At 41.7% G+C, this 72089-nt stretch overlaps 1 protein-coding gene across 1 annotated transcript; it reads left to right on the top strand.

Moving 5' to 3' along the window:
• The first annotated feature begins 26473 nt into the window (after nt 1-26473).
• LOC147889011 (SRP72 RNA-binding domain-containing protein) lies at nt 26474-58919 on the top strand. Its single transcript, XM_087392740.1, has 6 exons — nt 26474-26662; nt 26758-26894; nt 49638-49999; nt 55176-55272; nt 55389-55679; nt 57678-58919. Exons 1-6 carry the CDS (start codon nt 26491-26493, stop codon nt 58728-58730), a joined length of 2112 nt encoding a protein of 703 aa, XP_087248866.1. The 5' UTR covers nt 26474-26490; the 3' UTR covers nt 58731-58919.
• Nucleotides 58920-72089: the final 13170 nt, after the last annotated feature.

The raw sequence follows: 72089 nt of genomic DNA, 5'->3' as shown, positions 1-72089 counted from the left end.
CCTACGAGCTTGCTCGATACCCATCTTTGTAAACTACCATCTTCTTGGGATGAAGATTTGTTAGCAAAACATGAAACAATGAAAATTCCAATGAGTAGGGCAATACATTATAAAACAATCAGTAGGAATCATAATAATCAAGCATGGAGTAACTAAATTGCAATGAATAAGAAATTCTCACAATAATATTGTGCAAATCATAAACTTTCAAAAGGAAAGTTGTTAGTCATAGTTTTGTGCAAACTACAAGACTTGGTATAGGATAGTCATGTGGATAATAGTAAACTCTGGGTGGGATGCTATTAGAAAAGGTACAAATGGTAATAGTATTAAAGACAACATTCAGATTTTAGGAAACCTTCTATGTGTGTTAATAGAAATCTCATAAAAGTATGACTTGCAAATCAATGGAAATGTAAGACTTTTGAATCAATATATTATCATTAATGTGAAGTTAATTCAATGTGAATATAGTAGAGTACATGGCACTATGAAGATAGAAAAACCTTAAGGGTAGAATAGCATTGTAGTGAGCTAATCTGAGGGTTTATAATAACATAGTAATTGATAGAAATTAGGTTTATGTACTAGATGTTGATAGGAAGAGATCACATCCCTATGTATGCTATAAGAAAGGATGAAATGCAAGGGATAGATAATAGAAGTATCAGCCTACAATGAATTATATCACAAGCAAATAAGGTACTTACATGAGCTTCTATGAAATTTTGAAGGATGAAATGCAAGGGATAGATAATAGAAGTATCAGCCTATAGTGAATTATATCACAAGAAAATAAGGTACTTCATGAATCTATGAAATTTTCTTTTGGTACCAGCACAGTACCCCAATATTATCAAGAAAATACTCTTGATGATTTAGGAACTCCAAGCATAGTTTAGATTCTCTAGACTTTCTTATAACAAAGCATCATTGTAGTTGTTCAAGTGCCAAAATAATGAGGAAGAATTTATTTCAACAAGTATCCAAGTCACAGTTTACATGTAGTAAAGCAATCCTTGGAAATCATAGTTTGATTTGGGAATATAACTATAATGGTGGATCCTTACTGAATGAGCAATAACTAATGAGTTGTCTAAGTACTAATGAATGTAAATATAGTGAAGGATCCATTAACATCATACTTTGATGTCCAGTGAATCCTTAATTATGAAGTACTAATGAATGTAATATGCCTTGTAGCTAATTCTTTCAACCCATCAGCAACCAAATCTAGACATATTGACAAGCAACAAATGATGAGTTCTCTAAGTACCAATGCATGTAATATGGCTTGTAGTTCATTCTTTCAATCCATGAACAATCAAATCTAAATGTATTGACAAAATATATGTTAGAAAACCTAATGTGTTGCTATGCTACATGTACATGTGTGTGTATAAGGAACAAAAAGAACCCTAGATATATTCATCGCACTATATACATGCTACAAAATAATACAAGTGCTCTGGCTATGATGCTTTCATGTCTAGCTATGCATAACTACTTTTGACTCACTAATTGTAAATGGACACAAAATGGTGGTAGATGTAGCTATTGTAGATAATACTGATGGACTACTATGGATGATCATGATGCATACTGTAGATAGCTCCATGAGGCTCCAAAGTTGCTCCTCAATATCTCCAACTGAGTAAAACCATGCTAAACTAATATTAGATTGAATGTTGAATATAGAAGACGGATGGAAGTTGATGTCTACCCTAGATTCGAGACCATGGATGGCTAAATTTGCTATTGATCTAGTGTTGGAACTGAGTATGCTAATGGCTAATTGATATCTTCCTAATTTGATACCAAAACTAGCAAGACGGGGGTAGATCTAAGGCTGGAAACTAAACAACAACTAGGCAACTAGACGAAGATGAAGTTGGGCAGTCTTGAAATTTGTTTGCAAGAGCTATTTCAATAGATGAGAACGTGCTTGGAAGGAGAAAATATTCCCCCTTGGTCCTGCATAGGTTCTACTTCATGGCTCTAAGCTAAGGAATACACCATATGTTTATGGGTTTGTGCTGTTTACAAGATTTGAAACAAAGATAATGATGAATTCAATAGATCTGCCATCTAAGTGCAGCTTTGTGGAATGCCCATTGGATTACATTATTCCTTTTCAGCTTTTGCTTCTCACATGTGCATGTTAGCAATTAATGCCATAGTTTTTGCAATCCAGTTGTGTGATGATGGAGTAAATACTTGAGGGAGTCATTGGTCGTATGTAACCCTATCACATGAGTTCAACAAATGGGTTTTTATTAATTCCATTACTTACAGATTTATATATAATAAATTATATTCCATTACTTACAGATTTATATTAAGACCCAAAGGTGTTAATATACAATAGGTTGTTTTATATTTAAAAAGGTCGAGAACCTCCCAATATGCAACATGCATATTTGGGTAGAGTGGTTTATGTCATGGGAAATTTTGGAATGCTATTGATGGAATTTTCCTTTTGTGATCAGTATGCAATCTTCTTGCATTTTCTTGAATTCTAGGCAATTTTATAAAGCTGTTCTCTCTTTATTGCTCTCATTGTCCTTTGCATTAGGATGTTATGCTTCCTTGCATAAACAAATCTCTAATCTTGATGAACATCATTTGACTTTGTTTTTTTATCTTGTCATTCTCTTTATTGGTCTTGGATTGCATTGAATCAATGGTGGAGGATTATTTTTGAAGTTGATCATTCTTATCCTTGGTGCTTTCAGTTCTACTCTGTCTATTTAGGACTACCTTTGGGAGTGCAAATAGGCCTCAAATAGGCAAATATCATTTGGGTAAGGATTGCAGATCTACTCCACAAGATTTTCCTCCTCACTTTTCATCATTACTTGGGATTCTGTGGTCTAGCTCTCCCTTACTAGGTGTCAAATCTTTTGTGGGAGTCACAAATCCTTTTGAAATACCTTGGCGTAGCTCCAAGATGTGTAGTTTTGAAAGATTGAGTGTATCCCTTTTTCTTTGTACACACCTTCAGATGCTTTAATGGACACTTAATGGGAGATTATAGCCTCGTGTCGGTCCCTTGGGAAATGTAAGTGTACCGAGAGTTCAAAATGTGGGGTATTTTCATTCTTCAAACTTACAGAAATATATTTAGAATAGGGATAATTTTATGCACCATTTTTAAAACATATATGTAGGGTGCATTTATTCCCAAGATCCTAAAAGTCAAAGTTTTGAACTTTTTGCCTTCAAAACACCTACTTAAGCTAACCTTTTGGAATGTTCTTTAAATTGAGAAGGGGTGACCTAGTAAACCTTAATTTATATATTGCCATCAAAGAAATGGAACTTTGTGTTGTTGATAATGTGCAATGCTAGTAGTGTTAAGGATGAAACTTTAAACTTGAATGCCTTAACGAAGTTACCCAAACTCAATAAAATATGTATTTAAACATTGATCAATTTTATTTTTTCAAATGATAATGCAAAATGGGTGCCATCATTTTCATTTTGACATGAAAATGGATTTGGTAATTTTATTATATAAAAAAATATACTATGTTGTAGGCATAGGGATAAAGAAATAAGGAGGTTGTAAATTAGACCCAATGCTTCAGCTCTAGCACCTCCCCTTCCTCTGCATGTCCATCTACCTTGAATTTGTACATCTCCCCACATGATTGCCCTTTCCCCGTGTTCCTTGTTTGGCCTTCTCCTTGATCCCTTTCAACATTAGTAGCCTCCTCTCCATGTCAAGCTTGACTTCAATAGATGTGCTTCTCCAAATGCATCACTTGTGTGACCCTCGTTCCTTCTGTGTCTCTATTTATGAATACCCATAGCCTCCTATAGATTTACTTTATATACCTTTCCAAGGTTGCACCTACTAAACCTTGCCTGCTTTTCATGTCTTCTCTCAGAGAGTGGCTTCCTTGCTCAACAAAGTTATGTACCATGTGGAAACACGTAGCATTGCATCATCTTCATTGAAAACAAGCCTTACAACAAGATAAAGAAGCCTTATCCTTTTTGTCTCAATCTCTATAAGGACCAATCAACCCTCTCTTTTTCTATCTTACTTAGTAATAAAGTTAGCATTCTAAGAGATTCACACATTTCCTTTGACAAGCATTACACCACACATTAGACACTCTTCTAGGACACAATTCTTTCCATCTTAAAACTAGCCCTTTCACATAGCATGTTGAGACATCTCCCCATTTGCAAGAAGATGCTAATCTTATCCAACAACATCAGCGCAGGAAGATTATGGTCTTACCACAAGCAATTCCAAAGTTCAAGAAAGAGAAACCTTGCAGTTTAAGTCAACCCAAGGCTGTATATGAAGAATGTTATTGTGCACAAGGCATGTCAAAAATCCATGCATAAAAATTGCTACAATAATGCTACGCAACATCACTATACATTTGTAGTCATTCAAGTCTCTTCAAGCTTCAACCAATTTCCTTGTCAAGCACTCTTCTCATGGAATTCTATGCTATTTTCCAAGTAAATTCATGTTTTGAGCACACCCCATGTATCACTATTCTAGAAGCCTTTGTTACTGATACAGTTATTACATTTGAGAGCCTCTCTTATAGGTAAGGTTGTGGCATTATCCTTATCCTCAAAAATAATTCCAAGCTCTATGTTAAGTTTCTATCTTTGGATGCTTTTCTAACATCTGGTACCCACACAAATTTAGGGGATTTTAGTCCTTTTTGTTTGAAGCTTAGATCTTGCAGCATGCAATTTAGGTGTGCATTATGCTCCTACACCACTCTTTGTCTAGGATTTTGGATAAAGCTTGTCTTCACAAGTATATTTGATCTAAATAATGTGGAGTACTGTTTAGGTATCCTTTCCAATAGCATTAACCTACCCTTCAACATCAAATCTCTCAAGTAAACAAAGTCCAAAGACATTTGTATATTTGTTGTATATTTGTGTCATGTGTGAGGTATCTCATTACAGGGGCTGGTAGAGGTGCAAAGCTAGCCCAATGAGCACTTGGAGCGAGGCAATAGAGCAGTTCATCCACTCCCTTGTGCTCCCTTCCACTTGGTTGTTGAGTTGTTTGTTCCAAGCTCTCGAGCATCCAGTTGGTTCCGAGGTTTCCCCCCAATTGTAACGGGGTTTTCTCTAGAGATCACTTGTAGTTCTCCTATGCCTTTCTCTCCTTCTCAGTTTGGTGTGTGTGTGAGGTGCTCTCTCTTTCTCCCTCTCCCCCATTCATTTTCGTTGCATTTCTCACATGGTATCAGAGCCATGGTTGGGTTGAGACCCGAGGAGTGGAGGGAGTGTTGAGCCAACACAAAGAGGAGGATTAGGGTGCTACTTGTCTTTCAGGAGGAATGTGTTCGAGGAGTGGACTGTTCAGGTGACCAGCAAAGGGTTACTTTGAAGGGTGTTTTTAAATGACAGAAGAGGTGTCCTGAGGGACGAAAAGCGAGGTGTGAAGGTAGATTGGGCTGCCGACCCCTTTATCCTCTTCTTTAGCCCTCTCCTTTCTTTAACCCTTAGTCCCCTTCCATCCCATCCACCTTCTCTTTTAGTTTACCTCTTGACTCTGGCATGGCGACTTTGTCCAAGATGAAAGAGAACAAGACAAAAATTCTAGTGTTGCCCACATTCCCAGTTGATCGGCAGTTGGATGGGCTCAATTATAGCATCCGGCGGGTGATTATGGAGTCTATGTTATAGTCATATGATTTGGCATATTTCATCTTGATCGATGTTGCCCTACCAGATCCCCTTGCAAAGGACCTTGGCATCCTAGCTCAAAAGTAGGTCGAGACTTTGTCCCATCTGTGGGATCGTGTCGATGCAAGGTAAGATTATTCATATTTCTTAACTATACTCCTCATGTGATTAATCACATAAAGCACATGTCAGTGGTCAAAAGTATATGAGAGCATTTGGCATCCATGTATAATCGAACCTCTCCCATGAAGAGGGTCTCACCGGAGGTCCAAATGTAGTTGTTGGACCGCAAGAAGTCTTCATCGATGCGGGACCACATCAACAAGTTACGAGAACTTCAGCAAGAGATCCTCTAGGAGGGGAAGCACATTTCATCAAAGGACATGGCCATTACTCTATTATCCCAGTTACCCTCTCAGTATAGGGCCTTCTATTCATCCTTGATCACACCAGTCGTAGGGTGAATGTGTTGACTTGGGAGGAATTGGTCCCCATGGTGCTTGACCAGGAGGAGCACTTTGTCAATCGTACCTATGACAGTCAGCCTAAGGTTTTGATAGCTGATCAAAAAGCTATAAAGCAGTTGACACATGAGGAATGAGAAGCTCTCAAAAGGTCATTTTTAGTGCCAATATCCCCAAAGGAATGTTGAGGGGTCCAATAACAAAATGGCCAATAATGTTACTGCTATGACCACGTATACTCCAGCCTTTTTGTAGCACTTATCATGCACTACGAGCACCCTTTCTAGATCCAAATGGAGGATTGCTTGCTTGCTTATGGTAGCAGGACCTACTGATTAGGTGCATCAAGTAGGGAGTCATTTATTGAGGTAGGCTTTTAGGCAGGAGCTCACATCCTGAGGAGTTGTTCCAGATGACTCAGGTGCTGGAGATTTGGGATGTATCAATTGTCTAATGCTGCTGGGATGCTGCTGGAGATTTGGATGTATCAATAGATTGCCAGTGCGGGAACCTGGACACAGTTGATTGATCCTTGTGACCTATTATATGCCCGTTGCCATTGGAGCATTGCCATTGGAGCACTAAAGCTCATCGATCTAGCAACAATGTAATAGTTTGGAATTCAGAGTGGGCTATCTAGCTCTATGATACAATTGCCCATGCAGGGAAGCAAACCTTGCACCAGAGGCAGAGTATCAGTTGGATTATTATGCCAGGATCCCAAAAGTTGGATTGTTGTACCAATTGACCCAATGTACCATTACCAAGCTAGAGGCATGTACCTAGCACCTGTGGCCTAAGAGCAATAGTTACAAGTTTCCAGTGATCATGTTGAGGTGGTTCATGCCATGAGAGGGCTTCTTCAACAAAGCCTGTGGTGGTCTTCAGTGAAGGAGCATCACATGATGGATTGCTCCAATTGTTCTAGCAGCACACCCACCTCCCTTCATTTCCATTCCATCCAGGAGCTGAGAGGGGGTGTTAGAGGTCAACATCTTTTGATGTCACCATAAAGAGAGAGGGCTTTGCTTGTGGGTGTGCCTGCCCAGTGACTGAGGCTAGCATAGGTAGATAGAGGGCTTTTGTTGTGGGTGTAACTATCCCCGTGAGGGTAGATCTACTTGTGCTGATAGGTGCCTTTGGGGCAAGAGACTAGGCCCCAACAATCCCTCATATAGGGTGTTGGGATGGCCCTATCACCAAGCTTGGGTGACCACTAGATGGTGGGGGGGCCATCCCCCTTATAGAGCTGCAGAGCAACCTCTATGTAGAGCAGGGGCAGGTCGGCCCTAGAGGGATGTTGCCCAGCCTTCATATGCAAGTAGGGGTGAGCCCCTTATATGGGGCAGATGAAGCCTATTCGTCTGTGTTTTAGGGAGCAGTAGGTCTGCTACCAGCCCCTCTTATAGGGTTGTGGGCAGCCCTAAAGGTGGGTCAGCCCATCAGACCTAGTCGGCCTACATATAGCAGTGGGGTCGGCTCCTTATGTGCAGCTAGTCAATGCCCTAGCAAGCTTATCGCTGACCGGGGGGGGGGGGGGGGGGGCCTAGGGGCTATATATGTGCCTCCCCCCTCCCCTCATTTTCCATCATGTGGAGCAGCATATCGCATTGCGGGGCCTAGTAGAGGTGAAGACCTAGCCTAGTGAGCACTTGAGAAGTAGGGCAATGGAGGAGTTCATCCACTCCCTTGTGCTTAGGGTTTTCTCCAAAGATTAGTTACAGTTCTCCTGTGCCTTTCTCTCCTTTCTCTCTTTTCTCTCCTTCTCAGTTTGGTGTGCATGTGAGGTGTGCTCTCTCTCTTTCTCTTTCGTTCATTTCCGCCGCACTTCTCACATGTATATCATACCTATCTCCTATAGATGGTGTGGCAAGCTATTGATAGCTAGGCCACTGGGCCAACTATCAAGCCATGCATGCTAGAATTGATAGGTAGCCTAGGGCAAATTGTTGGGCCATTGCATTGAAAATACTTGGCCAAAGCGTTCTTCGAGAAGAGAAAACAATGAGAGGCAAGCAATAGGCAACCATGTTAAGCAACCAAAATGGGAAGCTGCAATAGCACATGAAGTCAATAGTGGGCAAAGCTGACAACAACTATCGTGGCAATGTGGGCACAGCTGGACCAGAGAGGAGTAGCCTTCTCTAGGCCAGATACAACAAGGGGAATTTGTCCTAGTTTGCAGCAGCAACCAGCACTAGAGGGACACTGGTTGGCTAGCAGAGTGGAGAGGGCATGGTTTGTAGGATATCTAAAGGGGTTTCATGTGCCCTCAATTTCCATCTCTTGCCTCTATAGTTTTAGGCTTCAGATCAGCAACATCTTTGATACATTTCATAGCCGGTAGTACCAAGGCAATCCCATCAAACCCCCACAATGTTTCCCATTCCCCTTGTCTAGAACATCTCTAGCAGTCAACATTAGACAAGAATACCTAGATCTCCATGCAATACTTCCTCTTCATAGTCTTGTAGCTCTATGTAGAATCATGGCTCACCTAATAGTGTAGCTTTGATCTCCCCTCCTTGCAGCTTGAGATTTTGAGTCTCTCATCTCCAAGCAGCTCTCAGCTTACAATTCTTATTTGCGCACATAGTCTTCTTCACATATAGATGTGAAGAGAATGGGAGAGAAGGAAGGAGTCTCACTTGTGGCTTTCTCACATACACAATGGGGGAATACACACAAAGGTGGAGGCTGAAAACAGTTTTCCTCTTCTTAGTTGTGAAAGCCAAAAGAACACTCTGAGTACGAAAGGAATAGGTGAACCCTATATGTGGGTCTCAAACCAAACTTAGCTAACTAAGGTGGCATACTAACTGAGCCACTAACTAGAGTACATAAGGATAGCTGTCATCCAGCTATTATTCATGGGCGGTGTACCAACCACATCTGCAGCTAACAAGTTGGTGACATAAATGCACAACGGTCACCCTGGCATACGAGTGGAGTTCAATATCTCAACACTCCCCCTCGAGCTCAATCCCAAATTTTGCACACCAAGTAGGTCTCTGAACTTGCACAACTTCTCTGTGCCCAGTGCCTTTGTGAATATGTCAGCTACCTGATCCTCTGTGCTGACATAATCTAGATCAATAAAACCTACTAGAACCTTCTCCCGCACATAGTGATAATGCACCTCAATGTGCTTTGTTCTAGCATGATAGACTGGGTTATTTGCCAAGTGTATACTACTCCATGTTGTCACAATAACTGGCCCATCTGTAGACTGATGCATATCATAAAGTAGCTTATGCAACCAAGCTACCTCACGTGCAGCCATTGCTGCACCCCTATACTCAGCCTTTGTGCTCGACAAGGCAACTGTAGGTTGTTTCTTGCTGCTCCAAGTGACTGCAGCACTCCCAAAAGAGAACATATATCCACTGGTAGATCATCTATCAGAAATACTACTAACCCAATCAGCATCAGTGTATCCATGCAACTGTATCTGAACCCCAGTCTCATAAAATAGTCCATACTGCAATGTGGACTTCACATATCTCAGTATGCATCTAGCTGCATCCAAATGCGGTTTCCTTGGAGCCTACATAAACTGACTTACCAAACCAACACCATAGCTCGACTCTGGCCTGGTAATAGTCATATAAATCAAACTTCCTACTATGCGTATGTACATAGTAGGGTCTTCTAGAAGCTCAAGAAGCTCACCTACATCTGCACTCAGCTTCACATTCTGCTCCAAAGGAATTGAAATAGGCTTACAGCCTGTCATCCCATATTTGGACAGCATGTCCAATTCATACTGCCTCTCTAAGAGCCATATCCCACTTGTGGATCTAATCACCTCAATGCCCAAGAAGTAATGTAGCACTCCCAAATGCTTCATCTTAAACTTCTGCTTCAATAGCATTTTCACATGAAGGATATCTTCATCACTATCACCTGTGATGATCAAATCATCAACATAAATGACAAGCAGCATAATACCTTTCTCTGTTTTTCTCACATAAAGTGAGAAATCTGCCTTGGAAATCTGAAATCCAATAGTGACAAGATACTATCCTATCTTGTCAGACCATGCTCTGGGTGCTTGCTTCAAGCCATACAAGGCTTTCTTCAACCTGCAAACAATGAACAGCATGAACATAACCTAGTGGTTGCTCCATATATACCTCTTCTTGCAAATCACCATGCAAGAAAGCATTCTTTACATCCATCTGATGTAAAGACCATCCCTTTGATGCAACCATAGCAATGACTGCTCTTACGGTTGCCATCTTTGCAACCGGACTGAATGTTTCTTCAAAATCAATGCCATATGTCTGTGCATACCCCTTGACAACTAATCTTGCCTTGTATCTGTTCACAGAACCATCTGCATTGTGCTTCACCTTATAAACCCACTTGCAGCCAATTGCATTCTTGTCTTTAGGCAAAGGCACCAATTCCCATGTAGCATTTACTTCCAAGGCATCTATTTCTTCATCCATCCATGGGTTTCTCCCATTTTTCTTTTCGCATGGCTTGCTCAAAAGAAGTGGGTTCTGGTTCATATATCACTTTGACCATATAGGCATAGTGAATGGCTGTAAATCCATCATATTTCAGCCTATCCACAGGATACCTAACTCTGGTAGACCTGCGCAAAATAGGCTCACTGCCAGGTGCTCTCAAAACATCTTTGGTCTTCCTTAGTAAGGTGTAACAATAGAAAGAATACCCAACTCATCATCAAGGCTATGTTCTAAGCCACTGGATTCACCATCCACATAAGAGTGACCTGCATTCACATCAAACATGGGTTGATCTACTTTCTCTTTTCCTTTTTGTGATACCTACATACCACTATTTGCATTGCTTTGAGGAGATCCTCTTGATCTCAATTTGCCTATCCATGGCAAAGTATGTGAACCACTACTAGAGGACACTACAGGTCCACTAATATTTTGTGATTGCTGTTATGAATCCTGTGTAGCATTATCATTTTGTGCATCTACATCATCAATCACATTTACTGGTTTATACTAGCTGCTCATCTCATCAAAAACAGCATCTCTACTCATTGTGAACTTACAAGTAGAAGGGTTATAGCATCTATACCCTTTCTGCTGTAGAGAATAACCAATAAATATGCACTTCTCAGCTTTTGGATCCAACTTGGATCTCAACTCATCTAGCACATGAACATAGGCAATGCAACCAAAAACTTTCAAATGAGAAATATCTGGTTTCCTACCAGTATACCTCTCCTCTTGCGTCATGCCATGTATTGCTGTAGTGGGAGTCCTGTTTATTATGTAGACTACTGCAACAACTGCTTTAGCCCAATAATAATCTGGCAGGTCCTTTTCATTGAGCATGGCACAAGATACCTCTCCAATATGCCTGTTTTCATTTCTGCAAGTCCATTTTGCTGTGGGGTATGACTACATGAATATTGATGCTTTATGCCATGCTCCTGCAAAAAATTTGCAAACTCATTTGAGAGGTACTCTCCCCCTCCATCTGACCTTAGGCATTTTATTTGCAAGCCTGTTTCTTTTTCAACCATAGCTTTAAAAGCTTTGAAATGCCCAAACACTTCACTTTTCTTTTTCATAAAATACACCCAAACTTTTTTGTTGTAGTCATCAATAAAAGTGACAAAATAATGATAGCCTCCAATAGATGCAGCTTTAGTAGTCCACACATCAGAGTGGATTAATTCCAATGGCCTCTTACTCTCTTGAACATGTCTAGGAAATGGTTTCCTTACCTGTTTTCCAAATTGACAAGCTTCACATACCTTATGCATTTTTGCAACCTTTAACTTAGGCAATCCTGCAATAATATTTTGGGCCTGCATTAATTTAAGTCGCTGTACATTAACATGACCAACGCATTTATGCCAAATATCAATATCTGTAACTACACCGGTCCCATGTGCGAACATTGGTGCACTCAATTCAGGCATGTCCACATCCAATGTAAACATCCTACCCTTCTTCTTCCCTTTTGCTATCAAGCGACCTTTATTTTTCATATCCTCAACAAAGTATCCATGAGGATTAAATCTGACCTGCAAGCCTTGCTCAACCATTTGACCAACAGAAACTAGGTTCTTGGTGATATTTGGGACATGAAATACATCAGACAGGTATTTCTTTTTCCCATCCTACATAGACAAAGGAATTTTGCCAATCTGCACAATAGGATGTGCAGTATCATCACCAGTCTCCACAAATCCTGGTCTTTCCATTTTCCTTGCATCCTACATCCATTCTACATGACCTATCATGTGGTTTGATGCACCTGAGTCAACATACCACACATCATTGCTTTCTTCTACACTTGTCACAGAATTGGTCATGTGCTGCACCATAAACAAATGCTCATTTCTCTCATCACCCTGTCTACTAGAGGATGCATAATTGCCTTGCTACAATTTTCCAGTCATGATGTCGTTTTGCTTTTTATAGCAGTCTTTAATCATATGCCCATTTTACCATAGTAGTAGCATTCAACATTGCTATTTGCATTTTGGCCTCTCTACCATCCACCACGACCTCTTTGGCTCCCCCTGCCTCTAAAGTTACCATGTCCTCCTCCAGAGGGCTGGTTTTCTTGAATTTGTTGCATATTTTGATTTCTGCCATGGCCTCCAGATCGGCCTGCTCTACCTCTGCCTCTGCCTCTGCCTCTACCTCTTCCAGCATTTAAGTAGAAGACAGTTTTCTTTGAAGCTCCTCCTGAAGAAGATGCACCACCATTTTTTTGCTCTTCAGAAATTAGAAGAGCAATCAACTCCCCAAAATCAGGAAAATTCTCACGGACGGCAATGGACGTCCGAAATTGTGCATAATCCTTTCCTAGACCATTAAAGGTCACAAAAACTAAATCATCATCTTCCACTGGTGACCCAATAGAAGCAAATGCATCTGCAATCTTCTTCACCTTCATGTGGTCGTCATTGATGCTCATATTTTCTCTCTGAACATTATGCAACTCTTGCTTGAGCTGCATTTTCCTGGCTTGTGTATTTGTGCTATACATTTTTGTCAAAGTATCCCACGCCTCCTTCGGTGTGCTTGCATCATGAATATGCATAATCATAGAATCTGAAATACTGATAGACAGCCAGTACATAACTTTTCTAGCTCTCTCATGCCATCCTTTAAATGCCTGCAACTCCTGTTGATTGGGAACATTATGAATAAGTGGTTCTTGTTTAGCTCTAGTAATGAACTCCCAATAGCCTTTTCCCTTATGGAAATTCGTCATTCTAAACTTCCATGCTTGGAAGTTGTTCTTGTCAAGCTTTTCAGTGACAATCTGTGAAAGAGCATTAGACGCCATTACTAAACACTGCAAAATATTCTGTCACTACAAAAAACACAACTTCTGCCTCACAACGGCAAATCTACAAAATCGACAAAAGTGGTATTTGACCATATAGTCACTTCCTAGTGACGATTATGCATCAACAAGCAATAAGAATGATTCTGTCACTCCCAATATCTCTGCGCACAGGCATACGATATAATTTCTGTGACAACTTTTCACCGACCTGTAGAATAGTGGTCGCACAGCAAAAAACAAAGCTCTTTTCTGAGTGCCTGCAGAAAACTTCCGCCACCAAAATGGGCCCCGAAATGACCTTAAATCAAAAAAATAATGTCACCATCCATCAAAAAAATAATGCAGCATATACTACCCTTTCGCCACACCGCAAAGGGCGTCTCAATTTGAGAGAGTGCACTCTTGCACTTTTCGGTTGTGCTACCTGCAGAGATTTGCTCCCAAACTCGTAAAAAAGGAAAGCACCACTAATCCTCTTACCAAGACACCACAAACTTGGTTTGCTTTCTTGATCTCCTTACCACGAACCGAGCTCTGATACCATGTGAAGAGAGTGGGAGAGAAGGAAGAAGTCTCACTTGCGGCTTTCTCACATACACAATGGAGGAACACACACAAAGGTGGAGGCAGAAAACAGTTTTCCTCTTCTTAGTTGTGAAAGCCAAAGGAACACTCTAAGTACAAAAGGAATAGGTGAACCCTATATGTGGGTCTCAAACCAAACTCAGCTAGCTAAGGTGGCATACTAATTAAGCCACTAACTAGAGTACATAAGGATAGCTATCATCCAGGTATTATTCATGGGGTAGGTCATGTTAGAAGTGCTCATTGCCATTCCTGAGGAGGGCATAGGTTAGTAGTTATGGGCTATTTTGGTAGGGATGGTTGGAAAGGGTAGGCATATTGCTTGCTATTTATAGGCTACACAAGGGCTATCTATTTGGCAGACTAGAATCTGATGGGGGTCCCAACTAGCCTGACTAGGTTGGCCATCTATTCAGCTGTTGGTTGCTGCCTAGTTTCTCCACAGACCAGCCTCTCATTGATTTTGTGTCGTGGCAGATAGCCCTTCCCTTAGCCACATATTGTGAAGCTCAATAGCATTCCCTATCTATGATATATCTTCTAGGTTTGAGTATTATCTTTTGTGCACATGGATAGGTGGCAGATATAAGGCCATGGTTGGGGCTAGACATGAGCACAACAAAGGGCCAACATAGAAGACCTGCAACTAGATTGGCTGGATTTGACCACATATTTGAAGGAGGATAATGACTCTTCATCTCTCCCTCTCAAGATGACATCTCTTCTCAATGTAATTCTCTTTGACCCCACATGGTATAGCCTATAGGGTTTACTCTGCTCATTGCAACCAATAAAGGTGTATTTTGTTATCATTGTCATCCAAGTTCTCCTCTTGCAATTTTCTTGGGGATTATGGCTTGTCCTTTATGCTTACATGCTCATGTTTATATGCACATTTGTATATGTTTATATGTGTATATGTTTTTAATTATAAATATATGCTCATGTGTAAGTGAATTTCATGCATATATGTTTACATGCACATGTTTATAGGCTCATGCGTATATGTATGTGCTCATGTTTTGGGGCTGCGTAATTAGTTATCTACTTACATAATCATGTGTATACACTTATATGATTATGTGTATATGTTTACATGATCTTGTTTATATGCAAGCTTCTTATGCGTCCAAGCTTAGGGATACTCGAGTACATGTTTATAGACTAAACAAAGACATGTTTATGGTACTCTCAATTGAGATGCTCTCATATAAATGATTATATGCTTTCCTATGTTGATATGCTCATGTTTATGTACCTATATGTTCTCACATGTTAAAATGCCCATGTTTGTATGCTTTCATATGTTTATATGCATGGTAATATGCTCATATTTATATGCTCATTATTATCTTTGCATGCTCTTGATTATATGCTCATGCTTATGTGTTTATATGTTCATGTCTATATGCTTATGTGTTCATCTTTTCATACTTACATGCTCATTTTTTATATGATCTTGTGTAAATGCTCATTTTTTTATTTTCTTGTGTATATGTTTTTAATTCTAAACATGCTGATAAACATATGATCATAAACATGCTCATAACATATGCTCATGTTTGCTTGCTCATTTTTAAATTGCTCATGTGTATATGTCTACATGCTCATTTTTGTATGTAAGATTATTATATGCTCAAGGTTAAACAATCTTGTCACATTTTTGTATGTAAGATTCTTATATGCTCAAGGTAAACAATCTTGCCACATTGCATTGAGCCATGAAGTATGGCCTTCTTGTATTTACATATTGATTTTCCTTCATTTGAAGGCTGAAGCTAGTAGGTGTTGTGAATAATTCTACATTTACTCGACAAAGGTGGAGTGTATAAGAGTGTGCTATGACTTTAGATGTGCATTTTTGGGTGATTAATAGCAAGTTTCATGGTACAAATTATAGAACATATAGATGACTAGAATTGATAACATGACATGAGGAGAAATCTTGTTTTCAGATTGCAAAGTTTTGCAAATCTATTTAGTGGGCTTAATTGCAGTCTTGCATAGCATCATGCAATTATTTTAGGACTTAAATTTAATAATCTTTGGGGTGTTTTTTTAAAGGCTTACCTTCAAGAAGCTTCTTGCATAAAGTCATTGTATCTTGAATTTGATCACACGTTTGGTCACCTTTAATTTTATATCTTGTATTGTTGATCTTTTTTTTGTAGATGTCCCTTGTGTATCAATTGAATTTCACAAAGAGTTCCTCTCTTCTACAAGATGTCCCTTATTGTCTCTTGTGACTACTCCTCTTGGATCATCTTCAAATCTCATGCACCCTTCAGCATTGACCACCTTCTCTCACTCCTTCCCCTTTCAACATACCCACTTTGTTTCATCTACCATCCTCAAAAGCATATGCTTCCTCTGGGTGAGCACTTGCCACCAATCATGATTTATGATGTGTTGTATTCATTCTTAATTCTTTACTCAAGCTTTGTTGGGGATATTGTCCTATTGTAATCACTCGGCTTTTCATAGTCATAAGGACATACAAGATTCGTATGTTTTTGAATTACAAATATTATATGACTATTAGATTTCAACGTAGTGTCGTATTTGGCCTTTTGACACAATGCGTCAATTGCTTGATTTGTCATGGAATATTTAAGTCGTCGTTTGAGTCATCATTTGTATGGTGCTTATCTCTCTGCAGTGGGTCATATCACTCAGCTGTAGGAGCAGTTAGATAAGTAAGTTTGCATTTCGACACTTGGTTGTAACACTCAACTTTCAATGTCGTTTGTAAGGGCTGCTTTCTCTTGTTCTGAAATGAGCTCAACATTTGGTTGTACCATTCAGATGCATGTGTTGTTCATGACTCTTAGATGAGTAATAGGATCCAATGCTTGGTCATTTATTCAGCTTTCAGTGTTGTTTTCTTACACAGATATTTTGCAAAATAACTAGTCTTTGATAGTTGTCGACTTTTAATGTCGAAGAAGCTTACATCATAGAATAATTATTTACGCTTCAACACGTCATCATTTATTTGGCTTTTGGTGTCGTTGTAGCTTGTTGCAAAATATAATAGTCTAAGCTTTAACACTTGGTCATTTATTCACCTTTTGGTGTCAGCGTAGCTAGCATATAAAATGGTTGCATATGCTATCTAGTTTAAAATCTTGTGTAATGGATGTATGTTTTTATTTCTACATTTTAGTCATAAATTATTTTCAATAAAATGTAAAACATGATGCTTTGGATCTAGCATAGTAGGAGAAGCAAGTAGAATTAGTAAAAGAGAGAGGAAGGGGACGAAAAAACTCGAAAAAAAAGAAAAGAGGAGAGAGAGAATCATCTTCATCATAGATGTTATATTCACATTGAGTCACAACCATATATTTACTTAAACTCCATCATATACATGTACTCTATATCATCAATCATTAATCATTAAGAAATAATATTAATTTTGCATATGGCCTTCTTTCATTTAAATCTATCTAGGTTTCTTTCGAGTGTGGTCTAGATTCTATGTAGTGTATCTTGTGAGATCCACACCAACTCGGCATTGCATTGAAATAAGGCTAAAAGTAAGTGCTAGAGACATAGACTTTCCCAAAGGCATACAGATGAGATGACAATGTGCCACAAAGTAGTGAAGATGAATCTCTATCCCTTACACATAACTCAAGGATATTACCCACTGGACTTGAGAGGTAATTTTCCTCGTTTGCCCTAAGCCCTTGCCTATAGCAATGGTTCTTGATCCCTACACCCACAAGGTGATGGAAGTTCATACCTAGTAGCAATTTTTGTTACTCTAAGAAAGTACCATCGAAAGCCCTGCAAAAGAATTAGAGCAATTTAACAAAGTTTCCAAGGAAACAAATGCAAAAACTTGCATGCTTGAGATCCATGAGACTATCAATATTGTTGCCAAGTATTTTAAAGGTCCAATGTGGACTTGGTGACACCCATTCAAAATATTTCAGTGGCCAATATGTGAGAAGAAATAGAAACTTGCATTTTTGAACGAATATGTGGCATGGACAACACAATACGACCTCTTAATGTTGACCCCAATGCTTAAGTATGTATAATGAGATATGGAGTGATATAGTGGAGGATATTAAGGTTGGGAATATGGTTGTGGTGTTGGCATCATATGAAACAAATGACTTGCCATTTTGGATTGCAAAATTCTCAAAGGGAACAACAAGAATGAAAAAATAATTAGCATTGAGGTGCGCTGGTACCTCGCAAAATCTATTGGTGCTTCTACTAGTCAATACAATTCCAAGATGGTGGTCTCTCATGGAAAGTCTCAAAATGAATGTTAGACGAGGAGAATAGAGAACCTTACTTCACCTGAGAAAGCCCCTGAGCACAAGCTAAAGATCAATCAGAAGACATAACAATCTCTGACCATTCTGACAACAGTACGGAGGATTCTGATTATGTTCCTAGTGATGTCAGTTCTTCATCAGATTCTATCCAAAGCTCAGAATTCCAAGAAGCTGAAGCCAACATCCAACTCCTTGAAACACTCAGCCCAGCTGAGGTCTTCATCTAGACTACTTGTGGGACTAACTTGGCCGCAAGAATTTGTTTAGCAACTAGGAGGGTACTGTTCGACCCATTACCTCCTCGACTGCAAAGATGATAGCTTGCTCCACTTCCACAATCGGCTCCATCCCAACAACCACCCAGGATGTAGAATCCAATGATCAAAGCCATGAAATTTGTAGGCAAGAAAGGATATGACCATGACAGTCACGTGGAAGATGGGTAGCTAGTGGCTTAGCACAACTATCGAATGTAGTCAAAAAGGAGCAATTTGCTGCTACATTTAAAGGTAATGTCTTGGTTTATGTAATATGGTCTTGCACATTTTGCTACATATGATGAGTTAAAGCAGGATTTTTGGGAAGATTTCGTAAAGAAAAGACACCAGAAGCCGTTCTGAAAAGGTTGAGAACACTCAAACAAAAGGACCTTTTGGTAGAGGACTATGCCCAAAAATTCATAAGTTTGTCACAATCAAGCCAAAGGACAAAAGAGGAAAAAAGAAGAAGTATCAGGACTCCAATATAGAGTTTGATGAAGAAGAAAACTCCAACTCAAAGGAGGAGGATAGTGAAGAATCATCCTTCAGATTCAGAGTCCGATTCAGATGAGGCTTAGTGGTTACAACTAGATTCAAATGGCACCAGAAGACAAAGACAAGACATCTTTCATCACAGAATGGGGAGTCTTTGCCATTAATGTCATGGATTATGGTCTCAAGAATGGCGCTCCAACATTTCAAAAATGGATCCAAGATGTCTTCCGACTGAATTCATGAGACTATTCTTGGATGAATTTTCAATCTTTGGAAAAAATTCTGAACATCTCCACCATCTTCGACTATGCTTCGAGGAATGTAGGATGTCCTTAATCCTGCCAAGTGTGATTTTGTAGTCAAACAAGGAGTGCTCTTGGGAGATATCATCTCTAAAGAAGGTATTGTGATAGATGCAAGGAAGGTATCCGTAGTTCATAAAGTCTCCCCTCCTAAAAATGTCAAGCAGTTATCGAGGTTCATCGGTCAAATAAAATGGCACAACCGATTCTTGAGATATCTCGCCCACATCTGCAAACCATTGACCGATCCTACTAAATCTAAGGATGCCACACCAACCGATCCTGCATTTTAAAAATGGGGTCTCAACTTTATTGGTCCAATCAAACCTCCAACAAAGTACACACAAAACCAGTATATATTGGCTGCAACTGACTATTGCGCGAAGTGGGTCGAAGCCATTGCTCTCAAAGATAACAAGGCGAGTAGTGTGGCAAAATTTCTATATAAAAACATTATTACAAGATTTGGAGTTCCAATCAAAATTGTTTCAGATCAGGGCACACATTTCATAAACAAGGTAATCCAAAAGCTTAAAAAACTTCACATGATTATTCACGAAAATCTACGACGTACTACCCTCAGGGAAACGGCTAGGCAGAGAGTTCTAACATGATTATGAAGAAGATTTACAGAACAACAATTTCAGATAATCTGACAAACTGGGACCAAATGCCTAATTACATGCTATGGGCCTTCCGCACAGCATTCAAAGTCCCACCACTAGGATGACACCATTCAGACTAGTCTATGCGACTGAGGCTATTGTGCCAATGGAGTTTATCATTGGGAGCCTTAGAATTGCTGTCGAAATCAAATTATCCCTAGAAGATTCACTACATCACCGCATTGAGCAATTGCTCTAGTTGGATGAGGATATGATACAGAGCTCTACTATTTCTAAGGCCATTTAGAAAAGAAGACAAGCTTGGGTCAACCAAAATATTAAAAGGATGACTTGGTATTGATGTACAACTCTAAACTAGGTACTACGGCCAGGGAAGTTCAAACTAAGGTACAAGCGTCCTTTCAGAATCACTGAAGTGATGCCTCAAGGTATGTTCCTTCTATCAAACCTACATAACAACCAATTGGGCAAACTAGTAAACAATTTCCAATTGAAACCATAAGCTGGACCTGATCCAACCACAATGCATGTCAATATAGTGTACAATCCCACAGCTTTGAAATAGTGGAGATCAACATGTTTGAAGTATACTGCCATCCTAGAATCGAGCTCACTCTGCAGAAGCTCGATGGGGCAATCTGACCAACTCACACGGTCCATGCCGATGAAGTTCCTCCCAGGAACACCAACAACAATACCTAATCAATCTCAATAACGACATGACCTATAGTAAAAGTGATGGGTCACTCGATCGAAACATTGGGACCTCTTCCGATCGCCCCTTTCAATAGTTTGATCAACTGATGATGAGTCAACAACCCACTGTGAACACACACCAAGTATTAACATTTTTACATAACCAATTCTATAGTCAATGCAGATGGAGTATTACAACACCAAGAGCTTCAAGCTCGACAAGAATGAACGAGGGTGATCCTACAACATATAGAATAAAAGGTCCGCCACACATTTCTGACTGCAGCATAGTTGTGCAATGGGGTTCCTGCAGAAAGACAGCTGTCCGACATGGCCCCAATTACTCTGCACTTCGACCAGCTACATAACAACGACCAGTGGTCCGACCATCTTTGCCGACCCAAACTCGAGTCCGACCATCTTTGCCAACCCAAACTCGAGTTCCGGACGATCAACGCTGACCCAAACTTGTGTCCAACCATCTTCACACAAACTCTAGTCCGACCAGTTCCAAGCTACCCAAACATGGTCCCACCAGCTTTAAACCACTTGATGGGCTAACCTCATTGTCCAACTTGCTTCCCACCAAAACCGATGCCCCGACCACCTTCTACCATGCCAAAGCTCATCATTACCACTACAACTGCTCTATCCGACTGTACTCCATAGCTTGCGAAATCTCATCATTGCTCTATCGTCATTCGCATACACATGTGATGCCTCCTGCTGGCCAAAGAAAGAATGTGCAACATTACACCGATCGTACCGCCAAAGAATAGCCAGTTCCCTTGCACCAAATTCAGCATCATGCAGCAAAGCCAACGCACAACAGGGTCATATTGTCTACTTTCACACATTACCAATACCTTCGGCCACTGTCCGAGCTCTCTTAGGCCTACTCCCACAACTCCTCCCCTCACCATCGGCAATGCATACAGCACCATGGGATGCAAACTCACAGCCAAGAAGAGTTCCAAAACCTTCCAACCCGAGCCAGTGCAAGAAAGAAGGCAGAGGTCACAACCATCTCGGCGGTTGTTGACGATTTGATGGAAAGAGAAACAGAGGACGATACACCACCAGTGATGACCAAGAAGCAATTGGTGCAAAGCCTAGGGCAAATTTTCGTGCCAATGTTGTTGAAAACATTATGCATCAGCCTCGATCTCAAAAGAAATACTTCTTACTATACAAGGTGGAAGACCTTGTTTGTCAACAATAGCTGGAATGGTATCTCGAGTGAATGCAGCTACTCGTGAAGACAAATACGATGTCTTAGGAGAGCTATGCCATTATCCGAGCTACAGAGAAGGGCGCATAGATTTCATGGGCCAATGTCCTCTACAAATCGTTGATGGTTGAGGTGACTAGGAAGGAGTTATCTACCTCCAACCAACACTCGAAGATTGGGCCGTTTATTTAAGCTCTATTTGAATTCCGTCGGTAGTCCTCGGTGCGAATCAAGGAAATTCCCAACGCAGAGGTGCGCTCCAAGAACAAATAGGATACAGACAAAGAGGCCAGGAAATGGCAGACAGTGAAAGACCTCACGGTTGCTACGTACAACACCAAATAAGTGCATCAAATGGTCTTCAACAGACCTTTGGCAAAGTCCTTGTGGGAACTACCGCTTGGAGGAAGAGACCTCTTGACAGAAACGCAAAGCACCAAGAAAGACAAACGGATTGGAGTTAATCCGAAGAAATCTCTAGCAACCAAGCTTCATGCCAGATTTTCCAATGTCCAGACGCTTGGTGAAACCCCAATAGCCCCAGCCCAACCTTCAACCTCAACACCAACAATCAATACTGGCTTACTCGACACAGTGTTTAGAATAGAGCTTGAATATGCAATGGGAATTGTCCACAAATTCCATGAGCAACAGAACAACATCTAGGAAAAATTCCTCATGCAGATGCAGACCGACAGAGAAGAGAAACAACAATTATTATCTCGCATTGAAGAATTATAAAAGCAGGGTGATCAGCTGGCCAAGCTACAAGAGCAGATAACGACACATACAAAAGCCCATGAAGAGGCAATGGCAGCCAAGCAGGCCCAAGTGCAACAACTCAAAAGTCAAGTGATAGTGCAACAATAGTGCCTCCCAACAGTCACAAGCTAGCTTGTCGAAATGAAATCTGAGTTTTGCAATTTCAAAGGCTCACAAGTGATTACATGCGGAGAACACACTATTGAAGGGATAGAGTCAAGGCCTCAGAAGTTATCGAACAACAGCTTAAAGCAATGACTGAGGAAGTTGCGGAGATTGATGGTGTCTTTGTCACCAACACAGCTGAATGATATGAGGATCCAACTGTTGGATTATTGCTAAGAGGCCCTATGAGGAGTTATCCTCAGTTGCCTACACACATGACATCATGGCATCACAGATAATTGAACTGAAAGCAACAATCCAACATCTTATTGATCGCCTTACAGACTTAGAGACACCACAACAGACTGATCCTACTGATTCAGAGAAGCTAGAAGTGTTAGCTGCTTATGCCGAAGCCCAAGAAGACTACACAAAGGAGAATATGCACATCAACATGTTCATGCAAAACAACCACACACTGCAGATACAATGCACAGCCGAGACACCATGGCAGATCTGAGAGATGCTTCACCACCAACTCAAGGGGAAGAGATTTGGAATGACACAGAGGGTCCTGCAAATAACAAACTTGAGGAGCAGGAAACCTCGGATGGGGGAGTGGAAGACAACAATTCAGTGGACCAAAGCATGGAGACATAACAGCAGGGCGGACCCTCTGTTACAGCAGTCCCACATCTAGAGATGCCCACAATAGAACCAACAGACCTGCTAAACATGAAAGAAGCCATTAAAATCATGTGCACTCAGACAGTTGACTTGAAATATGTCAAGAAATATTTCATGTAAAGAACATATCCTTAGGGGTTCGAGTCATCACCTTTTTGTTCCAAGAAAAGTGGTCCATCGGGAGTTGTAGGTGTTAGCGGATAACCGAGCACCAAGTGGAACGCACTTTTGTAATCAACATAAGTAATAGCAATAGTGGGGAAACAGCCATATGGGCAGTTATAACTATTTGGACTGTTACAAAACATAGTCATGGTAATATGATAAGGATTAGACTGAAGTGTAACAGCATTTTCTCTTCACTAGTTGAATATTATGAGGAGAAGAGCAAGTTGTACTCTTGGTTATCGGAAGAAGAAAGCTTTTTGCACCTTCTTTGTTGTATCCACTTTTACCTTGAATGATACATTTCTGAGTTAATACATAGTCCAACTATCTTTTGTTTTTTGCATTGTCGTGTTGCCTTGCATAGTCGATATATCTTTTTATTATGGGTAAGTTTAGCCCATAACATTGTGATAGGAGACTATTGGGCCAGATTCATATTGATTTGACAGAGTTTGGAAAAGAAAATTGTACTGGCTTGTTCAAACTATAGTTTCTTAGTATTTTCTCAAACATTGGCAATGAGGTTTTAAGGGATTTTTTGAGTTGGTGAATGCAAAATACTATATGTCTCTCAATTTCAATGGTTCTTGAAAGTCTTAATACACTTGAAAATCTTTTAAATAGATTGTTTTGACGACATAAGTGTTGCTTTGCTTGCTAAGTATGTCTTCCTTTTGCTTTTCATTTTCTCTTTTATTTTCTTTGTAGATTTTTGATCTTTAGAACAACAAAAATTCTAAATTTATATGATTAGACTTATTCTAGTCTTACAAAGGTATATATATATATATAGATTGTTTTGTAAACATTTTTTTATTTTTAGAAGATGCCTTTTAGTTGCCGTTTTGATGTAATGTTGCTGTGTCAAATGCAACCTTGTTAATGGAATGTAGTCATGTAGCTTTGTAGGCTCATGATCATCACTATCATGGAATTCAATGATTAGTTTTATGCCTAGTCTGTGGGTGAACTTATCCTCTATTGTTAACACAATCTTCTCTTTCTTTACACTACCACATCATAAGCATTACTAGGCATATTGGTTGCCAATAGAATCTTCATCAAGAAGTATTCTCCCCTCTAATTTTTTTTGACTTATGGGTCGATATGAGGCTTTGTCGTGGATGGAACTTCATTCGCAAACATTGATTTTGTTGACATAATTAAAATCAATAAGAGTTACATTGCATTGGGCATGCCATTGGGCTTTAGTCAACCTCCAATTCTCTTCCCTGATACATGGCATTACACAAGATGCAGACCACAGTGCTTCCTTGTTTGAAGCATATTCAACATGCAATGGATGCTTCATTCCACATTCCAAAACATGTAGGGACGATAAATGTTCATTTGTGCTAAGCATATCATCGCTCTTCATCTCGTTTGCATCATGTTGCATGCATATTTTATGTACAGTTTTCATGTCTTGGCCTAAAGAGGGACCAAATGTTTTCTTGTTTGACCATGCCCTCTCTTTGATTATGATGGGGTTTCCTAAGCCTTGGACAATCTTGCTTGCCTTTTTATTGATGTCATCATCTAGGAGAACAAAAACATAGACAATATCGGGAGGCCTCGAAACGATCATGCTTGAATTTGTATGTAGCCAAAATACAAGGAAAAGTAGTTGCAGATGTTGATGTGACTAACGACATACATGGTCGAGTTTAGAATTGCAATATGGAGCAAGTGAAGAGCCATGCCACACAAGTTGGTGAAGGCAAAAGGACTTTCGAAGGCTGGCGCTAGGATCGGCTAGCTCGAGTAGATAAAACTTGGAAGAGCATAAAAGAATTTTTAAAAGGGCATAAATAGAAATTTGAAACACAAAAACTAATCTTTCTAAAATCACACGTGGAAATTCACAAAAGGTGTTTCAATCCTCCACCTACAAGGAGGTAGTGCTAATAAATAAATATTTGCACACACACACACACACACACGACCAACTAGAAGGGGCACATCAACCCCTTCAGAATGCTCTTCTTGCCTTGGGTTCCTTGAATAGCTTATAATAACCTAGGTTTTTTGCCCTTATCTAAATAATATCGATGGGGACCGTGTAGTGAAAGTGTAGTCCCAGAATAAGATTGTCTGTTATGATGAAAGACTGGTTCTGCTTCTCTGCTATAGCCAGGTTCTTCCTGTTTGCCATTGCCCCAAGTCATTTAATTGGATATTACTAGTGCTTGTTGTTGTGCTCAATAGTAATTCTATGCAGCTCGTGGCCTACACTTACAAAGCATAGCTATCGTTGCTAGGCACACAGGTTAATAATGGACCCAATGATAGTTAGGCTGGGATAACTAAAGTTGATCGAGACAAGCTTCTATAACGTAGACCACACACACACACACACACTCTCTCTCTCTCTCTCTCTCTCTCTCTCTCGTTGAGGCTTTGGTTCATGTTGCGGTGTGTGTGTGTTCGATTCCTAGGAATCGCTTCAAATGAGTCAATTTGGCTCCTTACTACGAAGTTAAAAACCTCTCTCTGTTTGTCTCTCTCTCTCTTTGGTGACTGGCCTGCACCGCACAAGGGGACCCTGCTCCGCATAAAGGTTAACAATGGACCCACTCATAGTGAGCTCGAGATAACTAAGGTTGACCGAGACAAGCATGTATAGCGAGCACATGCCACTCTCTCTCACGCTCACAGTCTCTATGTTTTCTCTCTCTCACACAGGCCAACTGCCTAAGCAAGCACAAGGTAACACAACATTGGACCTGACGATAGTTAGGTTGAGATAACTAAGGTTGACCTAAGGTTGACCGGGAGAAGTCTATATAAAGGAGACCATTCTCGCGCTGTGTGTGTTTTTTTTTTTCTTTTTGCAATGGCGCCCCGAGTAGCTCCTGCCAAGGAAAATCGAAAACCGCAGAGCCCTCGCCATGGCTCTGCTGCCCTTGCCTCATCCCCTTCGCCCTCCTTGGACGACTTGTTCATCGCCCTCGACCGCCATATCAGAACCAACGATTGCAAGCAAATCGTCAAAATCGCAGATCAGAGTATCCTTCTTAGCTTTTGGCTGTATTTCTTCAGTTTCCATTTTGCATTCGATCAGACCTCACAGATTCTTGGTTTTTTCCTCAACTGCTCGAAGTCCTCGCTCTGGCACCCTCAGATGCCGACGCACTCCTTTGCAAAGTGGTGGCTCTCATCCAAGACGACAAGATCGATAACGCACTCTCAGTTATCGAATCCGCGACGAACTCGAAGGACTCGTTGAATTATCACAAGGTAATTCCTTACGCTCGAGCCGTGTAACTTGTAAAAGTGTCCGTTTTGGACTGCGACGAGCCATGATGTAGTATAGCGTCTTCCTTCTTCTCGAGGAATTCCCCTTGCGGAGGTGTACCTGAATTTTGATCAAAACGGTCAATGCTGATAGGCGATAGCTTATACGGGCCTTTCTGGATGTGGTTGCAATTGCTTCTACGTTTGTTTTGTAAGTATTGCAATAGAACAGTTTTGATTGCTTCTATGTTTGTTTTACAACTGCTGCAATAGAAAAGTGTACGCCAATTGCTGACCAAGGTTGTTATTGAAAACATATTTTCAGTTAAACTCTGTATCAGATGGTCCACTTTCCGAAGGGTGGTGATATGCAGTCATCGTTAGACGTTGGAAAGACTAAGGACACACAAAACAAAAGTATAGGCCATCTTGCTCTGTTATCCATAAATCTGCCGGCCAATTCTGAGCGGATATTTATTTGAATTCTTTGCAGCAGTTGGTGTTGCTTCTCCCAACCAGTCCATAAGTCAATGTCTCAGAGCTTGCATTCACATGCCCTCATGACATGAAGTGGCCAAAATTTATAATTTGTACGACAGAGCGAGTTATAAATAAAGCTGCCCCTAGGTGGGCTAAAAGCAAGAAAGCTTAGCTTTTGTAAAAAGTAGCTTTAGAAAAGCAGGTCTAGCTTTTAGCTAGGCCAAGTCTATAAAAGAAAGGGCCTCAGGGCTCCTAGATTCATTCAAGATTGTACTCAGTTTCACGCTCTTCTCAGAGCCACTTGTACAGTTTATTTCTATTGCAATAAAGACCTTTGGGGGGTCCAGCCCTTATTTATGGGCCCTGGTGCTGTTTACAGCCTTCTTCTCTCTCTTCCAACGCCCTTTTTCTTGCTGTGAATCACTTCTTCTAATCTTGCACGCTTCCCGAGGTGTTGTATGGCTGATTCCAGCGCAATATGTACTAGTTCTTGAAATGTGGCACCTATTTTTGAGGGTGAGATCTTGCTGCGAACTGTTTTCCAGCCACCAGGGGCCACTATATCTAATGTGATTTGGATTTCCTGCCCTCCACTGAGCCCTGGATTTGCTGTGAATTGCTTTGGGGGGTGTTTTCTCTACTGCGATCTGCCCCAAAGCCCTGAAGTTGCTACGATTCGATTCCAAAAGGGTGTTTAGGATTTGTCGGATCTGTTTTCAGTGGATTTAGAGTGCGGGTTTGCTACCTTCCTTGGTGGCAACAATCCAAAGAATCCCCGCAACGATCCGAAGAGACTTCTATCTGGCACAGGATAGCTGCATGCTTGAAGCAGCCTCATCGCGATCCAGTTGGGGTTATAATCCTCTATATTATTTATGTTATTTGGCCCATACCCCGGACTAGTGGTTGAGCCATACAACCAAAAGCCACACCCACCCATACGTCATTGCGCATCGGGCGGGCTCCCATCTCCATTCGTAAGTGTTTACCTCCTTAGAAGGAGCAGGGGTTTCGCTATGGATTGCTTTAGGCCCCGCCAAGCTTGATTTAGTGGGTCTGATTTTCCATCTCCCACATCATGGTTTCAGAAGAAGGCAGCTCAGCTACAAGACGACCATGTAAGAGATGCCCTATTGCACCTGATGAAGAATTCATAAAGGGAAGAATCGAGGAGTTCTAGTGCTTGAGAAAGATACCTCAATTTCAGCACTTGTTCGAGGAGATGATGCCCAGCACTTTCCACCTTCCCACAGATAAGGAATTGATCATATATCTCCCTCAGATTCTAAAGAATCTTCTAGGCAGCATCGCACCTCAAGAAAGTGTCTTGAAGTTCTCCTTCAGCTCAAAGGTATTCAGATTCGAAGAAAAGAGAAAGGAGTCGAAAGCCTATGGTATGTGTGTGGACTATAGAGGCCTTAATAAAATGAAGGTCAAGAATAGGTTTCCAATCACTTGCATAGATGATATCTTAGATAGATTAAAAGGGACCACGATCTTAGTCGCAGTGATTTGAAAAGCGGGTGCCATTAGATAAGGATTCATCCTCATGATATTCATAAGACAGCTTTTTAGACCACTTTCGGATTGTAAGAGTTCTTGGTGATGCCCTTCGGGTTAACCAATGCACCAATTTCTTTCAATCTTGTGATGGACAGGATTTTCAGACCATACATTTCACAGGTACTTTCTTTGATGACATCTTGGTCTTTTCAAAGACTGAAGAAGAACATAAGAGCACTTGGCCACTGTGTTCCAAGAACTTCGAAATCACAAGCTTTTTATAAATGGCAAGAAGAGCGAGTTCTTCCTTGATGAGATTCACTACCGCATACACATTATCTCTAAAGAAGGGATTCGGATGGATCCTGCAAAGATAAAAGCTATACAAGAATAGCGAGAGCTTACCTCGGTACATGAAGTATGTAGCTTCCTCGGTCTTTGCTCCTATTACAAACGCTTCATCGGACACTTTGCTGACATAGCAGCCCCCTTACATCTCATTGATGATGATGAAAGCCTTTCATGGTGTCTACATTTGAGTGTCATTCCTCTCTCTCTCTCTCTCCAAACAGTAAATCATTACAATGCAGCACTGAGACAGACAAGGAGAGACAGGAAACTATACCAGCATGCCTGAAAATCATCCGAGGCAGTAAATGTGTGAGGTATCTCACAAACAGGCAGCAAACATGTGAGGTATCTCTTCCTTTCTGCAATATTTCTGCAAACAAACAGGCAGCAAACTCCGACTCAGAAGGTTTCTTGGAGACATATAATGATAGAGATATGATCTTTTACACCGAGACACACAAGAGCCCAGAGAGGGCTGCTCACAGTAACATGATACACATGGGAGTCAGCTCATAGGAGGGAGTTGAGGAGAGATAGCGGAGTACGAGGTTCTTTTCAAATTACACCTGAGACCACTCATATTTGTGGTTCGAAGAGAGAAAGCATGCACGACACATGTGGATACGAGTTCAGCTCTCAGACACTCGACCTCTCTTCATCGTGGTGTGCTACTTTCCTCCAGACATGTCATCCTATGCATGAGAGGTCACTATAGATGGACACAACTCATATGAGACGATCCATGATGACATCACGGAGTTCTCCAGACAAGGAGACACCCTCCTATTGGGGGATTTCAATGCACGGACATGAAATAGAAAGGTGGGCCTGCTTGACTTCATAGATGACAGAGATTCACACATGAGGCACTCTGCATATGCTCCACAAGTGACATGATATAGACGACATTTGCTTGAGCCGCGGGCAATCCACAACTTGATCATCTATAACAGTCTTCATAGATGGCCATCTTCTGGAAGACTCACTCGCTTCCCACATGGCGATGGGTCTAGTACAGTGGACTATCTACTAAGCCCACTGGACCTTGTCTCACAGATACACGACTTCGCCATACCCCCCCCCCCCCTCGGAGCTGACCACTTATACTTGGCCTTCTATATCTCTGCCACCATGCCAGCCACAGGGAGAGCCCTCCCCCGTGCCCGCACGCATGTAGATCCACTTTAGTCGTGCCCTTGACCCAGTGTACGTTAGTCACCTAGCCAGGGAGCTCCCGTCCTACTTGGAGATGATATAGACCTTGCTAGCGCCTCCGACACCCTTGTCTTAATGGTACATGATGTTGCTACCAGATCCTTTCCCACGATGCGGTCCATGCAGATCCGAGATGAGAAGATGCCTCAAAACCCTTTGTTCGACGACGAATGTAGAGAGGCGAGAGCCCATCTCACACAGGAGCGGCGGGCTTTGGGTCATCTGATGCCACCTAAGGCATAGAGTAAGGGGTGGGCCTTCCTCACACATATAGATGAGATTGTTAAATCTTTCTGAGTAGACTTGACTACTGGATGGGGTTTTCTATCGGAGGGGAAGCCACCTATTCCCATCACTGACTCAGATGTATGGCACATGTATGATGCCTAGATGTAGACACTCCCAGATATATCCTCTAGGCTCAGGCCTACCACTTGTCACTTGTTCACCACACAGAATGTACGGGCTGCACTTCGTCAATTAAACAATCAGAGAGCGCAGGACCACGAGGGCCTCCGGATTGAGCACTTTGCACATGGACATGAGGTCCTAGCTCCGGTCCTAGCACAGATGTTCAACATGGCTATGTCACGGCTTCCCACCTGCTTGGAGCACCACCAACTCTGTAAAAAGGGAAAGGCAAGCATCCAAGCAGGAGGGTGAGGTTTCTACCTCCTCATCCTAGGACTCTACAGTGAACATTGACTCGGCGGCAGCGGGCACTGGGACATGCAAGATTTCAGAGACGGCATTCTACCCTAGATCACATCTTCACTCTGAGGCTATGATTGAGGAGGCGAGAGCTAGACACCAGAAGGACTACACATGCTTTATAGACTTTCGGAAGGCTTTTGACACTGTCCCACAATCCCGTATGATCAGGAGACTACAGGAGCTGCAGATTCCAGAGACATTGATATGGGGGGTGATGAGCCTATATGAGTCAGTCAGAGGCAGAGTTCGTGCCTCAAGTGATCTATCGGATTGGGTCGAGAGGACAATCGGAGGGAAGCCTTTCATTGACCCTTTTTGGGCTTTACATTGATGAGATCACTTCCTTCATAGACCACCTAGGAGGCGAAGGATTATTACTGGCTGATCTCATGATATATACACTGATGATAGTCCTTATCTCATCCTTAGCGGAGGGGCTGCATAGACATTTGGAGGCCCCAGAGGTGTTCTATAGAGAGAAAGACCTGACAGTCGACCTTGGGAAGACCAAGGTTATGGTCTTGTTACCTCACATGTAGTGCTTCGTCGACTCAGCTTCACTTATTGAGATGAGCCAATGGAGATAGTGCAGTCCTACATATATTTGGGATTAGTCTTCATAGGATCCCTTTTCTCTATGACACATGTAGCCCATGCACGACTCACATGGGGACGGGGTGCTCTAGCACAATTGGAGAGAGAGTGCTTCCAGGCACACTTTCGGGATCCATTGACGAGGTGCTGGCCCTTCGATACGGTAGTCTGACCGACTGCCATGTATGCAACATCCTTCTAGGGTTGTGATCTACCGATAGCAAAGTGGAGGAGATTTGAGCGGCTATAGGTGACTGTGGGATCTAGGATGATTCGGATCAAGCCTTCAGTCTCACATGAGATAGTACAGTCAGAGTTTGCCATGACACCACTATAGACTGATGCCGTCTTTCAGACAGGGACATTCATTTATAGAGTCAGGGACTTACCCCACTGGAGACTACTAAGGATGGCCCAGGAGTCATCCACAAGACTAGTTGAGAGCGGGGGCGGACACATGGTATGCACGTATATCCACATGGTTTGCCAAACACATGATTCAGATGGATAGGCTTCCTCCCTTTCAGTACAGTATGGGTACCATTTTTCTTCATGGGGAAGGTTGGATCTCCTCGAGCTGCACACGTCTTGGACTTGGGGGGGAGATCAGGAGCTCCCCACCAAGACCCAGTTCTACCGCGGCCACTTCCTGAGTGTCTCAAAGGAAGGATTCATCATCCGACCCCAGTATCTCGAGGATAGAGGGGTCTCGTATGCACTGAGGATCGCTATTAGACAGATGCGGGTTTCATCCCATCAGCTGAGGATTGAGACGGGGAGAATTATGCTTGGGATTTACATACTTGAGTATGTTATTTGGTTGTAGACCTTGTGACACGGAGGACGGGTTGAAATAGACCGTGAGAGCATGGTGCCTGAAGGACTTCAGGCTATTCATTGAGGGGGACAGTTGGAGGACACTGGTACATGGAGTGCTCAAATTCAACGATGGGTACGTGATTGAAGGAGGTGGTGCCATCGGGTGCTACCAAAGATGGACGTGTGTACCGGGATGGTGTGTTTATGCGGAACCGAATCTGGTGGAGCAAGATCCATTGGATGAAAAGCCAAAAAGCGACGATGACACCCCACTCCAAAGTGTTTCATAGGGCTACGACATGGGAGCATCTTCATTGACGGTTTGGGATCGGGCCAAGATGTGTCCGTGAGAAGGGGTGTTGGAATAGGGGTGGTCACTCCCCATTTGTGAGCCCCCAAATGAGGAGTGCATTGAGGGGCTGAACCATAGGGCAAAACATGAAAGGTGGGGCTGCCACATTGGCAACAAAGAGCCTGCCATGTGGGCAGCACAAAGGAGCAATTGGAGACCACCATGGTGGGCAGAACTGGTACGGATGTGCCATGTGGCTGCGTGCGACTGGAGGCGGCAAGATTGCACAGGGTATCCAGTAAAGAAAAGGGCAATTACATCAGCGATGACATCAGCACTGGTACGGATGGATGGTACAGTACGGACACCTGCAGCAGCGTGTACGAAGGCATGTGCTGAGGGTTCGTGGGCTGGAAATAGCCTGACAAAGGCGGAACAGCAGGGACAGCAGAGGTGGCTGTTTGGGGCAGTTTTGGGCCAGCAAATAGTCCAGAAATAGGTCGGGTATGGGCAGGCCTGCCTAGGGCCAGTGGCAGTGCCTGCCACATGGCAAGGCAGGGCCAGCCAACGTTTACAGACCAAGAAGTCTGGTGGGGGGGACTGTTTGGGTCGGCCCAAATCCCCCTACCCAGTCGGCTATATTAAGGGGCTTTCAGCCCCAGAAAAGGGGGGCACTTGGGCCTCATTCCACATCATCTGGAGCAGCCAACAGGAGCAGCATAACAGCCTTCTTTGGGCCTACATTCAGGGGGAGAAAGAAGTGCTGGAGGGCTGCAGACAAAGCTTGGAAAGACTACCCACCTAGGTTGACATCCCGGGCAGTAAGGTGGAGAGATCACGGCACGGAGACCTACTCTAAATAAGCTCAGTGAGGAGCATGCAGGCTCAGGGATCTAGAGTGCCAAGGAGATAGTAGGAGAACTTTTGGTAAGATGAGAGGACCACGGCTTGGTGGGACTCTGGATCTCTCTTTTGTATTGTGTCCTATTGTTGGATGCAAATATACCTTTTATGGATTCTGTATCTCTGGTGAAGCATTGTCTATTTACTGGATTCCTTAGTTAAACACTTCCGTGTGTAATTCTTGGGATGCTCTATCAGTCTTCTTGCAATCATCTGCTAGAATCTCGTAGACAATTTTTTTTCTGCAAACACTAACTCATTTGCGCTCTCTCCCTCTCTCTACAATTGCACTAGGGCCCAGGACAAGAGTCGGGCTGGACCTCCCCCGAAGGTTTTTATTCATGAAGAGAGAAGTCTGTTACAAGAGTTAAGCATAGAGTTGTCTGATACAAAATGCAACGTGAATCAATATTACAAGAGCTTCAAGCTCATTTCAAATTGGCAACATGCCACTTGTCTAAAATCTAGACTAAGTCCTATTACATGCTACTAAGGGCAACTTTGGAGTCTTCGAAGCACTTGGTCACGCAAACCGCCTCCTAGATGCTTGTTAGGCTCCGTAGCGCTTAGGAAAATAACCCTTCCTAGTACCTGCAACAATTAATTAAAGCGCACCACCATGGCACCCATTAATTAATTGTTAGCGCTTTGCATGCAAATAACACACTGTGGACTAATTCTAGTCACGGTGGGCGTCCCCACTGAACACATGTGCACATATAACAAAAAAAATATATATAAATATATTTTTTCTTTGGTTGATCGGAGTCAACACTCTTGATTATCATTAAGGGGCTTTGACCAAGGGTTGAGGCGCCTTAATTATAATCAAGTCTCTCCAACCGAAGTTAAAAAGTATCTCAGACTTTGGTGATTTGTCTTAACTGTAAAATCTGCATCCAAAAGATAACGCTTCCATGTATGGATGGCATGAATTACAGCCAATAACTCTTTCTCATAGATTCCGAGATATCTCTCTGCATCCCGGAGTCTCCTGCTCTCATAGGCCACTACATGACCATTCTGATGCAATGCAGCCCCAACACATTCCCCACAAGCATCACAATCCACATCAAATGGCTGATACAAATATGGAACTATTAAGATTGGCTCTGTCGTCAGCCTCTCTTTGAATGTGATGAATGCTTTCTTTTGAGTAATTCTCCATCTGAAAGCTGCATTTTCTTAGTAAGATCGTGGAGTGGAGCGGCTATATCCGCAAAATGCTTGATAAATCTTCTGTAGTAGGAACACATGCCTAGGAAACTTCGAACTTCATGCACAGTTTTCAGCTGTGGCCATTCCTGAATGGCACGGATCTTTGCCAGATCCATCCGTATCCCTATAGAGAAACGATAGGGTTTGCAGTGGAGCGATAAAAAAATAGACAATACTCAGACACAACTGAAGAACGGAACTCAGAAAACATAGTGCCTGTCGGTAATATGAAAAACTGAATACAGGAACCTCAAGCCGTCGTGTCTCAAAGACCGTGGCTGAGGTGAATCAGAAAGATGATTCCATATAGAGAAACAGTAGAAAATGATAGCAGCAGAGGGAGCGAAACGCAGTCCTCCGTGTAGCTTGATGATGACGAAGATGATGAAGGGTTGGAGCTGCCCTAGGAAATGGCTGAAAACCAGCATGCTCTAAGGAAGGAACCTTCAGGCTATCTGGAATAGCAACATGATGAAGAAAAGGAGCAGATCTGGGGTAGAAGGAGCAGATCTGGAGCAAAGGAGCAGAAGGGGCAGATCTGGAGCAGGAGGGGACAGATCTGGAGCAGAGGAGCAGAAGGGACAGATCTGGAGCAAGGGGGGGGCAGATCTGGAGCAGAAGGGACTGCAGCAAAGGATGGAGGAGGTGTAGAGAAGCTGCAGGTCCTGTCCTGAGGTAGGAGAAGATGGCAGAAAGCAGAACTGGAGCAGGCGGGGCTGCAGCAAAGGATGGAGGAGATGAGGAGCAGCTGCAGGTCCTGTCCTGTCCTGAGAGTGTGGGGGCTAGTGCCTTTATAGTGTCCTGAGAGTGTGGGGGCTAGTGCCTTTATAGGCCTGACCTAGCTGGTCGGCCAGCTGGTTGGCCAGTTCTGGTTGGCCAGTTCTGGTCGGCCAGACCCCTACTGGCTGCTGGGCGGCCAGTTTTGGTTGGCCAGACCCCTGCTGGCTGACCTTTTGGCTGGCCTGCAGACTGGTATGTTTGCCCCATAAATTGGGGATTGCTAGTTGCTTAACAATCCCATCTTTGGATATTATATGCCCCAAGTAATGGATTTCTTCCAGGAAGAATTCACTTTTCTTGCTGTTTGCATAGAGCTGATGATTCTCAGCTCTTGAAACACTATAGCAAGATGTTCCTTGTGCTCTTTTTCAGACTTAGAAAAGACAATTATGTCATTGAAGAAGGTACCAGTGAACTGTCTGTAGGGTCGGAAGATACGATCCATGATCCTATTGAAAGTAGCTGGGGCATTTGTCAATCCAAAAGGCATCACCAGATACTCATACAACCCAAAAGTAGTGTGGAACGTTGTCTTGTGCACATCCTGTGGCTGTATCCTCACTTGGTGATAGCCACTCTTTATGTCTATCTTGCTGAAAACTGAAGCTCCATTTAACTGATCCGGCACATCACCAATGCGTGGAATAGGGAATCTATTCTTGATGGTCATTTTGTTTAGTGTGCGGTAATCGACGCACATACGGAATGAGCCATCTTTCTTTTGTACTAGCAGTACAGGGGAACAAAAAGGAGAAGAACTTGGCTGAATCAGCCCCTTGGACAACAAGTCCTGCACCTGAGTCATAATCTTCTCGCTGAGTTGCACTAACTCTGTATGGGGGCCTATTGGGTGGCTCATTGCCAGGAATGAGTTCTATGCCATGATCCTCAGGTCTCTCAGGGGGTAGCTCCCCTGGCAAAGCGTCAGAAAAGCAATCTTTAAAATTTTCAAGAAACTGAAATTTATTCTGATCTGCCTCACTTATTTCAGCATGCATTTCCACATCTCTCTCTTTTACAAAAATCACGTAATCTGAAACTGCAGACTTTATTTCTTTTCCAACAGAACTATTTGATACAATGGGAATAGTTTCCCCTCTATTCCCCTATGTACAAACTCTAGCACTCTTTCAGGAAGAGTCAACCTCATTGCCTTGCGATGAAACCAAGGCATATCCAAGACTACATCATGATGTTTCAATGGAGAAATGAAGAAGTATTTCTGATCCACATAACTTTGTACATGAAGACGGAGCTTCCCTATCAAGGGAGTGATTGGCACAGGGTTCTTACAGAACATCTGATCGGCATCCAAAGCCCTGCCCAACTCCTTCGTCTTTATTCCCAACCTCAGGGCTAGATACCTCTGATATAAAGTTATCAGTAGCCCATGGATCAAATAAAATCAGTGCTTGCTGGTCTCTGACTTTGCCCCATGATAGCAACAATTCTCGTTCTTCTAGGTTTGAGACATGACCCAGTATGTCAGGAATTCCTCCTGCCATTGGCTTTTGCGGTCCCCGTGGCTTCTCTACCTCTTTTCCCTTAGAAGTTGAAGGCTTTTTAGGGCACTGTGCAGCCACATGCCCCTCTTTGCCGCACCTGAAGCATTTACCCTCTTTCCTGAAAGTTTCAATTTGTTCAGGGGTAAACTGTGGTCTTCCCTTATAGGGCTTTTGCACTTGGTTTCCCCTCGGCTTCTGAGGCTGAAATCCCCTCTTCTGAGCCTTGGGAAACTCTCTTGTTTCAAACTTGGGGGTCGTTGGCTTTTTATCTCCTGGTAACCCTGCCTGTAGTGAAGGCACACCAGTAGGATCCTGCATGTACATAAGACTAGCCACATTGGCTGAATGCATGAGATCTGATATTTCTTTAATATCTTTGGTGTTCACTAGGGCCTGTATCTTTGGAGTGAGTCCTGCCCTGTACTTCCTGAGTTGAGTCTTGTCAGAAATATTCTTGAAAGGCGAAACCTGCAAGTATGCGTCCCAAAATTTCTGATTGTAAGACTCAACTGTATCTTGTGCTTCCATATGAATGCTCTCCCAACCCAGAAGGACATGATCCCGAAATTGTTTGGGAATAATCTGTTTATAGAAAGCTTTCTTGAAGTCCTTCCATTTTCTGGGGGCTACATAGTTGGCTGTTTTAGCTATCCACCATGCACTGGCTGTACTAGTCAAGTGTAAACCAACCATATGAAGCTTTGAGGACTCACTGAACTTTTCCAAGCTAAAGGTAGCATCAAACTGCCTTATGAACTGCATAGCCTTTTCAGCTTGGCCATACTAGCTATTGTAAGTGGCAAATCTTACTGACTTCCCACCGTCCTTGAATTCTTTAGTCTATGCCTTCCTGTTGGACTTCTTCTTCTTCTTCTTCTTTTTCTTCTTTGACTTTGAAGATCTCGAAGAAGGAGGTGATGTCGAGGATGAAGAGGTCATAGTTACTAGCCGAAACGGAAACGGAAGAAACGGAGTTTCCGGGCCCCGCCGAAACGGAAACGGAAGAAACGGCAATATGATACAATTTATGTATAAAAATTTATTTTTTATACATAATATAATTATCAATAGAGTGCAAATCATACATAATACAAATTACAATTATCTATACTTGAAGGCTGAAGCTTCAGGCTTCAGCCTTCAAGCATCAATGCATCATTCATGATTCATGCCTCTATGATTCTAAATTCTTGAATGATGCTTCAATAATCTGAAATCAACATGTATCATGAGTCATGACTAACAAGTTTGGCATTACAAGAATCTGAAATTTAGAAGTTTGAAGTACTTAAAAGTTTAAACTTAGCACACAACTTGAAACTTGAAACTTGAAAGTATTCAATGTCCAGACTCCATAGATGATCATGATTCATGGTCCACAAATTTCATTATCATGATTCATGACTCATGACTCATGAGTCATGCAAGACTCAAAATAAAAGCACTCATGGATGATATAAAAAAAAGCAGCAGGACTACTGATCATCTGCATCATCCATGGACTCCTCGTCATCGTCATCCTCTGCGTCCTCAGATAAGTTCGAGGCATCTGTGTCACTGTCTGAAGAAGAATCATCAACATCAGGATCAGGACCATCGGGTGCAACTGAAGTACTAGCACCATCTCCAGATGGTTGAGTGTATGATCGTGTATGGTGTGCTGGTGCTGACAGCTCCTCATACAACATGGTGTATATGTCCAGCTCCTCCCGTGGGATATCTGGTATGACCTCCATCTTCTCCACGTCCACCTTGTCTACATTCACTTGGCGAGGCTCGGGGCAGCCGGCGGTGAACTCAAGGAGACGGAGGTTGCAATGACAAAACACCAACCGCTCCAATTGAGCCGTGCTCAATCTGTTCCTCTTCTTTGTGTGAAAGAGGGCCCAAGTGCTCCAGTTCCTCTCACAAGGACCGGAACTGCAATCCTGTGAGAGAACACGTATAGCAAGGCGTTTCTGCCATAAGCCAATTAAGCCGAGATAAGTATCAGGAACTTGATAACTTTAAACATATTTGTAGTAGATAAAACTTCAAATTACTTAACGACTAAGCTCCAACTAGTGGCGTTGGAACTTGTCTCTTAGACTCTTACCAAAGTAGGAGTACAGTTGCCATATTTCTCCCACCAGGAGACAGGTTGCAACTGTGTCTCTCGGAGCCTAGCTGTAGGTCGACCAAAGGAGACGCTGTGATTGCGGAACAATAGAAGTTCATCCTCCAGTCTTCGTTGCATCTCCAAGTCACCACCCATCCAATTTTGTAGATACTGTTGCATCCCCTCCTCCAACTCGTCATTCTCATATTGCTCTTGACTGCCCCAGAGCGGATGCAATACATGTGCCATCGCATGGATTGGGCGGTGGAACCAATTCCACCGCTTATTCCATATAGCACGGATGGACTCAACCCTAAATCATGCCACAAGAAATTAGAATGCATTATGCATGCAAAATTCATAGACTATAGATAATAGTACATACATAATATATATCTGAAAATTCCAGGCTTCATGATAACAAATTGCCATTTAGTAACTGCAATAATTATACATATTACAAAAGTAAAAAGTCTTACTTATCAGGCGATAGGGAAGTGTTTCTGTTGAGGGCCTCTCCAATCTTGTCCATAAACTCGTACAAGAGCCCTAATGTGCTTCCCTCCATGTCTGTGATGCGAAGCACCGTGTAGATAGGATTAATTGATTTGATTAATGCCTCTGCTTGATTCCACCAAGACTCATCCATGATCATGCGAAAAAATTTGATAGACTTTGCTTGGCCTCTATCATCCCAATCTCCGCACTCCCGAGACACAACCGTGCGCAACAAGCCCTGGCGCACTCGCACAAGCCTCTCCACCACTATGAACATGTAAGCAAACCTTGTGGTTGGAGGTTTCAATAGCTCAAGGTCACTGTAAGCCCGATAGATGCTGAGGACTGTGGGTCTCTTCGTGACAAACTTCACGATACTGCGGGCTGTGGAGAAGATGGCATCAATCCAAGGTATCTTCCCTAGGTCCTCGATCAAAAGATCAAGGCAATGTGAGGCACAGGGTGTCCACACAATCTTAGGGAACTCATCTTCTAACATGGCACCCATTGACACACAATTGCTGCCATTATCTGTCACCACTTGCACCACATACTCAACACCTATCTCCATAATGGCTGCCCGTAAATGCTCCCAAATATACAGCCCTGTAATCACTGTACCTGCAGTGGAAGCTCTATGGCTCTCAAGAACATGGTTCCCTTGCAAGAAGACACTAAAATATTGTACACATTCCTCTTGCGTGCATCTGACCATCCATCGCATAAGAGTGTGCATCCATATTTTTTCCAAGTCTCTTTCAAGGGCTTCATTTGGTCTTCCACACATTCCCTCTCTCTTCTTAGCTCTCTTGTCCGCAAGGCCTCATATGTAGGCCCTTCCCATTCATACCCAATGCGGCTTACGGCTCTCATGGCCTTCCTCCATCGTGTAGTCTTCGCCACATGAAAGGGTATTGCACATTGTATGAAGAGCTTTGTGAGATCACTAGTGGCCTCCTTCACTGCTTGCTTTTGCAAGCGTGCTTGAATGCTAGACCTTTGCAATGATCCTCTTTTCCTCGCACTAGCATCCACACTAATTGATCCATGTGGCAAGGGTGTTCTTGTGGCACTAGGACCCGCGCTTGATGTAGTTGATGCCCCTCTACTTCTCTTTGCAGAACCCAATGTGCTGGCATCATCCAATGGCTCAGTGTCAGCAGCCTCTTCTTCATCTTGCAGCCCTTGTCCTCCACTTTTTGCAGCCAAGGCTGCCATACGCGCACGCTTCCATTCTGTTAGGCCACCTTTCACTGCAGTAGGCACGAACTCACAAGGTCCTACATCCTTGCAGGGAACACCTGCTAGATGGTCTTTCACCCGTGTGACAGCGGCAATAGTTGCATCTCCACTTCTTGGAGCCACCGCCTCCTTTATAACTATCCAGGAGGGAGACATGGACCCAATAAGCATCTCTCAACATTGAGGAGGATGGAGAGGTGAGGAGGAGGATGGAGAGGTCACAAGTGACTCGTGAGAAAGGATGGGAGGTAGACTGTAGAAGGAGGATGGAGAGATAGAGGTAAAAGAGGATGGAGAGGATGGAGAGGTAGAAGTGAAGGAGAATGGAGAGGAGGAGGATGGAGAGGTAGAAGGTAAGATTAAAGAGAGGATGGAGAGAAGAAGGATGGAGGGATGGAGTCAGGAGAGCAGGCTGCAGCTTGCAGGATGGAGAAGATGGAGCAAAGGATGAAGAGGATGGAGAGAGCTCAGAGAAGGATGGAGGTGAGGGTAGGTCCAAGAGCAAAGGATGGGATGGAGAGAGCTTGAAGAAGGTGGAGAGAGGAGGAAGGATGCACAAAGGATGCGGGAGACGGCGAAAGACGAAGGCGGCGAAAGAAATCCCGTTTTTAGGGTTTTTGAAAAAACAGAAAATACGAAACGGCGTTTCTTGACGAAACGCCATTTCCGTTTCGGCGTTTCCGTTTCTGCCCACGAAACGGGCGTTTCGTGCAACTATGGAAGAGGTAGAGCTAGAAGATGAAGACGAACTGGATGAACTGTGATTATGCTTCGCCTTCTTCTTCTTGGGTAGAGGACCTGCACTTTTCCTTTTTTTGCCCACCGCCACTTCTTCCTGATGTGCTTTAGAGGGAGGCTTCTCTGGCTTTCCCTCAAAAAGAGGTTGTACCATCCTGCGAAACAAGGGATTGCTTGTTGCCTCTCCCAACTGAGTAATCAACTCTTTGTAGGCATTCTCTTTGTTTATCTGTAAAGCTTCAGCCTGCTGTACCTGGTTAGACTCTGCCATTCCCTCATGGGATGATTGGGCATGCTGCTGTGAAGCCATCTCTGCAACTTGTCTGAGATCGGCAACTCTCACACACACTGTGTAAGCAACCGATGCACTCAGCCTTTGCTTTTCAAAGAGAAAGTACCTCAACAAGAGGTGTCTTGCATTCACAACTTGTGCCAGTGATGGGCTGTCAACTCAAAGCATAAACCCACAAAGTTGCCAAAATATCAACAACTGTATTTCCCCTTTTCTGGCTGCTGCAAAAAAAAACTCAGAATGCATTTAATTCATCTTTCCAGTGCACAAAGGCATGCATTTTCTCTTTTCTGCAAATCTCTGATTTCTCTGCTTTTCTGACAGTAGAAGTCTGACAGATAGGTGAAAATTGATGGCCAGAACTGTGTCTGCAACTGTCTTATTTTTTTTGGTGGTTGTTGACAGTAACCAGATGGGTAACTGCTCGTTACTCTAACCAGACTGACTGGTTCTGGCTAGGTTAGTCTGCAACCAGACTAACTGGACTGGTCACAGTCTGGTTGGGTCAAGTTAAGCCAGTCTAACTAAACCAGGGTTAAACTAACTGTATTGAGGTTAACTTAACCTCAAGTCTGCCACCACAGCTATCCAGGTCAATTGCCACATCATCCACTGAGCTGTCTGCCACGTGTCAGTGCCACATCAGCATATGCACATGCATGCCACCTGGCTGCCACGTCAGCTCGCACGTGTGGATGCCACGTCACATGTGTGCCATGTGTCTATTTATCGCCTCTGCCACGTGTGCACCATGTGAGCTGGTGCCTTGCTTGCCACGTCACCTTGGCTGCCACGCTGGCTGCCACATCAGCCTAAGGTTGAACCTTGGATGGAAAATTATGCGCAGGCAAATCATCTAGAGCATCGCGCCTCAGAGATTGTCGTGCGTCGTTGGCTTTTGCGTGTGCTTCACTATCCCGGCCATCCGTCAAGCAACGAAACTTGACCCACGTGAAGGCGTCTTGCTATGGATAATCACCATCATCCTTCCGTTGACCGTGTGCCTACGTGGAGACGTTACTTGTGCACCCCTATCTGGCCAGTTGCCTTAGCCATACGCAGGGTCCTTCATCAATTGTCTACAGCCAAGGAGCAGCACTTGCTACTCATCTCGTCTCCCGGGTCTTCGTCGACGCCTAGCCTTGCATTGCCTCACGGAGAGCAGCTGCTGGTTGTGCAGCCTGCTTGGCAGAGTCTACGCAGGTGCGCTGCTTGCATAAGCGCTTGTATAAACAAACTAATTCACCACACGTATGCGGTACAGAATACTTGGTCAAGGCCTTGTTCCGCCATACTATCAGAAGTCAGCGTATCCTCTCAACACTTGACAAAACCTTACACTCAAGACCGTCTTCTTCAAGGAAAGAGATGAATCAGGCTCTCATACCAATGCAATCATCTGCTAGAATCTCGTAGACAATTTTTTTCAGCAAACACTAACTCATTTGAGCTCTCTCTCCCTCTCTCTACAATTGCACTAGGGTCCAGGACAACAGTCGGGTTGGACCCCCCCAAAGGTTTTTATTCATGAAGAGAGAAGTCTGTTGCAAGAGTTCAGCATAGAGCTGTCTGATACAAAATCCAACGTGAATCAATATTACAAGAGCTTCAAGCTCATTTCAAATTGGCAACATGCCACTTGTCTAAAATCTAGACTAAGTCCTATTACATGCTACTAAGGGCAACTCTGGAGTCTTCGAAGCACTTGGTCACGCAAACCGCCTCCTAGATGCTTGTTAGGCTCGGTAGTGCTTAGGAAAATAACCCTTCCTAGTACCTGCAATAATTAATTAAAGCGCACCATCATGGCACCCATTAATTGTTAGCGCTTTGCATGCAAATAACACACTGTGGACTAATTCTAGTCACGGTGGGCGTCCCCACTGAACACATATGCACATATAACAAAAAAAATATATAAATATATTTATTCTCTGGTTGATCGGAGTCAACACTCTTGATTATCATTAAGAGGCTTTGACCAAGGGTTGAGGCGCCTTAATTATAATCAAGTCTCTCCAACCGAAGTTGGCATAACTCTCCAACCGAAGTTGGCACATCTTGGTTAATCGTAGTTAACCCTCTTGGCATATGCTAAGTCTCGTTGATCGAAGTCAACACTCTCTGACCGTAGTTAGCTCTGTGGTTCTCTGGTTAACCGCAGTTAACCCTCTTGGTAATAAACCAAGTTTGCTCGACCAAAGTCAGGCTTACTTGACCAGAGTCAAGTATCTTTGACCGTAGTCAATTCTTTCACCATTAAAAGAACTCTTTGACCATAATTAACACACATGAAAACTCTTTAATCATGATCAGATAAATGGTCAACTGTACTTTGACTTAGGATATTTGCATTGTGGTGACACTTCTGCTGCGGTCTAGACTCTGTAGGCATCATTTCTAACACTAATAGAGGGCTCTCCTGATCTACTCAAGCTACATGATTCCTACTATGCATTGGTCCCAACAACATACTTTTCAGCCTTCATTTTAGTAACTCCATTAGGTGGTGCATTCCAAAATTTTATCTCTTTGCATACATCCCTGCTCACTCTAAACTTTTGTGTGGCAGGGTCATTACATTACTCTTTTTGCTCAGTTGAGTGTCCTAACAAAATGCAGTTTTTAGCCTTTGGCTCAAGCTTTGTCCTCATCTCATCCAACATATGCACATATGCAACAGCCAAAGACTCTAAAGTGTGACACGTCCGGTTTCCTTTCAGTTACTTCTCCTATGTCATCACATCATGTATTGCTACAGTGGGGGTCTTCTCAAAATTTGCTTTTGGAACCTCCGTCTCGATTCCTTACAACTTTTGTTGTTATCTCTTTCTGTCCAAATCTGCTATCTTAGGTCTCAAATTTGTGGTTTACAATTCTGCATGGAAATTCAAGTAGCAAAACTAGTCCGCAGTGCTTTTCCATGATCTTTGGACTTTCTTTTCACTATCCATGTAAATTAGAACATTAGCCTGTTGGAAACAAAAGTCACCGATCCTAGCTGGCCGCCGTCTAGCCTATATAAGGCCCTAGTGTAAGGCCTTTGCTTCCCTATCTGCTGTGCACCTTTTGTTGCACAAGTGGGGTAGTGATTTTCTAACATCCCCTCTCAATGACACAACTATGGGGCTGATCCCCATGCAACGATGAGGTGCTCCCACTGCTTCCAGGGAAGCACCTTTCGTGAAGACGTCTGCTCCCATTGCTTCCAGGGAAGCACCTTTCGTGAAGACGTTTGATACGTTGTCAGCAGCGATCGAACAGTACATCAGCTCCATGATATCATCAATGATGAGCTCTCAAACAAAGTGGTATTGGACTTCGATATGTTTCATCCGTGCATGGAACACGAGGTTCTTGGCGATGGCAATGCAACTCTAGTTGTTGCACATGATCACCGTCGCATCCTCCTGAGTCACGTCCTTGTCCTCCAGGATCCACCTGGGCCACAACATCTCACATGCTGTTGTGCAAGCAGCCCTGCACTTTGCCTTGTCGATGAAAGAGCAACAGAGGGTTGTTTCTTGCTTAGCCATGAAGTGGCCCCTGATGCAAGTATGAAACAATACCCTATAGTTGATCGCCTAGTGTCACCATCACCTTCCCAATCACTATCATAGATCCGCCTAACTCGACGCCTTTACTATAGAGGGGCATGTACCCTTCAAGTACCTCAGCACCCTCATGCCTGGCACTTGCCTCCCAATGGGCCTTCTTGGGTTTCACGAAGAATCGACAGAGCAACCCTACTGTAAAGGAAATATCTGCTTGGTATTGGTGAGATAAAGTAAACTACCCATGATCCATTGATACTGAGATGCATCAATATAATGGATGCTCAGCTTCAGGCCAACCTCCATGGGAGTTATTGCCACCTTGCAGTCTTCGATTTGAAACCCGTGAGTAACTCCCTGCAATTTTTTCTCTTGAGAGATGAATATGCCGCTCTTCTCCTACTTCACTTCGATCCCAAGAAAATAATGAAGAATTCCCAAGTCTATCATCTCAAATTCCTCCATGAGTAGTTTCTTGACTTGAGCAACTTTCTTTGAGTGATCTCTTGTAAGGATAAGATCATCCACGTACATGATAAGTACCAGCCGCAATTTGTCTCAAAAAGAGCTAGAGGTTTCCCTAGTTTCAGCTTGTGCAACACCTTCTTCAGCTTGCATACTTTGAATGTGGACCCTGGGACTTGAAGCCTAGTGGCTGATCCACATATACCTCTTTCTCTAGGGTTCCGTTCAAGAATGCCGACTTCATGTCCATCTAAACGATAGGTCATCCATGATGGGCAGCCAAAGCAAAACAATGCGTATCGTCACCATCCTGGCTGTGGGAGCGAAGGTCTCACCAAAATCAAGTCCCTCTAATTGTGCGTAACCTTTCACTACCAACCTTGCTTTGTACTTATCCAGGCTCCCATCAGACTTGAACATCAACTTTTGGTTATTGACTTTGTCGTTGTCGAATAGTGCCGACATGTTGTGTTTGTCCATCTGGCTAACAGAGAAAAGATTCTTCCACAAGGTTGGTACATAGAGTGCATCAGATATCAGCTTCTCGTCTCCTATAGTCGTGATGAATGGGATACTACCAACACCCTTCACAGGGCATGTCCAATTATCCCCCATTGTTACCTTGGAGTCAGGATGGGGAACTTCCATGGTCTTGAACCATTCTTTCTTGTTTGACATGTGCTTCGAGGCTCCATTGCCGACGTACCACCCTTGCCTTCGCGCACTGCATAGGCTGAGTGTACTCAAAAATCAAGAAAAGTGCGTGGGTAGTGACGTTGGCTGAGTCAATCTTCAGCTCCTCCGTGGTCTTGGACCCCCTCTTCCACTGTAGGTTTGCCTTCTTCTTCCGGCATTCCTTGGCTGAATGACCAAGCTTCTTGCAGTAGAAACATTTCATCATCTTCTTTTTCTCTGCGTCCTTGGTCTTGTTGGTCTTGGAATCCTTGGGGACTTGCCTTTGCTAGGCTTGTCCCTTGCTACAAGTGCTTTCTCGTTTCCTCACTACGAGTGCTTTCTCGTCCGATTGGTTGAACAGTTTCTCTCGAGCCTCCTCTTGCAACAGTAAAGGGCCAAGCTATTCGAACATGAGAGGCTTGGTCCTCTATCCTGTAGTGACTGTCGTCACGAAGCTCTTGAAATTCCTAGGTAGCTTGTGAAGTGTCAGCAACGCCACCTGACTCGAGGCTACCTTCTAACCAATCGAAGCGAGCTGGTCCCTCACCACCTTGATCTTCCTCAAGTGGTCATGTATGTTGTCTCCCTCACTCCTATCCAAATTGTGCAATTGATGCTAGAGAGTGAGGATATGAGATGTATCGTTTGTTTCATACAGATCCTTCAATATGGCCCACGCTTCTATAGATGTCGCCGCCATATGAATATGGGGAATTACAGCGTCTCGTCGCTATTAGCATGGCTTTCCTTGTTCATCTCCAACAGCACCATATGTTTGGTCTGCCTACAAGTGGGCTTGCCTATACATAGTGTCTTTCAATTCCCTGGGAATATTGAGTTTAGTTATCTTGTCGATAACCTATGTCTAGGCATTGTGTCAAAGGCCTTCTTAAAATTCTTGAACAAGGCGATCTCGCTCATTTATTATGCTGCTTTTTTGTTCCAACATATTGCCATGTAGTTTTGCCATTTGGTTGCCCACCATGATCGACTTATAATTTGTGGCCTCCTTTTTGTCCCTTCCCTTGAAATTAGATTTATTTCATGCCTTTGGGAAGCCTTCTTGTAGGGTTTTGTTTGTTCTGATGTAAGGATTCCTTTTTTTGTTTGTCCTTGAGAGAAAATAAAGTTCCGCTTTTGCACCAAGCTAAGAATTTGAAGGCCACAATAGTTTCGATATCAGATGATTTGACCCAAGCTCTATTCATGGAGCTGGAAATAGTGAAGGAAGCTAGAAAATTGGGGGGGGGGAGAGAGAGAGAGAGTATTAATGTCAATCGGAGACCAACAGGTCTATGCGAAAGCAAAAAAACCAGCTAGTACATCTGCTTATGGAGGGCACATGGTAACTCCTGAGGAGTGCAAAAAAGCAACTCCAAAGTAGTTAGAGTACCTACACTGTAGTCAAAAAGTCAAAATTTGAAGGCCACAAGCTAAGAATTTGAAGGCCACAATAGTTTTGATATCAGATGATTTGACCCAAGCTCTATTCATGGAGCTGGAAATAGTGAAGGAAGCTAGAAAATTGGGGGGGGGGGGGAGAGAGAGAGAGAGAGAGAGAGAGAGAGAGAGAGAGAGAGAGAGTATTAATGTCAATGGGAGACCAACAGGTCTATGCGAAAGCAAAAAAACCAGCTAGTACATCTGCCTATGGAGGGCACATGTTGACTCCTGAGGAGTGCAAAAAAGCAACTCCAAAGTAGTTAGAGTACCTACACTGTAGTCAAAAAATCAAAATATAATCATCCTACATCAGTTTAAGTCTTTTGATCTGGATTTAAACTCCTTGATGAGAGGCTACATACCCTCACTATGTACTCCCGATTTTCCATGCTTCTTTGCAGCCCTGACTGTGGCTAATTCTGCTGCATTCTGGTTCAACTGAGCTCGTGTAAGCTCCTCAGCTATCCATACCTTGGTCCCTTTCAGATTGTAGGATTGTTGGAGAAGCTTGATCCGTAGATCTTGTGAGTTAAGTGGAATGGTAGCATGTCGTCTAGAATTTCAGATACTAGTTGCTGTGGCATCCTCATCATCATGAACTGTCAATGTTAGGCATGGCTGCTTGATATGTGCTAAATTCTTATAAATGAGTCTTGCTCGTTGTACAAGTCTTTAGAGAGTCGAATCTTCAATGCATTCGCACGTCTGGCTTCATGTGTTACTGGATGACCAAGTGTACAATAAAGTTCAAAATGCTCCTATTAATACCATTTCTACTTTCCAAATGCTTGTAGGGGGACATCAGAACTTGTCTTTTAAAAAGAGAATTAAAGGCCCCCCCCTTCTCTCTCTCTCTCTCTCTCTCTCTCGATTATGATAAACCAAGCATGAGATTATGCCCATATGTAGCTTAGATCGATTCTGATAGACCAAGCATGAGATTCAAGGCCACATACCCATATGTAGCTTACGACAAATTAGATTTTTGGCTTCTTCCGCCCATTTTGATGTACACACAACTAATTTTCTCTAGTTTACACTAAAGATATAGAGCTGTGCTAGATACCTCTAGTTCCCTTATATGGGGTGTTCTGATCAGCAATTGATCTCATGGGCCTTTGGTCTTGTGCAACTGGTAATAAATCGATCTTTATGGAAGAGAAGATAAGCAACAGTGCAAGACTAGGAATGTGGCTTGAAAAAACTAGCAAATGGCAAAGCTCCAGATCTAGAAAGTCCAATGGTTGAGATGCTAACTCTACGTAAGAGTAATGTGATGTGGTGGTAGTGAGAGAGAGAGAGAGAGAGAGAGAGAGAGAGAGAGAGAGAGAGTACACTTACAATTTAATTCATTCTATTTTCTTCAGGCTTATTGTTTGTATAGAAAGAATTGTTTACAAGAGGCTATGTTGGCACTGAAAGGTTTGGAAAGGAACTCTGAAGTTCTTCAGCTTGAAGCTCAAATTTCATACAGGCAAGGTGATCTAGATGCATGCATAGGAAGCTATGAAACCCTATCCCACAAGTATGGAGTTGATTCCAATGAGCTTAAGACCAATCTAGTTGCGGCATATATCTCTGGAGGAAGGTCTACTGAGGTTCCAACTCTTATGGAAAGCATGAAAATATCTTCGAATAGCAGCTTTGAATTGGCGTACAATGCTGCATGTGCACTCATTGAAAGAGGAAATGATACTAAAGCAGAGGAGCTATTGCTGCTTGCTCGACGGTATGCTATTCACAACTTTTTGCGATTGTTATGTAACGTGTAGTGTGTGTACATATACATGCATATGCACAGACGTGCATATGAATGGTTCTACTATTATTCTCTTACTAAGTCAGAAATCTGTTTGCTATATTTTGAAATGTCAATGGAAGGATATTGAGTTTACAAGTAGAATGTGTAGCTTGTGTTGGGAGTGTTTTATTAATGATATTTGAAAATTCCTAGATCCTTCTAACTAGTTTAGTCTAGGCTATGGAGAATTTGATATTTTAGTATGTCAATCTGATTGTAAAGGTTGTGATAAGGCTTAACATTGGCATTGATTCATGTGATGTGACAAGTCAATTGCATGAATGCCACTGTATCTTGGAGCAATGAAGCAATGCATGCATCATTCAAGGTTGGGCAGGATCACATGTGTCAATTTACTCTCCTTCTTGACTAGTGTTGAATGCAAGACATTTGATCTTACGTGCAATTTGATGCATGTCAGGTAGTGCCCATTTCAACCGAGTTGATGTAATACCAAATCTTTGTTTTTGTGCATAATTTCCAATGACCTTCTGTCCTATATCAGCCCCGGACACTTGCCTAATGGATGGGTACTGTTGCCGCCCATTTGGCAACCAGATTCACTCAACATCTGCCCACATGGCAGTCCTTCCATGCCACAGCCCAAGACCCTAGCCATTTGCAAGTGCCTATCCCCGTTGTCCTCCTCATCTGGAGGCTCACATGTCAGGATAGGACTTTCACACTGACACCTCTCAACGACCCATTGTGGGTCCACACCCATCCATCGGTCAATTCCCCACGGGAGAGCATTGAGTAACAAATCTAAGACGTACAGGTAGTGATGTGGCAAAAGAAGTTTGGCACCACAGCAAGCTCAGCCAGCTAAGCAAGGATGTTGAGTTGCCAAAATGGTATTTGAAAACCAGTCAGGATGCCACATTCCTAGAATTGCTTGAGAGTAGTACTAGGAGGAGGTCAGCCACGTTGCAACATTAGATGTAGCACTGTGCATGTTTGGGGCTTGTTGCTTGAGCTCAGCGTGTTTCCCTTGCATGGTGGTCTGCATAGCTGCAATGTCTTTGCTGAGATGGGCATTTTCTGTTTTGAGCTCTTTCATGGCTTTGTGAGTCCCCTCTGGAGTCATTTCCATGTCTTTTGAGTTGCTGTGATCCACTTCCCAATCCATGCAACTTGTCTTGGAGGCTGGTTTTATCAGATTCCCACCCTGCTTTTTCCTTCTCCCATTGCTCTCTCTTGGCCTTCTCTTTTCTCCATTCTTCCTGCACTTTCCCCCTTGCTTCTTTACTTCAGCCACATTTGTGGCTTCCAAATTGTAATCAAGACTAGGCATATTCTGTTGAGACTGGTGAGGACATCGGCTGTGGCCTAATGGGGTGTCCCTGCTGCCATAGCATTGTCCAGAGCTCCCAGTCATCAGTCACGGCAGTTCTTGGTGATTTTCCTTGGGCTTGGCAGGCTGATGCTGATTTGCAATAGGGCTAGGGAGTATTTCCTGCACATTTCTTGATTTTCTTGGTGTTTTTGCAGGGCTGGAGAGGCGTGGGTTATGCAGACTGTGGAGCAGCCCACAGCCTTGGACAGCCTGAGGCAGGGGTTGTGGGAGATGGCACAGTTTGGAGAAGTCTTGTGACGCCTTGGAGCAAGGCTTGGAGCTTGGTGGAGAGGGTTGCTATAGAGAGAGAGAGAGAGAGAGAGAGAGAGAGGTCTTCAGGAGGCCTCACGGGCCTTTGAGATGACGTGCACTCAAAATAGTATCTCATACAAGCGGCCATGGGCTGATGTAAGGGCTAATAGTTTTTTCCATGTCCGTATGGTATGGATAGCCAACACATGCAAACATATGAAAAAAGGATGTATGAAATGGAATTTCATGCTTGACCTTTTTTTTGGGGTCAAATGCCCTCGTTTTGACTTCTCTTTTCTTCCGCATTTTTTGTGGATCCTTTTGCACACGAAGAGCCATGGACCTGTCAGCCATCTGGAGCATAGGATTGTTCTTGCCTCAAATATCCAAGATGTTCATATTCTTCTTATGGTTCACTATCAATAGCATATCATCCAAAACACAACCACAAATGTTTTAAGATATGGATGAAACAAATCGTTCATCACTGTTAAATAGTTATTGCGGCATTAGTAAGGCTAAATGGCATTACCAAAAACTTACGATGGCCATATTTGGTACGAAAGTAGGAGGAGCATTGTCTCTAATGTCGTAGAGGCTCCCTCCACAAAAATAGCGGAGCAAAAATGATGGATAGAGACAACGGACCAAAATGGTGAACTTAAACAACATACGAAAACAATGGAATGGGAAAGTGAAGCAACAAGGAGCCAACTAGGAGTACCAAGGACCACTATAGATGCTAGGGTTCTGGTGAAGAGACCATTTGGGAGTACCTAGGACCAATATAGATGCTAGGGTTCTGGTGAAGAGACCTCCTGGCAATATGAGCATTCACAAATTAAAGCCCCTAAGGGTCAGCATTGAGAGCCAAGAGTCGGGAGTTAGATGAATCGTTGATTACCATCTGCTTTGACAAAAGGATAGGGAAATCGAATGCGTGACATGATCACCAATCAAAGGGAGGACAAGGGAACGTGCGTGCGTGTGCGTGCTGGATGCTGGAGTGTGAGTGTGTATCTGTGCCCGCCCACGCATGTGCTAATTGTACAAGGCATCCACATACATGTCAAATGCCTCAACGGTACGATTTGCAACTTAGGAAACTTCAATTTGGACACCGTGCTTAGACCAATAGTTGTTCATATTCTAACCCTCGAATTCTTGTAACTTCTGAATACTTACACGTCCATTGTTGATTTCATTATTATCATCCATTGTGTCGCTAGTACATGGTGTTTACTATTCTCAATCTTGTACGATTGATCTTCCTATCTTGGATGATTGATTATTGGTGTTTTTGGGACCATAAAGTGTGCAGCTCTCTTTCAATGCTTTCAAATAACCTCAAGCTTAGAATGAGAAAATCCTTAATGACTTGAGAGCATTTGTGGGTACCATCAGCGGCAACTTGGAGGCTAACTTGTCTGCATTTCTATCTTCAATATTCCGAATCGTGTGGATTTTACTCTCGGGTTTTGAATGTTCATTCTCGACCTTCCACAACACTTCTAAACTTTAGAGGCATTGAGAGGTACCAACCTTGCCTTTAATGACGTTTAACATCTGATGAGGTCCATTTACAGCCCAGAGGCAGTCCATTTACAGCCACATGCCCTGGGGATGAAATTGTTATGCAGTCGCATAATGCATATCTATTCATGCAAATATAGATAAAATTTTTAGAAATAGCAGAGACCATTTACTTTAGACCAAGTATGACTTTCTGTGGATCTCTCCCCTTGTAGATTGTAGATGAGAGTTGCTTACTCTCATGGATTGATACAGGTGCAGCTGGCATAGGACAGGCAGAAAACAGGCTTGAAATTCCAAATCAGTTTGTACAGGGTGTGGTGGAAGTTGCAAATACTAGTGAGTTGCAGATTAAAGATAGTGGTACTGTAGCTGTGTTATGTACCAGTACATTTAGAGACATCTTTCTGTACCTCAGAAGGGTATTGCTATGTCTTGGATTATAATTCGCATGTGGACATTGTCTTACAATCAAAGACTTTATCTAGACCAAACCAAGTGTGGTATTTCACTTCAGTGTGTTCTCCATGCCATGGGCAGTCACAAATATGGCAGTGTGTTCTCCATGTCATTATTGACAAAAAAGTCTCATGTCTAGCTCCATGTTGTGGTTCCATCGGGAATACAAGACAGGGGGAACCCTCTTTCCCAGTCAAGAAATTCCCGGAAGAAATGCTGTAGGTCTGGTGTCGTTGGGGTGAGGCGGGTTTCCATGTGGTGGGGAAACCCGAAATTGTCAAATAGACAATTTATCCCCGGTTCTTCGGGGCCAGGGAATTGCCATCTTCCCTGTAGGAGCAGCCCAGCATTGGAATGCTGTAACAATTGTTTTCAGATGTTGGCAAGGTACATGCTTTGATTGGGGTGCTGATTATGACACTAGACACTCAACCCACGACACTTAACCCAGTGGTTATTGCTTGGTTGAGCACGTTGGTTGAGCACAAAACAATCCATGGCTTAGGAGATTAATGGCACATCTTCATGGCCACCTACTCCTCCTCACTGACAGAGTGAGTGCTATTGGAGTGGCACGGAATCTTGTGTTTCTTGCCCGCACAAAACACATTGAGATACATTATCACTATATCAGAGAGTGATTTCGTGCAGGAGAGATTAACGTAAGGCTCTACCAAGAGAAACGTTTGAAGCTTTCCACAAAGCTTATGGCTTACTTTGGTTTGGTGACTGATCTATCACATTTTACATGTTGGCACTGTCATTACAGGGGGATTTGCAAAATATGTTAGTAGTGGGTTAGTGTGCACACCTCACCCAAGGGGCACTTCTATCCGAGGTAGGGGTTCCCCCCCCTGGGCTATTACTGAGTGTGTGAGGATACATAACCCTAAGTGTGTGGTACTTTTCTTACTCTTGCAGTATCAGTACAGTGTTTTTGGCTTCACTCTTACTCTGGCCCTCTATCCTCTTCTCCCATCTCAAAAACAGGTAGTACACTGCCGTGACCTGCAGACTAAAAGATAGAAAGTTGAAATGGGAGGGTGGTGACAAGCAGTCAGGAAAGGTGTTATAGGGGCGGTTGTGCGGTGCCTCCTTCAGGCCCGACAGTGGCGCCTCAACTCCATGCACTCTCTATTCAGAAGCAGAAAGGCCAGCCAAGTGGATTATCAGAGCAACAGCAAGCAGGCCCTCGTCATTATAATGGACACCTCAGCTTAGCAGTGTACTTATATACGACAATTTGCTTCAATTTGAAACATGCAAAAAAAAAAAACTATTTTGAAAGAGTGTTTTGAAATGAGCTCTTTTATAATTTTTAAGAATCATAGTTGGTTGTTTAATCTCGAAGAGACAACAGAGTGAAGCATGTTGTATTCTTCTGAATACTCTACTGTTCTCATTCATATGAGTCATTGTAGGTGCATCAAATTGTTGTCGCAGGGACAACGCACCGATAATTATACTCCATTAAAACTCTCTTTTTGATAGTTTCACATCGTCTTTTTTCTGTAATGGCTGCAGAATTGGCCAGGAGATGCTGATTGAAGAAGAATACACGAGTGAGGAAATTGAAAATGAGTTGGCTCCAATCTCCGTACAGCTTGCCTATGTTCACCAGGTGGGTGTGCCACGAAAAGGCATCTTAAATGTTCAGTCTAGGAATGCCTTAATTTCAATATAAAGGTTTTCTCTGCTTGCTGATGAGAAGCTATATATGTGCAAGTATATGCTCAGGTTCAAGGCCGAACAATGGAGGCTCTGGAGAGTTACAATCAACTATTGAAGCAGAAAATGGCAGATGCTCCTTCCATGGCTGTTGCTTCCAACAATCTCATTGTGCTAAAGGGAAATAAGGAGTTATTTGATTCTATTAAAAAACTTGAAAAACTGTTCGAGAAAAGGACATCTTCTGAGCAGGGGCTTCTGTTTGTGGATGGCCTGGAGCATAAGCTTTCTTTAAGACAAAAGGAAGCAATAAGTTTCAATCGCTTTTTGGTGCTGCTGCTTTCAAACAAACTAGACCAGGTAAATACTTACGCCCCTGCCTTAGTTTCTCAAAAGGATTTGATCTCAAAACATCAGAGTTTTTGCAAGTCTTCTGGGTTTGTTTGCAATCCAAGCATACCTTTTCTTTCTGCTGCTTGGAAGTTTCACAAAACTCCAAAAAAGCCAAGATTTATTGCAGCTGCTTGTGAGACTACTTTGACGAATGTCTCTAAATGGCTAAGCTACTACTCCAAAGCCATGTTGCCTAGTGTCCATGAACTTTGGAGGGACTTATTAAAAGAGGTAGATGTCCACTCGAACTCAAGCTGGATTTTAAATGACTTTGTAGGAGTGATTCCTGTTGTAAAATTTTTTAATTCCTCTCGAAGCATTCAGGAAAAAGAGTCTCCTATTCTCCTTCAAACCTATGATTTTACGACGCTTTACACAAAGATTGAGCTGGAAGACCTGAAGTTTAGAATTAAAAAGCTAGTGGCTGAAGTTTTCAAGCTGAGATTTGACAAAGATAGATGCAAAGTGCTAAAAGTTGAGAAAACAGCCTTATGCTTTGACTTTTTGTGGCTAAAAAATAAAGATCATGACATAGGTTCTAAAAAGAAAAGATACACAAAGGTAGTAAGTGTAGAAGATGTTTGCTCTTGGATAGATTTTCTTTTAGATAATCTTTACATCACAATAGGTGATTCTTTGTTTCAACAAGTTATAGGAATCCCCATGGGCACTAATTGTGCCGTCTTTTTAGCAAACTTTTATCTTTTCACTTATGAATTTGAGTTTATGCAACATCTAATTTCTATCAATACCTGCCCTATCATTTTACATAAGCTTAGTCAAGTTAGGCGTTTTATAGATGATTTATTTGTACCAGATGTTCCTAACTTTCAAGACTTTATGTACAAAGACGCTAGAGCTTTTGGAGAAGGAATCTATCCTCGTGACTCTTGTGAACTGAACTGCACTTCAAGAGGGGATTCTTGTGTTTTCTTAGATCTTAGACTTTCTCAATCTACCATAGGATTAGAGGTTGATATATACGATAAACGTGAACAACCTGAATATTGTGGTTTACACATTATAAAAATGCCTCACGTTGACTCAAACATTTCTGATTTGGCAAAATATGGAGTCATTTCTTCCCAATTCCATAGATTTTCCCGCCTTTGTACAACTAAGGAGTCTTTTATCACTCATTGTAGTAATTTGATCACTTTACTATTACACAAGAGGTATAATCCAAGGAAAACAATGAAAAAAGTTCGCACATTCTTAGATATGAAGTCTTTTATCTATGGTGTTTCGGCCTTAGGTTTGTTTAGAATGATTGAACATAAGCTGAAAACAAAAAGCGGGGAGCTGAATAGCCCGTTTTTCTTTTAGTTTTAAAAGAGAGTTTGTTTGAGTATACTTGTGCTTTCTAAGTTGGAAATGTATTTTTGCCTCTTTGCAGAAACAAGACATAAGTGTAAAGTGCCATTTAACTTTTTATGTTTTAAATAAGAGAGAGAGAGAGAGAGAGAGAGAGAGAGAGAGAGAGTTTCTAGTTTTTTGGAAGTTTTTGTTTCTTGAATTGCTTGTTTATTTTTGCTTAAGTCACCTGCTTCGTTTCTTCTTTATTTCTTGTTTTCATTCTCTTTTGTTTATTTGACGTATTTTAGTAAGCACTGGGTTTGCCCAAGAGACTCCGTGGGTCTTTAGAAACCCAGTATAGCTGCTTATGCTTGGGCACTGTTGACGACATAAGTGTTGCTTTGCTTGCTAAGTATGTCTTCCTTTTGCTTTTCATAAAAGTTTTTGTTTACCTCTTTTTTCTTCTCTTTCATTTTCTCTTTTATTTTCTTTGTAGATTTTTGATCTTTAGAACAACAAAAATTCTAAATTTGTATGATTGGACTTATTCTAGTCTTACAAAGGTATATATAGACCAGGTAAATAGGTTATTTGTAATTGTCACCTCAACTCTTGACGTGTTTTATAGGATAATAAGAAAGTTAAAAGCTTAATGACCATTACCTGCAGGCACGAGATCTCCAGGCAAGTCTTTTTGATAAATTTCCAGGCAGTGTAATGCCAGCTATTTTGAGTGCCTCTTTGCTTGTGCGAGAGGGCAAGCTGAGTCGAGCAGAAGAAATGTTAGGGCAATATTTGGAAAAGCATCCAAAGGACTCAACAATGTTGCTTCTTGTTCGTGCTCAAATAGCTGCACTGGCAGGACATCACATAGTTGCCACACATTCCTTGGAGCAGATCTCAGAGCTGCAGCATAAACCTGGGATGCTGGCTACTGTGGTAGCTTTAAAGGAAAAAGGGGGAGATGTACAAGGAGCAGAGGCAACTCTAGATGCTGCTATCCAGTGGTGGGAAGATCACATGGGTGAAGACACGACCACCCTAGAGCTTTTGATGCAGGAGGCAGCTTCTTTTAAGCTGAGACATAAGAAGCTTGAGGCAGCTTCTCTGCTCTTCCAGAAGTTAACAAAAAGTGTGTCAAAAAGTGTACGAGCCGAAGCTTTAATTGGGCTTGTTTGTAGTATGGCACAGACTGACTTAGCAAAAGCAGAGGAGTATGAGGGCCAGTTGCCTTCTCTGCCAGGTCTGTCCGGAATCAATGTTACTGCTTTGGAGCAGGTAGTCAGTGCAGGTGCTCCAACAGTAGGAGGCAAGCGGCCATGGATGGCAGAGGATGCTCCACTAGAGGGAGCATCAGACAGAGCCAAAAACAAGGGTAGAAAGAGATGGAAGAAGCACCCCCGATATCCAAAAGGATTTGATCCTGCAAATCCTGGTCCTCCACCAGATCCTGAGAGATGGCTACCAAAGAGGGAGAGGTCAACATACAGACCTAAGAGAAAAGACAGAAGAGGAATACAGGTAAGAGGGGCACAGGGATCCATTGCAAAGGAGAGGGTGAGTGCACCAGTTTCAGCATCTTCAAATGGTCCTAGTGTGACAGGTCACTCAAAGTCTGGAGTTAATGCTGGTAAGGCACTGCAGTCTTCTGGATCAAACACAGAAGCCTCCAAGGCTTCGATCAGCAATTCAAGCAAGTCCAAGAAGAAATCACGTCGATGACATGCTTTTGTCTTTTGTTCAGTATAGATGAGGTACTTGTGTTATCTCTGGAGAGTTTGAGCAATCTCCTATTCTAATCCACATTGCAACACTTCCGTTCTAATCCTTGTGGCTTCATCTGCAATTGAGATAGGTGGTCTATTTCCGGAGGGTTTGAGCAAATCTCCTTTTCTAATGGTGTGTCTTCATCAGTGCAATACCCCTGTTTTAATTGCTCATGCTTCATCGTGATTCCACTTCCTCTACTAAATCTTTAAAGTATTTTGTGCTGACCAGTGGTCTTCTTTTCTTAGCTCCCAACTGAAAATGAATCATTATGTTAGCTTAAAAGAACATCAAAAGAAGCCAACTAAAAATGCAAGGTGGAAGATCTAATGCCTATTCAAGAATCATTCATGTTAGCTTAACCAAACTATCAGGCATCTGCTCGTCATCTGATGGTGGTGGAGTTGAATAACCTGCATATTCATGATGAATATAATACAAAGTGTGGTGAAAATCTGCCTTAGCAAGTAAGGAATTGTACTTTGGGCAAAGCAGACACTATTTTCATTGAAAGACTGTCGATGTTGGGTATAGAACTGTCGATGTTGGGTATAGAACTAACGACTGCCCTTCTTATTTTCATTAGATGCTGGGTATATAACTAACAATGAATGCCCTTTTTAAAAATTTGTTGAAGAATCTACTACCCTTTTAGAAGCATCCAACGTGAGTGCGATTGTGAGATCTTGGAATTGCATGATTAAGTAGTAAAGGAAATTATGTCTAGCATGATGATGACATGCCATGTGATCAGATCACATGAGCAAAGCATTTTTGATCGTCTTCCATCCATGGAGGAAGATTTGGGACTTTTGAAGCGTAGCTTTTGGTTGGAATCATTGATTCAAGCTAGGCAATATGGGAGCGTAGCTTTTGGAATTGAGGCTTAACGTGAAAGCTGTGGAGGAAAATAACTTTTACCTAGTTAAGATGCATGCAAAATTCTATGCTTAATGCAGTCTCGCACTTAGTTATTCTTGGCTGATGCAAATTAGTACTTTTTGAGTACTTTGTTATTTTTGGCTGATGCAAATTAGTACTTTTTGATTTCGATGATCCATCATGGAATGCTTCTATTGCTTGTTGCTGCTTTCTATAAATGTCAGATCTTCATTCACTTTCTGGAACCATAATTGATTACAAGAAGAAATTAACATGAGTGACAGAGGTGCCAAAAGGCTTTTTGGTACGAATAAGAAGCTAATGAGGCATTATAAATGAGGGAGCTTACGTAGGATGAAGAATTTGATATATTACTTTTGGTCAATTGTAATCTCTCTCTCTCTCTCTCTCTCTCTCGCTCTCGCTCTCGCTGGGAGCTTCTAAAGATGCAAATGTATATACTTGGTATCATTTGTCTCATTTGCTATATACTTGGTATCATTTGTCTCATTTGCAAAAGTGTGTAGACATGCTAATAAATTGGCATGCTCCTAAGTGCTGTAGGTGCAAAATATTCCCATGAGGATTACCCTTTTAGCATTAGTTTGACCATAAGAACACAAGATTGACCAATGAGTTAATTTAAGACAATTAGTGGAATAAAGCCAGTTTTTTAGTTGGGACTAAATTGGAAGCCATTCTTTGATTGTCTTCAAAGCATTAAATGTAATGGGCAAATGGATAATAGTTCTAGAGAAGGTAATTGGGACTAGAGCAGAAATCAGTTACTTCATTGTCTTTGAGGCACGTCAGTTAATGGGTCAAATGGTTGTTCTAACTTCTTTCGTGTTTTATGTCTCCCATTGGTTGTGAACGAAGTTGTAAAGCATCACAACCTGATTTAATTAAAAGAATGTTAGCATGTCTATCTTATTTGTCTCAGCATTTTAATTGGTTTTGTTTCTCCTTCGCTTTTCTTCGTGATCTTATATTTATGAAATCCAAGAAACTTCTTAGCGACTTTTTAAATTCCTTGTACTCTTTAGTGATATTCAGGTTGGAATGCAGAGTGCCATTGATAAACACTTTTGGTGGCTCCAAAAAGCAGTTTTTTGAAAAATCATCATCATCGTGAATGAAGACCAAGACAATTAGAGCAATGGCTATGCTAAGGTCTCTCTTTTACCAAACACCATCCAAATGTCAATCAACATAAATTGAGTTTTTTAACAATAAAGACATCTTCACATAAAACGTATTTTTGTCTCTCTTATTTCTTCAAAAGGAGAGAGCGCATTAGGATTAACCTCTAATTTTGCTAGTGAACTTACTTCCTTTGCCAACACGTTCTTTTGAAGCTTTTGAAGAGGATCCGAATTATTAGATATTGCTCATCATCCTTGCCCTCTACAATATCATTATCTTTTGTGTTTCCAATTTGCATGTCATTCAAGTTGTTAACACCTTGGATGAAGATGATGTGGTTTCAAAGTAAAATGTAGAAGTTTATTGTCAAAATCTTGCAATGAAATTGTGAACTAGGCATCGATAGAAATCAAACCCATGGTGAGATATTTTTGATTATTTGGTTCAATAGTATATGCTCATACCACAAGGATATAAGAGGTAAGTTTGTATCAAAGAGTTAGTAATGCTTATTCATTGGATAAAAAGATATTTAAGAAGGCATACAATATGTATAATTTAACATCTAAAGATATATTTTAATGTCAAGACTTCAAACAAACAAAGAGTTGGAATGCTTGGATGATGCCACTCGAAGAGTAAACAACTTTCAAGGTTAGCAATAGCTCGAGACATTTGACTCAAGTGAAACAATTTCAAGTTCTCCGCAAAGAAGAAAACTTGATCAGCAGCCAATGTCAACATCAAAGCTTCAACCCAGATGGGCCACAAAGCTAATGGATGAAGCAAGATTTTCTTGATGATTAGAAAATTAGACATCAAGCTTATATTATACTATGTACAGTATTAAGGATTTGCATCTATTGAAGAAGAAACCAAGTCATAGCATTGTGTTCAAAATATGTACGAAGATTATGATGTCTTATTGAAGAATAATTCATGGAAACTTATGAAGCAACCTCCAAACAAGAATATTGTTTGTTTTAGATAGGTTCCACAAGCTCAAATTAAGATAGATGGCATATCGAAAAAAATAAAGCAAGATTGGTAGTAAAAGGTTACTCTCATGTCAAGAAAACTATTGCACCCATGATGAGAACAAAACAATTGAATTGCACCTATGATGGCAGCAAAAGGTTATTCCCATTTCATACATTAATCAAGAGAGACAATATACAAAATCATAGCTTAGATTGGGGAGATTGCCCCAAGTGTAATTTTTTTGGTGATATTTCCTATGTAGTGCGACTTGTGAGCCATGCATTTACCACATGAATAGTGTGAAGGGGTTTCATATATCTACAAAACGACAGCTTATAGATGGGGGAAGTGGCCCCAAGTGTAATTTTTTGGGGATATTTCCTATGTAGTGGGACTTGTGAGCCATGCATCTACCACTAGAATACTGTTAAGCGGATTTTCATATATATATATATATATATATATATAACACTATAGCTTGTAGATTGGAGAGGTGGCCCCAAGTGTAATTTTCTTGGGGATATTTCCTATGTAGTAGGACTTGTGAGCCATGCATCTACCACTAGAATAGTGTGAAGGGGATTTTCATATATTTTAGTAGGATAGGTGGTGGTTAGGAAAAGTTGAGGGTAATTATCCAAATCACTGAGGGTCTTCACTTGATGAGAAGGTTTGGTTGTGTATATGTTATGTTTATCTTCATGGGTTACACATTCCATGAGGGTCCTAACTTGCTTGAAGGCGTTAACATGGACATGCACTCATAGGTTGGGGTTGCTCATGTATTTAATTTGCACATTTCTTGTCATTCACTGATTGAGGACTTGCCTAGTTCTCCTAATTTTTACAAGGAGCTAGAATAGGGAAAAGCAATGTTTTTGTATGTTTGTGGACGAAGGCTCGAGTATTATGGGTGTTTATTCTAGGTTATATTGCAATCCTACATCTAAAAAAATTATAGTAGATTGTCCACACATTAGTGTTGACTCATAAATGTATTACTCTCATCTCTTTAAAATTCTATGCCTAACTAATAGTGCATGACTCCAAGATATTTCATGTAAATTCTACACACGTACATGCGTACGCGCACACCCGTGCACACACACGCACATGCTAGGCTAGTTAAATATATTGATTACACACACTTTTTTGTGTGTGGTGAATATTGGTCTCTCTCTCTCTCTCTCTCTCTGAGCATTTTTTGTGACTTGGGCAACTCCTTGTGTATAGTAATACAGATGCATAAAGACAAATTCCTTTAAAAAAAAGACTAGATTTATTTGCATTGTCTCCTTAGATGTAGTGCTATGGTGGAGGATTAAAACTCTTTCATGAATTTGCACTTGTAATTAAAAAAAATTTAATTAACTTCAAATCATCTTACAAAAACGGACTTTTAATAGCCAACTCCCTCTAGAAAATCACTTGCTTTCTCTTTTGAATCCAAAAGCCCTTGCTTTACCACTATACTAGGAGGCAATGCCTACGTGCACTCTTTTTAAAAAAATCAATACATGTCGATTTTTATCATATAATAAAAAAGAAAAATATTACAAAATTTGGTCATCTATAATGGGCACACTACTCGTGAACTTCACCATATAGGTATATAACTTAGACCGAAGAAACATTGACATCTCTAAGACAAGAACCCACAAGAGAGTCTTTCCTGTCCACTATCTAGCCCATGTTAGCTTTTTTTCAGGAGTAGCACTACATTTTCCCAGTAACCAAAGTCAGCTTTACCTTTCAACTGCATCAATCTGCAACATGTCTTCCTAGTGGGAACCAAGAACACAACTTATCAGCAGACCAAGGCATGTCCTTCCACTTCCCAACCCCCTTCTGCTTTGCTTATTCAATAAACCAATTAAAAGACTCAATCAAGGAGCTTTGTACTCAAACACCCTAGGGATCCATTTGCATAGTAGGGCTATTTGTTTGTTAATATCTAGAACACCTAGGCTGATAATGCCGTTTGTGTCTGTCAGGCTCCTCTACCCATATAAAGGCTCTCAACATCTTTTGAATTTCCATCTAGTGATTCTTCCTAAACCTCCACATAAAGGCCAAATATGTTATTGTAGCTGACAATACATGCTTCATTATAAGCACCGCGACATTCCTCCCCATTGTTACTCCATGCCATGCCCTCATCTCCTACCAAATTTTCTCATTGAACCAATAAAAACATTATTTGAGCATCACTCCAACCCCCACTTCCTTGGCAATGCATCGATCCACTTAGGTTGGGTTCCAACATCACTTCTAAGCCAAAGGTTTTCTCCCAACTACACACCAACCTAAAACATTATGCATCAATATAGCAAGATTTCCACACTTTTCCAAGGAAAGTGCCACCATGTCATTAGCAAAAAGCTACATACACATATGGCTCCGTGACGACAGCAACTCACCCCTAATAGCACCCTTGACCGCACCCTTTTTAAATATGTGAATCAGAGGCACTGTGCAAATAGAAAACAACAACGGTGTCAAAGGACAGCCTTGCCTAACCGATCTTCAAAGCTCAAACCTTCCCATAACACCTCCATTGAGACAAGGCACAACCGAGGCATTTTAAAAAAAAGCACCAACCATCTTGGAGAATCCTGCTCCAAAACACAATTTATCCAAAACAGCTAAAATGAAGTCCCATCGTACTTTGTCATAGTTTTTGGAAATCAAAGCCTAGCAACACACCTTTGCGACAGCACCTTCTATGGATGCAAATGCCCAAAGATCTACTAATATGCAAGATGCATCTCTGCTTGTGAATTATAAATCTAGATCAATGAATCCCCATCATAGTTTCAAGCAACCCACAGTCTTTGGGAGCATTACTTTTACGTTCAGTATATCCATTGAGTACGGTGGATAACAGAGATATAAGAGATGCTTTGAACTTTTTGCATGTCACCATTTCAATGAAATGAAGACTTAGAGGCCTGTTGAAGACTTAGTCTCCACCTACGTGGCCAATAACCCAGGGTCAGCATAGGTTAGGATAAGTCAATCCCATGGCACAAGGCGATTACTAAGCATGTAGTAACCTTGCACATACAATGGGTGCGATATAATTGTCTTTTGATCTTTATCATCTTAGTCTAGTGTAAAAAATAACACAAACTAATACTGTTTGTAACTGATAAGTAGTGGGCTAATGCAATGGTATGATGTTTTGTAACAAGGGCTGTTACTAAAAGATATAATTGATTGTAGAGACTTATAACAGTCGGAAGGGATCTGGACAGCTATAAAAGTCTTGCAACAACCCATTTTGAGGTTGAGTTGTTGTTTATCTCTGCTGAAGCATAATACAAAATATTAGTTTTGCAAATTCACGAGTTCTCTGCTGTTCTTTCGTTGTTTAGTTCAGTCTACATGCAATCCGACTCCTGTCAGTCTCTTGTCCAACTCCTTGTACCTGTTGCATTTGAGTTGATGTGTGTTTTATGTTTTTATTAGCTGAATGCACTCTGAACACATTTGGCGATCCTCACAGCATTCATTCCTAGAGTCTCTGGTTCACGCTGCTTCACGTTGATATCAATAGCAGAGATAGCAAAGCAACAACTCCACAAACACAAAAGCAAGTCAAAGAAGAAACAGATTTACTAGATGATTTTCTCGTGTGAGTACGCCACTCATACAAACCCACAGCCCAACCGAATACGATAGCGAGGCTGGAGCGGTGAATGATCATTCATAGTTCACACACCAAATCTATGTAGTTTGCATTACTACAAAAGCCACGTACAATTCATTCACATCGAATAGCCAGGTGCAAACGACCACCGAGGCAAGCTATAGCCAAACAAGCTAGATTGCATCAATACAGAATTCCGCAAACAACAATAGTCAGATTACCGATGGAAAGAAGACCAATACCAGACGACTATAAATCAATACAACAATAGTCGGATTATCGACGGAAAAAAGACCAACGACAGACGCAAATAAATCAACATAACAACAGTCGGATTATCGGCGAAAAAATGACGGGCAACAGGCGACATCAAAAACAATGACAAGCAACTACAACAACTACACTCTCACATCAACATGGAGTCGCAATAGGCAGAGCAGCGTTTGAGGCTTCAAACTCACGAACAATCAATCGACTAAAATCCAGTGAGTAAAACTTTCTCCATTTATTTCATGGGAAGCACAGTCCATGTCAAATAGGATTGAGGAATATCTCTCTCCACATCGTGTTGGTATTGCATACTTTACACAAAATAGAAGTCGGGCAGACACTGCATCACAAATGGAAGATCCAGATGACATTCTACACGGCTCTGATTATATTCCAAGTGGCACAAGTTCCTCAGACAATTCATTACATAGCAGGGAACTGCATGAAGCACAAGCTGAATTACAAAAACTGATGCTGCTCAGTTCTACACAAGAACTCCTACAAAGAGTATTCGTAGCAAATATTGCAACTAATGTATTCATGACTGCAAGGCAGAGGCTAAATTTCCATCCCCTCCCCAAACCTCCTAAAAAGAAGATTTCCCAAGTATAAGCTAGTGCACCAGTACAACCAAAGATGCAGAACCCCTAGTCAAAGCAGCCAAATTTACTGGCAAAGATAAAGAAGACCCTGATAGTCATGTTGGACAGTTTGAGACAAGATGGACAGCTAGTGGATTTGGACAATTGCTAGACGCTACCAAGAAAGAACAATTTGCAGCTACCTTCAATGGTAAAGCAATGAACTGGTTTATGCAGTATGGTGTTGCTCATTTGTTGACAATGACACATTTAAAGTAGCATGCTTGAGTTGTTTTAGAAAAGAAAAAACTCTGGAGGATATCCTCAAGAAACTGAGAACTATGAAACAAAAAGATATTATGGTTGAAGATTATTCTCAGATGTTTCGAAACCTCAACAGAAGACTAACAATAGATTAACTAGGAGCAACTAGGGGATTATTTTTGCAAAGGATTAAACAAAGAATTGAGAACTGTAGTAGTTGGCAAGGACCAGCTTGGAGGGGCAAATGACTTTAATAATTTGGTAGAAGCAGCCCAACGGGCAGAAAGGAGACTTAGTACAGTATCAAAGTCCAAGAAGACAAAGAAGAAAAAGCATTCAGATTCACAATCAGATTCAGATACGGACACTAATAGTGAAGCAAAAGAAGACATTGATGAGGAAGAAGCTACATCATCAGAAGAAGATGAAGATGATGAATAATATTCCAAGAAGAAAAAGAAAGAAAGAAAGCAGAAAAACAAAGAAAAATCCACAACAAAAAAGACAGCAGATAAAATCTCCAGGCTGGAGAAAATGATCAAGGAGCAGCTTTAAAGCTTGAAGCCACCACCTCAAGCACCACAGCCCCAAAAGATTCCATGTGAATTTTGCAAGAAAGATAACCATGACAAAGAAAGATGTTGGTACAACCCAAACTATAGAGGGAGGGTACCACCCTATGTACAACAATAACACAATCAAGAGCCAGCTGTACCTGCCAATCAAGTAGTAGTAGCAAGGCCAGAGCCCAATAAAGATATCTAAATATAGCCCCTAGAAGACCATTTCAGCAACAATGGGGAAATCAACAACAACAACAACAAGGACAAACCCAGGCATGCACTTATTATGGCATGGATGGCCATAGGTAAGGCCCACAATGTGAACTTTGGTCTTGAAAAATGATATTTTATTAATTTATATAATCTTTGGATTCTGATGTAATATGTTGGTTGCAGGATACTTTATGGGTTTATGAGTATACTGGACACAAGGGTGGAACCAGAGGGTCTTTTGGTGGGGGGATGGCATCGATCGGCTGCTACATCAATAGAATGGCTCAACACATTTTGGTGTTCCATCGACAATTATCGCCAGATGGAAAGATAAACATCATGAAGTTCAGGGTCCTCAATCGGATGGTGAAGATGAAACCCATCCGTCCTACTGTCGCGATCGTGTTGTTTTGATTAGGTGTAGTGTAGCTTTGTTTTTGTTCTTAGATACACGATCTGGTCCACTTCATAGTATTATAGCTATTGCAGGGCTAGCTCGCATTACAGATCCCTTGGCTATAGAGGATGAAATTGTGCAGCCCTCTCTGCTTCAGCAAGCAAAAAGGGATCTGAGCCAAGCAGGAAGAAGCGTAGACTAGAGTGGCTTAGGCATTCAAGCTTTGGTGATCTTTGTGATACTACTCAATGTAAATAAAGAATATAATTTTCAAATTATTTTCTCTTCCCGTTTACAAGACATTGTTTCCTTTTCTATGTTGAGTAAAATTGAGTATTATTTCCTTTTGCATGTTCTAATAAGATTTGATGTTTATTATTTCATTTTGCTTTTGTATACATTGAGAGTGCATGTAAGTAAATTAATAGATTGCAAATACATTGAAAATAAATTTAAGATTGCACATGCAAAGACAATTCTAAAAAAGACATTTTATTATATTGATGCCTGTAGGCAGAGTACAAGGTAGATGCCCATAGGCAGAGTATAAGATAGATGCCCGTAGGTAGAGTACAAGGTGGAGCATATAAAATCCCTAAGTGCCCTTGGGCTTCCTAAGACGTACAATAAATTTTGCATGTCTGCAGCGATCACCATGACCCTTTTCCTATGGATGGCAGCCAGTTGGGTGTCATCCATGAGGTCTACTAGTAGGTAGGCCTCAGATGCATGCTGCAGTGCAAGCAAGGCATCTCTAAACTCCCTGTGCACTAGTTGCATTGAAATGCTCCACAACTTTGCTCATTGACTCAGATGTTATCTCTGATTTTAGACTTATGAATTTTGGATGTTGTATAACAGACTCCAACATTTTTTTTTGTAAACACTTCACCCATAGCACCATAGTGTTCATCATGGATAGACATGAGTTCTGAACACTCCTACAAGCTCTCACTCGACACTTCCAGTGACCACTTTTCTTGGATATTTCATCCATTGGTGGACACAATTTCCTCTTACATAGTCTTGGACCCATTGGAGTATCCTTCATGAATGATAATGTTTTTTCTAACTTCTTGATGTCATCCTTCAGAGCTGTGTTTTGCATCTGTAAGTGAATTGCATTTATAGTGCTCTCTCCTAATTGAGCATCTATTGTTTGAACCTTTACCTGTAATTCTTGATTTTTCTTCTCTATGCCATCATATGCGGACATTTGGACACTTGTAGCTTGCATAGATGATACCAAATGTTGATTCCAAGCCTCCAACATTGCAATCCTTTTGTCTCTTTCAGTAAGCAAAGATTGATATTGGCTGTGAAGGCTACTTGCTCCATGACTGATCAACCTTCGACAATATCCTAACAAACCATTCTCATCCTTACATAGGGACTTTATTAAGCTGGTCAATCCATGGAATTGAGGAGTCTGATAAGTTTGTGGATCTACTGGATATATTTTCCCTTCTAACCACAAATCCATATGTGCTATTCCTTCATTTCGAAGAGTTACTAAATCACTTTCACTTGCTAAGGAGGATTCATTCCTCTTTAAAAATGGTGCATCCTCTGCATCTATTTGAAAATGGATATCCACCTTTTTTAAATTCCGAGCGGCTTGCATGATTTTATGCACTTTCCACCTAATATAATATAACATTGACATCAATAAATAATATACAAACATGACATGTTTCAGAAAAGTATCAAACCAAGCAAAAATGAAAACCAATTTTGCATGCAAAATCTAACGATTGAAATCTACAAATTCAAAAAAGCGTTTACTTGTCATCAAACACTGTTAAACTATGTGAATGAACAATACCTCAGAGGGATCTTTGAAGATAAAACGTGATCAAACTTGTCCTCCTCAATGGTCCCTCTTGTAATCTAGGATGTTGAAATTGATGGATTTTTTTCCAATACTAATTATATGCTTCCAAACAACTCCAAATCTGTTTCTAACCATCTTCTATAAAAAAACTCAATAGTAAGAGTGTATCTTTTAAAACAAAAAAAACTTTCTTCCTCTTTAAATCATGTATTAAAAGAAAACAACAAAATTACCAAAACAAATGACAAATTAACTCCTTCTTCAAAGTTGCATCATAAAATCTCATTATTTTCATTGTCTTACATTGTTCTAAAGGTTTTTTCACCTGAATCTCCATGCAAGTTGCTTTGATAGACCCTGATTTGTGTTGAAAACTAAAAACATTCTAAAACTACATGAATGAATAGTACTTGATTCTTGGAGCAAGATTCTTTGAAAGAAAAATGTGATCAAACTTGTCCCTCCCAATGGTCCCAAATGTGTTCCAGGATTGATGAAGTTGATGGTTCTTGCTTCAAAACAAATTATATGCTCCCAAACATCTCGAAATCTATTTCAAGCAATATCATGTAGAAAACCATTGATAGTAAGAGTGAAAAAGACTCATTTCTCATGGACTTTCTTACAAAACAAACAAAATTTCCAATTTTTTTTAACCATGAAAAAAAAAAAAAAACACAACTACACAAAATGAACTATGAACTAAGCGTCTCTTCAAAGTTACATCATTAACAAACAAATCTCGTCATAATCACTGTGTTGCATTGTTTCAAAGATTATCTCTCCTGAACCTCCATACAAGCTGCCTGGATGGAGCCCAAACCTTCACAAATGGTTCGAAATAATGCACCCTTAGAGATTGTAGCAGGGAAAGTAACTAGTATTGAGAGATGGGCAAAAGAAAGATTGATTCTCATGCATCAGCAACTGCAATGCCTGAAAGTCAATCTTCTTTGATCCTTTCTCAAAGAATCTCGTCCAGTAGCTCCTTCTAAGCTCCAAACACCTTGCATCATTGATGGCTCACTTAGAACATTGATTACCTTGTCTTCTTAAATGAAATGATTTCAGATCGTAGGAGAATCTTAGATGAGAGAGGAAAAGACGAGATTTGAAGGAGAAGTGCCCAAAATAGAGAAAGAAGAAGGTAGGTTGAATCTCATTGAACGTTTTGAAAGAATGAGAGTGAAATGGGAGGGAAATACAGGTGGTAGAGAAGAGAAGTGACGAGATTTTGGCATGAGAGTCCATCCCATGAGAGGGAGAACAGAGAAAGAAGCTTCCTGCTCAAGAGCTAGCATGAAATTTGAAAAGAGGGCTGGAGCAAAGAAAAATTCAAAATGGTGCTCAGAAATGAGGGGGAAGCAAGAGGAATGAGAGAGAATGAAAGGAGTTGGATAGTTGGATGGGAGGATTTGGTTTTAGGTCAAATGGTTCAAGTTTGGTTGAGAAACTAGGTTTCTCAGTTTGGTTATAGTTAAAAAACGTGATGGGAGAGTTGAGACAGCAAGTGGGTGCTCCACCTCATTGTTTGGCCCATTGAATAAAGAAATAGAGAAGTCAGGCCACTTCCAATACTCTATTGCCCTCCACCAACCAATATTCTATTGGGTTTTATTCACCTTATTCTTCCATGTCACCAGCCCAAGGGCTCCCTTACAGGGCCCTTTTTGAGTCAAAAATTTTGTAATGTCATGAAGATCATATACTAGGCATCTGTACCCATCAAAAATAACTCTGAAACCTAAAGTGGCAATTGTTGAAATTGAAATCAAGTTGACTTCAATTCCGAGCACAAAAAGAACATTTATCAAAGTGACAGGATGGCTTGAAATAGATGTGACCTACACATCTCCAATTCCTTTTACAGTATTGGAAGCATTATTAGCACTTGTGACAGTCCCCCCTCGGAAGCTAAGGAATGAAACAACTGTCCGCAAGATGTGACGTGCTTAGAAGCACCACTATCAAAATACCAAGATTGAGCATCATTTGCAGTAAAGAATGCATCAACTTTGGAGGGATCAAAGGGGCAATGGACAACCCATGCCCAATCATCTTGGAGAGCATGTGCATGTGAGGCATCTGCTGGCTCATGGGATTCAATTGCATGTGAGGCATTGATTGTCAATCTTGCTTTCTTTTTCTCCAAAGCAATGTGCTTCCTGCATTTTGAAATGTCATGCCCTGGCTTGCGACAATAGTTGCATCTTTTCTTCTTTGACTTATATGCTGTATTTTGAGATGCATTGGAGGAATTGCCACTGTTAGGTGCATATTTAGGCTTGCCCATAGGCTTGGAAGCCTTGCCTTTACCTGTCTGTTGTGAAGAAAATGCATGATTAGGAATAGTAGCTTGCCTATTAGCATGACTTTTCTCTTCCTACAAAAGCAAAGTGACTACTGATCAAAGGAGTAGTGGTCTAGATTACCATGGCCACTAGTCAAAGGGTTGTTGCAAACCCTTGATATGTATTTGGTAGCCCATTCAATGTGGTACTGACAAGCTGAGAATTTGGCACCCCCTTATC

This window comes from Dipteris shenzhenensis, chromosome 21 (assembly GCF_047967505.1).
Source record: "Dipteris shenzhenensis isolate YYH24624 ecotype China chromosome 21, Dip_SZ_1.0, whole genome shotgun sequence".
Taxonomy (NCBI): Eukaryota; Viridiplantae; Streptophyta; class Polypodiopsida; order Gleicheniales; family Dipteridaceae; genus Dipteris; species Dipteris shenzhenensis.
The sequence above is the reverse complement of the archived record's forward strand: the minus strand, read 5'-3'. Positions and strand labels throughout refer to the sequence as shown.

Excerpts from the sequence above, each read along its gene's own strand:
- LOC147889011 (XM_087392740.1), top strand. The coding sequence starts at position 26,491 with ATGGCGCCCCGAGTAGCTCCTGCCAAGGAAAATCGAAAACCGCAGAGC. Across the intron at positions 26,663-26,757 it reads CGTCAAAATCGCAGATCAGA|TCCTCGCTCTGGCACCCTCA; the intron begins GTATCCTTCTTA and ends AACTGCTCGAAG. Across the intron at positions 26,895-49,637 it reads ACTCGTTGAATTATCACAAG|GCTTATTGTTTGTATAGAAA; the intron begins GTAATTCCTTAC and ends TATTTTCTTCAG.